Genomic DNA, 71,453 nt, shown 5'->3' on the forward strand with positions numbered 1-71,453 from the left:
GACTGATCGAGAGCAGCACGTACAAGGCGGATAACCAGAATAGTGGTGGTAGAGCATGTACGACTGGTCGCTCAAGCTGGTCGTGATTGGCAGTCGTGAGTTGGCATGCTCCTATCCATCTGGTCACTCGGGAGGTCAAGGAGCTTGGTCGCTCGCGTTGTTGCGAATCCGGAGTGGTCACGCTCGTGATCCAGTGGTTGAACCCAATAGTGTGGATGGTTGCACAGCTTGGAGGATGTTTTCTTGCAGGTGGAGAGAGGAAAGGATGGGGGGAAAGGTGCTCGATTGTGGCAGTGGCTTGGGCTCGGTTGTGATGTGCGCAGCAGAGAGAGGAAGGTTGAGGGAGAGTGGAGAGCAGGAGGTGGTCATGCAGGCATAGCGGTCGCGGTGGCGTAGCTTGCTTTCGCTTCTCCCGTGAGAAAGTCAAGCGCAAGTACCGAGACGATCGGATCGTGGCCGTGCGAGTGGTGCCACCGTTGTGGACCTGTGCGGCGGGTGAGCAGAGAGAGAGAGAGAGAGAGAGAGAGAGAGAGAGCAAGAGTCCTTGGTGAGTGAGCGTGGGTGAGGCAGGTGGCCTCTGTCTGTGAGAGGTTCAGAGCCTCAGACAGAGAGAGATTGTGAGAAATGGGTTCCGTGAGAGAGAGAAGGCGGTTGGGAAGAAAGATCAGGAGGAAAGTACAGTGACGGGGTGGGATCCACACGACAGTGAGCTGTTGGGAAGAAAGATCTGAAGTAGAAAATATCTGTAGTAGAGAGGAACTTTAAATAACAAATTCAAATGGATGTATTTGAACTAGATTTAGGATAATTCAAATTGAATTTGAATTAGAATTTGACATGATTTTGGAATGAGAAATTAATTTAAGAGATTCAAATTTGAATCCTGATGGAATCGTACTGAATTGAATTGGATTGGGATTCAGCCGAACTGAACTAAGACTTGATTCGAATTTGAGAGACATTCAAATTTGAATCACCATACAAGAACAAAAACACCAAGAAACCAAAAATGCAATGCTCGAGTTAATGCAGGGTTTAACTTTATAAATTGAGCTCGGTGAAATTTAAAATATTTAGTCCAAATATTAATATATATGTATGTATGCATATACAAACATATACATATACACACATACATAATTCCTGAATTTTATATTGGCTTTATTAAAAAAAAGTTTTAAAAAGGAGTGAATTTTGGCTATATTCTAAATGCTAAAACACATGGGTGTTACAGGATCAATCCATTTTGTAACTTTATCGATGGCAATGAATAGCTATTGAAGACCTCTAGGGTTTTTTAGGAATAGTCCCAAACTGTCTAGACCCTAGGTGGCAAAAGGCTATGATAAAGGAATTGTTTGTAGTGCTGGAGCTTGTTAGTAAATCTATCTATTTGTAGTGCTTGAGCATGTTAGTAAATATATCAGCTATGAAATTAATAGGTCTCACACTTTTTGACCAATTCACTAGCATTATAGAGAGCTGCAAGCCAATAGAAACCTTGTCTAGAGGCCTTTTTGACAAAGGTTTGAAAGGAAGAATGAGCTGCACAAATCCCTCCATGGATTTCATCAAGAACCCATTGGTTCATTTTTTGTAAAGTACTTCAATGACTAGAGTATATATTCTAGCCTTTTAGGCAATTCTTTCTAATTCAACATCATCATCAGGTAAAACTCGATCCTGAAGGTATCTGTGGATGTTATTCATCCATGTTTCTTCATACTCGAGCGGAGGAACAATGCTTTGCATTACTCCGTGTGAGGTGTGATTTACCCTGATTCTTTCTCGAGTCAAGTATTGACGCTTTGAGATACTTTGAGTGCTATGTCCTGGCCGTCACTCCCTCATCTGTCTTGACTCTTGTATTAAAGATAGTATCAAAAAAAATTCCTCAAAAACCCAGAAGATTATTGGAGATCACGAGGAAGCAAGCTTTGATAGCCTATCGGCTAGGAAATTATCCTTTCTTGGGAAGTGTTTCATTTCTAGTCCAATAAAGTACCACTCAAGCTTTCTGAGATCTCCAAAAGGTATTCGACCATGGTCGGATCAAAACATTGGTGCTTCTTTTTGACCTTATTCATGTCTAATTGTGAACCTCATTTCACGAGAAGGTGTCAAATTTCAAGTGATATAGCTGGTCAGAGACCTACCAGCAATCCTTCACTCTCTTCCACAATGTTTGTGGCAAAAAAATCGAACAATCTTTTGCAACCATAGTGCTCCATCTAAGGCCTCCAAAGCCACTTGAGGTTGACTAGCGAGTAAAGTCTTCGCGAGTTATAGTTGCTAAGCAATACTAGAGGAAAATCAATCGCCATTGTATTTTCCATATCCGAACACTTGTCGGCGGGGTAATATTAGGTTAACCCTGCATTTTGGATCTCCATTGCGAGTATGCACTGAACTAGCTTCTACTTTACCTACTAGCACCTAGCTTCTACTTTACCTACTAGCATGAACCTTAGCATGAGGACTCTTCATCCCTAGATCCTCCGGGTCATCTTCTCCTCTAATAAGCGCATTAGTTTTATAAAATGGCATGTAATCTTCATTAGATGATGCATTGAACTTCATGAAGCGAGGTTCGCCATTAGGTATATCTGACTTCATGTTGGCAATTACTCGGTGGTGAGATCCACCGAAAGTTGAGGCCATAGTCGTAGTTGGGTTTTTTCGAGTTATTAGCAATATGATCATGAGATCGATCATCTTGAGCATCAAATTGATGGTCTGAATATAATTCATCATCAGATCTTGAGGAGTATGTCCCGATCGGCTTATCATGCGCAACATATATGTCAAATATGAGGTCATTGTAGAACCCTTCACCAGAGTACCCCGTTGTGGGAGACAAGATGTGCTGAGTTCATGAAGAACGATTTGGTCATATACCCACAGAAAACACCAACTATAAATGATTGGTAAAGTCAATTATGCGAATATTTATCTAAAGTAGTGATACTTGGTCATCAACTGGGTGTATCATAAATGCAGACACAAAGATTTATACAAGTTCGGTCCTCCCTACGATGAAAGTTACAATAGGGTATATTTAGATCTAATCCTAAAATCTCGGTGGGTTCTCTCATCTCCTATTTCCTAAATGTCTAATTAGAGGAAGCTGGATGTGACTATGATGTGGTGTCTCAGTGGGTGGTTCTGTCTTCCTTCTCGACTAGACATGTTCTAGCTTCTCTAGGTTAGCTTGAGATCTGCGATTTGGCTTTGCATGCCCTTGATGTACGCCCTCCCTGTGGTTATATAGTCGAGTGAAGGGGAGTCATATCATACTCAGAGTCCTGAGCGTAACTTTTCTGGATTGTATCTTTCCCAGATATATGAGAGTTTCTTTCCTAATCCGGGGATAGATCCCGTGTATTAGAACACGATGACCGTCTTGAATGTCTACACATCTTGTTTACCCCATGGCAGTTATGAAACCTTCCGTACCAGGTAAAAATCACGTGTGCGGTGGGTAATCCATAGTTAGTATATACCGCATTTCTAGTAATTCTATAATTATTAATTCCTAAGGAATGGGCTACAAACTTTAAACGAGAACCTAGCACTAAACACCATGTGTGATTAAATTCTGATTAAACAACACGGGATGATCACATTTCACCACGGATACCATTTGAACAAGTCTACATTCTTTTTAATAGTTCTATAATTACGTACAAATATGCTTCAGGGTACATTTTCATCTAATACGTGTGAAAAGGACAAGCACGACATGGCAGCGGTAGTTGGTATATAAAACATGAGCAAAGTCCACTTGTGTATTTCATTCCCTTTAACATGCCTCCATATCAAATTTAAAAAAAAATTAAGGTTCATGAAGGTATCCATTCATCGCATGTACATTACCTAGTAGGTGTAATATGTCAGTTCATGTTAATTTAATTATTCCATTATTTCCTCTGAGATTCAGTGACTCATTAGTCTCTTTTTTCACGGTTGACTTGTACTAACACTACGGAAGAGAAGTATACTGTTATGCTCTAGAGTCCCTAGCTGTCTACATGTCTAATTCGTTTCTTCTAAATAAAAATATTTGTATTAACGCTAAGAAGAGCTACTCCTTCATTTGTTTGCAGCCTTTCAAGGACAGGTTGTTAAAGGATGAATCCAACGCAGCCTCAAATGTCGGCAGCCTTTCCATGGCTAATGCACAGAGTGGTCCTGTCACCCCCCAGTCCCAGGGAACTGAATATAGTCTCAATTTGTACATGCACCAAACCATCCATGGACCAAACCATAACCAAATAAATATAGCAGATCCAAAGCAGCCTCTGATGTTTGGTTACACCAATGTTCATGACTATCCCATACATGATAGTCTTGGCCCCAGCGCGAAGATTGTTGCACGTGCACAAGGCTTGCATGCCGAGACTAGTATGAACGATGATGACTGGTTCCATTGGAGCAGCATAGTGTTTATCGATGAAAGGTTTGGCACGTAATGTTGATCTCCAGTACTTCAAAAGTCGCCCTTCTATGCACCATATTAATTTGTGGCATGCACACACAGCTAGTCATCGGACTTGATTTTTGGTGCATCCATTGCAAGCTTACTGGATTGCTTCGTATTCCTGGATTAGGTTCCGGGGGTCCAGTTTTAAGGCAATAGGAAATCAAAATAAGATCGAAGGCGAATGGGCTATTGTCGGTGGGACTGGAGTGTTTACTTTTGCACAGGGTACTATCTCCATCTACAGAATACTTACAAGACTATGGGCCCTCGAATATCAAGGAGATTCGAATGCATATTATCAATCTTCATATATAACCTAATCCGACTCATTCTTAAGCACATAGCGCACGAGTTAGTCCATAAACTCTATTGATAATATCATATATTTAGTTACTTGATCTCCACAAGTAACTTAGTCTTCAAGTTTATTGCTAATCTTTTTAGCTTTTCTTTCTCCTTATGAGCATCACTAAGAGCTCATCGACAAAAATGCATTTCTTTTGTTCTAATGGTATTTCTCAGCAAATCCATGATTCATCACTTATACATCTCCTATGAAATAACTTAGAGCTCATTTATCTGGATGCATTTTCAATCTCTCTATTCACCTAGAGCTTATACATATCTCTCAATGCATTACCTATGGAACAACCTACTAACATACTCAATACCATTGTTAGTCTATAAGTATTGTCATCAATTACCAAAATCACACATAAGGACTAGATGCACTTTCAAGATCTAGTTATACCTGACATGGATGTTAAAGATATTGCTGATGACTTCATAGACCAAGGTGATGCTATTCTTGAGAATTTGGAGGAGATGTTCCACAGTGCTGAGGGGTCTGATGAGTACAATGACAGAGAGTTTGCTAAATTTCAAGAATTCGTGAAACAGTTGAAGGTACCATTGAATCCAGGCTATAAGAGGAGACAAATGTTGTTGTATGTGGTCCTCCTACTTTTGAAGCTGAAGGCAAAGAATAGGTGGTCTGATAAGAGTTTCACTACGTTATTACGTTTGATAGCTTCATTGCTTCCCAAGGGAAACATGTTGCACATATCCACCTATGAAACGAAAAATATAATTTATCCTTTGGGAAATCCATACTTGCAACCAAGATTGTATTATTTATTGTGGAGATTATGTAGACTTGACTGGTTGCTCTGTTTATGGACCCCTCAATACAACTGTCGGAATGCTGGGAAAAAGGACCTCCGGCAAATGTAGTATGGTACCTTCCTGTAATTCTTCGCTTGAAGCGTTTGTTTGCCAAAAAAGAGAGGATAAATTGCTTCATTAGCACAAGGATGGCCGTAAGAATGATGACAACATGCGGCACCCTACGGATGGTGCGCAGTGGTGAAACATTGATACGAAATTTGCAGAGTTTACTGCAGAACTGAGGAAAATTAGATTTGCTTTAAGCACGGATGTAATGAATCTGTTTGGTAACATAAGTAACCGACATAGCACCTGGCTGTTAGTTCTGTGCATATACAATCTTTCTTCTTGGTTATGCAACCTATCAATGGCATTGATGTGTACCTCAGACCGACAGTGGATGACTTTAAAAAGCTCTATGTTGGCACTCATTATTGCACCTTTTTAGTACAAGATTCTCTTAATATATTTGATAACTCATGGCAATATTATATTATTTTACCACTAACCTTCACAATTTTGGAGTATCTCGTCGTTTTGAGACTGTTTTGTGGAACATATAAAAAAGTTGACAAAACTCACAGAAAAAGCTCACAAGAGGAGAAGCACTGTAAAGGCACTAAATCACTGCACATTTTTCAAAAGAATGTATGGGCCCAATTTAAGCCCAAAACCTTCCAGAAGCTCTCCCTCACCGGAATCTTCTAGAAATGGCGGGAAATTCACTGAACCTGCCAATTCTGCGTCTTTTGGAGAAAACACCCTAGCCTTAGATATTTATATGATGCACTGTGGTATTACTATATCGATCTAGTATCACAGTTACCATGTTATACGTAAAGGGATGAAAAATCTTAAATACCCTCTTATGTATATGATTGTAACATAATATCTTAAGAACAAGATAGTAATTTCGATTGTCTCTTCTCTCTATAAAACAAGCCCTTAAACGGCGTAAGAGAAGAGGGAGATCTTTTCCCCTTTTCATTACACAAACTCTCTCTCTCTTCATCCTCTCAAAAAAAGTCTTCCATGCTATCTTCAAGCTTAAGTCCTCCTTAATAAGCAGGACTCTCATCATATTCTGTCATAGGCATATTTTCGTGTCCCAACATATGCGTTGTCTGTGAGAAGGTGGACGAGAGGTCAACAAAAAAAGGATCAACTAACTGAGAGTTATGGGAAGATTTCCTACAAAACAGAGCACGGGAACGGCTGCCGCGCACAAACGGCCCTGCAACCCCAAGCACGCAGAACGGCAGAAGCATCGTCGTCCTCTGCAGGCTCGCTGTGCACATCGAGTGCGCAAGGGGAGTCCCCACTGCGTCGCCCCAGATGTGCGAGCTCGCAAGAGACCTTGCTAGGCACGGGGTCGTCGTCGTCTCACGGCATGGAGGCCGTTGTACGTCGCTCCATGAACGGGGGCTCGCCTTCTCCTTTGCGCGGCCATGGCTAAGGGGAGGCCACGCATTGACGCGCTCCCAAGACCGTCCGTAGCTTCGGGATGAGGCACCCCTGAACCAGAAGGCCGGTTCGCAAGAAGACACACACACGGAGGTAAGCGTCATGCACATCTTTGCGTTAATATCCACCGCGGGTAGTCAAGCAGTACTTGGGCTTGCTTTATGTCCTAGTGTAGTGGTTGCAGCGTGTCCAGCGCCACTTTAATGTGAAGACAATGCAGTAAAAGTTGACGCCTCACATGCCCTGCTCAAGGGGCATGCAGCTCTAGCTGCCTACCATTGTCGGCTATGCACCAGCCTATTTTAATAGAGGTTGTGTGCACACGCTAGCAACATGTGAATCTGGATAGGCATGGCCAAAAGCTTGCTATGTTTCCCGCGGCAGGCCATGTTCCTGTAATGCCCGCATTCGTTACTAAATTACGATGTGTGTAGTCTATACTGTTTTCTACTGTAGGAGCCATGTACGGCTAGGACTACGGTGATACCGCATTCATTACTGAATTACGATGTGTGTAGTCTATACTGTTTTCTACTGTAGGAGCCATGTGCGGCTAGGACTACGGTGAGTATCACATTATTTTGTGTCTAGAAAGTCAGTATAAGATAGCGTTGAAATATCTCACGCTGCCCGTCTACTAGGCACTCACTTTTAAAGATTAAAATATTTCAGATTAGCTACCTGCTAGCTATTTCTTTTTAGGACACCATACACTTAGAATGAGTCTAGTGGCATGTGAGCTTATAGAGGTGAAAATGTATGGTAGAAAATTTGGATTATTCGATTTTGTATCTGGTAAAATATGAATATGGATATTTGTATTCGTATTTGTTTTTGAAATGGATATTAAAATGGATATATCTGAATTATTTTCGAGATTCGGATTCAAATGTGGATATCCGAATTCGAGATATATCCGATTCGTATCTGTATCCGCCAACCAGGGAATCAAATTTTGCTGAAGTTTTAGAAATTTCAGATATGAACGAAATTCCAACCCAATCAAATTGGAATAAATTTCAGTCAAATTTCATCAAATTTCAGTTAAATTTGATCAAAAATTTAAATTTCCAACATGAATTTTAAACAAAAATTCTAAAATTCCGACCCAATCAAATTAGAACAAATTTCAGTCGAATTTTATCAAATTTCAGTCAAATTTTTTCAAAAATTTAAATTTTCGATCTGAATTTCGAAGATCGAGTAGATATCCGAATACAAAAATTTAAATTTTCGATCTGAATTTCGAAGATCGAGTAGATATCCGAATACAAAAATTTAAATTTTCGATCTGAATTTCGAAGATCGAGTAGATATCCGAATACAGATTCGTATTCGAACTATCAAATTAAAATATAGCAAATTATTCTATCTAAATTCAATTTTATACGTATTTGATCCGTTTCCATTCTTATGCACCACGGTAAAAAGCCCGCCATATTCTTATGTGTGGTCCAATCACCCTGACACGTATCAGGAGCTGCATAGACGGGTAGAACTGTGCTAAAAAATCATTGCACCTTGTGGTAGTTTTTCCTCTAACCCATACAGGCAGCTGCCAAACATGCGCACACGTCTTCGGGGAGGCCACACTCCACACGCAAGTACCGGCCCCGCTCGCAGGCCCCTCTACTCGTTGCAGCCGGAGGCCCTCCTGGCCACCGCTGGAGGCCGTCTGCGTCACAGCTGGAGGCACCCGTAGCCTGAGGACTGCTTCGAGCCCCGCAACCGGGGACCCTCCGCGCCGCAGCTGAAGGCCGTCCGTGCCGACACTGAAAGCTTGGCCGCTCCACCGCCGGAGTCCGCCCCGGAGGTCCTTCGTGCAGAAGCCGGAGGCTGTCCGCGCCACAGCCGGAGGCTTGGTCGCTCTGCAGCCAGAATCCGCCCGCGCCGCCCCGGAGGCCCTCCGCGCCGAAGCCGGAGGCCGTCCGCGCCACAGCCGGAGGCCCTCCGCGCCGCAGCCGGAGGGCCGATTGAGCCCCGCAGCCGGTGACCCTCCACGCTGCCCCGGAGGCCCTCCGTGCCGAAGCCGGAGGCCATCCGCGCCACAGCCGGAGGCCCTCCGCGCCGCTGCCAGAGACGCCCGCAGTCGGAGGGCCGCTTCGAGCCCCGCAGCCGGTGACCCTCTGCGCTGCCCCGAAGGCAGGCCCTCCGTGCCGAAGCCAGAGTCCGCCCGCGCCACCCCGGAGGACTACTTCGAGCCCCTGCAGCTCATGGACGGAGGCGGATCTGCGCACCGCAGTCGGAGGCCAACCGCGCCGCAGCCGGAGGACCTCCGCACCTACAGCTCGTGGATGGAGGCGGATCTCCGCGCCACAGCCGGAGGCCATCTGCGCTGAAGCAGGAGCCTTGCCGCACCACCGCCGGAGGCCCTTTTCGCCAAAGCCGGAGGCCGCCCGCGCTACAGTCGGAGGCCATCCACGCCACCGAAGGACCTCCGCGCCGCAGTCGAAGGCCGTCAGATCCGCAGCCGCAGGCCACCCGCGCTGCAGCCGGAGGCCGTCCGCGCTAGAGGCCCCCTCCACGCCCGCAACTAGTGGACCTCTGCACCTGCGGACTAAGGACCGCTCCGAGCCCCTCCACCGGAGGCCCCCATCCACGCCACAGCCGGAGGCCACCCGCGCCGCCACCGGAGGCCTTCCACGCTGCAGCCACAACGTGATGTTCCTTGTGATGCCGGCCTTGATGCCATCCTGAGCTTCATGCCCAGAAGCAGCGTGTCTGTCGAGTAGTCAAATCTCTACCACGCCACACTCTGCGCAACTGTTGTTGTCCAGCAACTGTGCGGAGGCGCTGGTGGTCACGATCCTGGTGGGCGCCGCGGAAGTCGACACGGTGGCATTTTAGCTGTCGACGAGAGCTGGAGGTTGCCCGGGGAGTTGACAAGCGGATTCTGGCGGTTGGCGACCCACATGACGGTCGGGCCCGAGACGCTGTCGTACCAAATGCCGACCTACGTCCTGCCACCGGCGCCGCCCGGGCTGAAGAAGCCGAGCCGGAAGACGTCGCCGGCCGAGACGAGCGTCTGGTTGCCAGCGATGGTCGTGGCCTAGCCGATGGTGTTGTGGGATGTAGAGTCGGAGAAGAAGGTGGTGACCGCTACGAGGAGAACGAGACAGAGCTTGCGTGTCCTCATGTTCTCTCCCGATGACCTCTGCTCTCAGGACATACTCGTGAGACTGCCTGCAGGCTGCACGACAGAGTGCCTATCGCGCGAGAAAAATGGTTAGGCGCTGCGCGAATCACACCAACTCGTGGACCTCTTCGCGCCCGCGGCCGGAGGACGGTTCCGAGCCCCTCCGCCGGAGGCCCCTCTCCACGCTGCAGCAGGAGGCCACCCGCGCCGCCACCGGTGGCTACTGCAGTGCCGCAGATGGCATCAATGATGTCTAGTCCTGGAAGGGGATCTTCTCAGCTGCAAAGCCTGCCTATGACACCTCCAGTTTCAAGTCTGGTGCCAAACCAATAAATTGCTTATCCTTTTGCACCAAACGTGCACATCGAGGTTAAGCAAGAACAACCAGAGGTTATAGCAAAGTAGAAATAGATTCTTTGCTCTCCGCCTACATCAGTCACTCCATTGGCACCATGTGTCCAACACGGTTAGCGGATGATACAATCAGTAGCAAATCAGAACGAGAAGCAACTCCCGGCCATGCAAATGTAGCCCACAATCTTTTCAGGTTGCAACCCAACCAGCGTTGCACAGCCACAAGGATAACCAGTTGTTGAACCGAATGGGCAACAAAATCACCTCCTCAGGCCAAATGCTAGAGGGACTGGTACGCTGCCACAGCAGCAGCTGATGATGAATCACCAAGGTTGTTGGGGGTCAACCAAGACCAGATGGACATGCAAAGGTACCAGATGCTGTTAGCACAACAGGCCAATGTCGCCAAGATGCAGACTGGTCATCCTGGAGGACATAATAATAAACAGAGTGCTGGGATGACTGTACGTTACAGTCTTCGTTGAATACGTGTAAACATGAGGCACAAAAAAAAACAGATCAAAATGGAGCCTCAGCACATGGCACTACCACATCAACTGATTACTGTCAGTCAGCAGAGTGGTTTGCCATGGCCGATCCCTCAAACTTTAGCAATGATGAGGACGCCAGGAGAAGAGCACGGCCTGGAGAATTGCGCCTGCACCGGTGCCCTGCCTATTGCTGCCTGTGCATCAGAAGGACTGGCCAGAGGCTTGGCCGCGCCGAGACCATTCCATACATGGCCTCAACCCCTGTCAGCCATCGACAGGGGCCTCAGAATCGCGCTGTCCGGTATGGCCTTTGTCGTCCCGTGCGGCATGGTCGAAGCGTGCGGGCAGCAAGCAGCGCACGCAGCACTGCCCCAGGGAAACCCACGGGAATATTGTGACGTGATGGCGCGCCTGGCGCTGGACATCACGGAGGTGCTTACGGCGGCACTGGGCCTCTCCCGGACCGCAGCGGGCTGGGCGGCTTCTTCACCTTCAGCGGCCCCGTGATGTGGCTGAACCAATACCCATCGTGCCGGTAGCCGCACCTGACGCTGGGTCACAATGCGCCCCGGGCTAGGCCTCCGACCCCTACAGGTACCCACACTGCTTTTTTAATTGTGCAAAAGCAAGAAGAATCTGTATTTGATCCAACAGGGGTTAGCTAGATGACAATACGTCAACATTATCATCACATAAACTTATGATGCATATAAAAGCCCGGACCAGACGGGCGGTACTACATTGCTTAAGTCCTTAAGTAGGACAGTTTAAATGTAGAATACACATGACCAACATGTCTAAAAAAATACATGTCTAAGCTTAAGCTGCATAACCTCTCTGTTGCACAAAGCACACACGCTCTGCGCCTTGGCAAAAGCCCACGATGATGGTAAAAGATCATCATAGTGGTACTTGCTCCACCACCTCGAAGGTCATAGGTCTCGGTAACGCCGAGCACAAACCCTTCGTCACCTCAAAAGCCACAGGCATCGGTCGCGTCGAGGTAACCCTCTGCCACCTCAAAGGTCACATGCCTTGGTCACATCGAGCATAAACCCTCTGCCACCTTGAAGGCCACAAGCCTCGGTCGCGTCGAGGTAACCCTCCGCCACCTCGAAGGCCATAGGCATCGGTCCCGTCAAGCACAAACCCTCTGCCTCCTCAAAGGCCACAGGCCCCGGTCGCGTTGAGGTAATCCTCTGCAACCTCGAAGGCTATATGCCTCCGTCACATAGAGCGTAAATTCCTCTGCTATCTCGAAGGTCGTATGCCTCCATCGTGTCAAGCGTAAATTCCTCTGCTATCATGAAGGGTCATATGCCATGATATCATCGAAAGTCAATCCTCGCACCGCGAAGGCTGCAAGCATCCCGACTTTGGATTAGTAACCTTGCCATAGCACCATCCCGAGATTGGACTCGAGGGATGGTAAGACCGGAACGCTTCGATCGGGTTGAGTCACAATTCCAAAGGTCGTAGGCCTCGGACCAAGAGTTTTACAATGAAACCACTTGTGTGTTGCGTCGTCGCTCTAGTCGCACCTAAGGGTTGCTACAGTCTCATATGGCACATAAGGTGCAGGACGCACCCTCCTCTTGCTTGCGACCGAAAGACGCGAGAGGTAGGGGAATGACACTCCGCATAGTACACACTGCACGTATGTTGCAGGATGCACCCACCACTTGCTCGCAAATGAGACACGGGGGGGAGCCAGGGGGTTAGGAAGCTTATGATGGCGGGCACTGCGCAATGCTGGATCAGGAACAACGCAAGGGTCAAAATCATGAGAAACTTCAGTGGGACTCGGAATAGGTTGGCTCTGAGGCTTCGCCATCATCATGATGACCCCTCGGCCCCGCTTCCATTGAGCAATGCCGCGGCACCCGCTGAGGGGGTTAGGGACTGACTCCCTCGACATCGCCATCGACTTCACCTGTTGCCCTCGTCGAGGTGCTCCGGATGGCCCTGCCTCTGTCGAGCCTCGCCGTTGCGGGGATCCAGACCGCACTGCCTTCGTCAAGCCTTACCGCGGCTCCCGCTGAGGGGGTCACGGACGCGCCTCCCTCAGCCTCGCCATCGACATCACCTCTGGCCACCGTCGCGGGGCTCTGAATAGCCCTACCTCCCTTGAGCCTCGTTGTCGTAGGGCTCCGAACCGCACTACCTCCGTCGCGTGTCACCACGGCTCCTGTTGAGGGGGTCGCAGACGCGCCTCCTCCGGCCTCATCGTGACACTCTGAACCGCACTGCATGGGTCGAGCATCACCGTGACTACATGATGAGGGAGTCGTGGACGCGCCTCCCACAACCTTGCCATCGAATTCGCCTTTGTCCTCGCCATGACACTCTGAACAGGCCTCGCCTCTGTCAAGCATTACAGCGACTACATGCTGAGAGGGTCGTGGATTGCCTCCCTCAACCTCGCCATAGACATTGCCTCCAGCCCTCACTGCAGTGCTCTGGACAGCCCCACCTTTGTTGAACAACGTCGTGGCACCTGCTGAGGGGGTCGCAGACGTGCCTTCCTCAGCCTCGCCGTCAACTTCACCTCCAGCCTTGCTGCGATGCTCCAGCCAGCCTCGCTTGCATCGAGCATCACCTCGACTAAATGGTAAGGGGGTCGCGGATGTGCCTCCCTCAGCCTCGCCATTGACTTCACCTCCAGCCTCGCCGCGGTACTCCGAACCTGCCTCACCTCCATCGAGCATCGCCGCGACTACATGCTGAGAGGGTCGCGGATCACCTCCCTCAGCCTCGTCGCAGACATTGCCTCCGGCCCTAACTGTGGTGCTCCAGACGGCCTCGCCTCCATCGAGCATTGCTACGGAACCCGCTGAGGGGGTCACGAACCTTTGACCTTGCCGCGATGCTCCAAATCAGCCTTGACTCCATCGAGCACTGCCGCAACTACTTGCTAAGGGAGTCGCAGACTGCCTCCCTCTGCCTCACCATCGACTTCACCTCCGAGCTCGCCGCGATGCCCTGGACCAGCCTCGCCTCCATCGAGCATTGCTGCGACTACATGCTGAGGGGGTCACGGACCACCTCCCTCAGCCTTGCCGTTGACATCGCCTCTGGCTAACGCCACGGGGCTCCCAACGGTCCTGCCTCCGTCGAGCCTCGTCGCCGTTAGGCTCTAGACTGCACTGCCTCCATTGAGCCTCACCACGCCTCCCTCGACCTCGCCATCGACATTTCCTCTGACCCTCGCCATGGTCCTCCGGACGGCCCCGCCTCCATCGAGCAACGTCGCGGCACCCGCTGAGGGGGTCACAGACCTCCAGCCTCGTCGCGATGCTCCGAACTGACCTCACCTCTGTCGAGCATCACCACAACTATTTGCTAACATAGTGGCAGACTGACTCCCTTTGCCTCGTCATTGACTTCACCTCCAGCCTCATCGCGACGCTCTAGAAAGGCCTCGCCTCCGTCGAGCATCATTGCGACTACATGCTGAGAGGTTCGCAGATCACCTCCCTCAGCCTCGCCGTCGAGTGGGAAATTGTTGGTGATATGCTCTAGAGGTGATCGCATATGCAGATTGGATCTGCAAGTGAGATTTAATATGATTAAAGGTCCATTAGGGTTTAGAGTGATGATGGGCTTTAATGCGATTAAAGGCCAATTAGCGTACTCTATGTAAGAGGAGGCAGGAGCCATCGGCGCATAAGTTTTGCCACCAAAGCCCTAGCCGCCACTTCTTCCCAAACTCCCTGCGAAACCCTAATCAGGCGCGCGGTGCTAGCACACCAGCATACAACATTCTATCCCTATACGTGTGGATACCATGGAGGCACTGCAACGATTGTTGTGGTGTTGATCAGTGACAAGGACACTAGTACGGGTTCAACTACTTTCTCATCGCAATCAAGGACGTGGTCGAGACTTCCTGTTCATGGTCGACGAGGTGGTTGATGTGATCGACTACTTCGTCTACATGTTCGCGAAGATGGTCGAGGAACACACGGTACTGCTTGGAGCTGGTCGAGGATGCGGTACCCATGGTCGGAGCTGGTCGAGGACACACGCGAAGTTGGATCAATCTACTTCAACTCTTCTTCCACTGCGCCACGCATCTAATGGTAACGATCTATGATCCCATACTCGCATGGTTCCTTGGTTGAACGAGGTACACACATATATTGTTATAATAACATGTTCACGTTGCGACATTAGAATTCGATTCTACGCTTAACTTGTTTTTGTAGAGAATGATGTGACTGGTATGGCCTTTATGTGTATGTGATGCATGTGTGTAATTTTCATGGTCTACATATCATGGTTAATTGCAGTCAAAAGGCTATCATGTTATTGTATAACGGCATGCGTGCTGACTTGTGATGCTTCTTTTTCTCATATAATTTGTCTAGTGCTATTAGGTGTAGTAGACTAGTACTTGATCATGGAGAATTGAAACATGATGATCCGGAGGACAGGAACCGTGGCGATGAAGATCACTATGTGAAGGGACCATACTATGTCACAGTCAATACGATTATCTATGATGCTTTTTATGTTCCTGTCATATTATTCTTTCATGTTTTTATATGCAGTGGATATGATTATCATGATAGAGTATTTTCCCTCGAAAAAATTAAGAGTATTTGATGCCCTTCCAATAGCTGCACCTACGTAGGTTTTGATCATTGTTTGGTAGGTCTGCCAAAGCAGGGTGACATCATTTATCTTAATCAATTAGGGTGGATGTCGGACATCCACATGTATAGTGTTGGTTTACTTAACAAATCTATCAAAATAGTTTTGGATTTTGGGGCATGGTGTTGGACGCTGGGGCATTTGATGCCACCCAACAAACAAGAGTCACATAGAGATGTGATTAGCAAATTGTTGCTTACCTATGTCACTAGGTTTCTAGCAGTGATACCAAAGCTCACTAGAACTTAGTTGAATATGGATCTTGATCCACTATATGTCGTTAGAGGGAAAACGGTTGTAAAACATATAGTGGAGCATCTTTTGTTAAATTGTTTAATAGAATAATCACATAAACATAGTGCTGAATTTACATGTTTATTCCTATTGTATATCATGGAACCTACCACTAGTAACACTTCCAATTTAAACTTGCAATTGATTCTTGAAAAAGAGAAGTTTTCTTGAACAAACTTTATTGATTGGTATAGAAATCTGATAATTATTCTCAAACAAGAGAAGAAGGAGTATATTCTAGAGATTCCCTATCCTGATGAACCAGCTGATAATGCATATGCTGCTGAAAAGCAGGCTTATAGAAACACAATAATAATGTACTTGATGTTAGATGTCTCATGCTTGCCACAATGAACTTTGAACTTCATAAGCAATATGAGAATACAGATGCTTACAATATGATTGTGGGACTCCGTAGCATGTTTGAAAACCAAGCAAGGGCTGAGAGATTCAACATCTCAAAGTCCTTGTTTGCGTGCAGGTTGGCAGAAGGTAGCCTAGTTAGTCCTCATGTGATCAAGATGATTGGTTACATTGAGAACCTGGAAAATTTTGGTTTTTCCCTTAGCCCTGAGTTGGCTATGGATGTGATTCTCCAATTGCTCCTTGCGAGCTTCGAACCGTTCATTTTGAATTTTCATATGAATAGTATGGAGAAAAGCATAGCTGAATTGCATGAGATGCTAAAGAATGCTGAGGAAAGTATTAAGAAAAGCTCTAGTCATGTGATGATGGTTCAGAAGGATAGTAAGAAGAAAAAATGCAAGATCAAGGCTAAGACTTCAAATGAGATCTCAAGCTCTAAGCCTAAATCTGTTGGAAAGTCCAAAGCTGGTCCTACTGCTTCTGATGTTTGCCACCACTACCATAAGCCTGGCTATTGACGGAGTAACTGCAAGGTATATTTGGATGAACTCAAGAAGAAGAAGGAAAGTAAGACTTCCACTTCAAGTATAAATATTATTGAAATTAATCTTGCTACTCGTCCTAATGATTCATGGGTATTTGATACCAGATTGATGAATCATACTTGCAAATCGTTGCAGGGACTGAAAAGAACTACGAAGTGTGCGAGATGCGAGATGGATGGTCGTGTCGGCAATGGTGCAAAAGTTGCTGCGTTGGCCGTCGGTGTTTATTCCTTATCGCTACCCTTAGGATTAGTTTTGGAATTAAATAATTGTTATTACATTCCTACCTTAGGCAAAAATATTATCTCTTCTTCATGTTTAGAAGAAGATGGTTATGAATTCATAATAAAGAACAAGTGTTGTTCGATTTATTTGAATGGTATGTTCTCTGGTATTTATCCATTAGTGAATGGATTATATATTCTAGATCTTGAGAATGTCTCTGTCTATAACATTAATACAAAGAGGCCTCGGCTTAATGATTTGAATCCCATTTTTATTTAGCATTGCCGCTTATGTCATATAAATGAGAAGCGTATGCAGAGGCTCTATAAAGATGGTGTTCTAAATTCATTTGATTTTGAATCATTTGATACATGCGAGTCTTGTTTACTTGGAAAGATGACTAAGACACCTTTCACTGGTCATAGTGAGAGGGCGAATAAATTGTTGGCCCTTCTACATACAGATGTATGTGGGTCAATGAGTTCTACCGCTGGAGGTGGTTTTTAGTACTTCATTACTTTTACCGATGCATTTAGTAGATATGGTTACATCTATCTAATGAGGCACAAGTATAAATCATTTGAAAAGTTCAAGGAGTTTCAGAATGAGGTACAAAATCAAATAGGTATGATAATTAAATTTCTATGAAAATTTGAGCGATGAGTTAGGTGATCATCTAAAACAATGTGGAAATCGTTCCGTAGTGGACTCCACCAGGAATGCCTCAATGGAATAGGGTATCTGAACAGAGGAACCAAACCTTGTTAGACATGGTCCGGTCCATGATGAACCAATCTGATCTTTCATTGTATTTCTGGGGATATGCTGAAGAAACTATTGTGTTCACTTTAAACAAGGTTCCATCTAAAGCTGTAGATAAGACACCATATGAGATATGGACCGGGAAGCGTCCCGGGTTGTGTTTCCTTAAGATTTGGGGTTATGAGGCCTATGTAAAATGTTTGACGTCTGATAAGCTCACACCCAAATCAGATAAATGCTTCTTTGTGGGGGTATCCTAGGGAAACTAAAGGATATTATTTCTATAATCGGAAAGAAGGCAAAGTGTTTGTTGTCCAGAATGATGTTTTTCTTGAGAAAGAGTTTCTCTCAAAAAAAGTTAGTGGGAGCACGGTGCAACTCGAAGAGATTCGGGAACCATCAAAAAATATTTCAACTCCTACTGAACAATAACTGGATGTTGCAGAATATGTTGTGGAGACACCAACCCTACATCAGTCAGAAAAGGTCAGTCGTGCACCTGAGAGGTTTATGTTCCAAACCACGGAGCAACATGACATATTATTGTTAGACAATGATGAACTTAAGACCTACCCAGAATCAATGATGGGACCAGACTCTGAGAGATGGCTTGGAGCCATGAGATCCGAGATAGAATCCATGCACAATAATCAAGTTTGGAACTTGGTTAATTCACCTGATGGTGTTAAAGCAGTTGAGTGTAAATGGATTTTTAAGAAAAAGATAGACGTTGATGGAAATGTTCACATCTATAAGACATGATTGGTGGCGAAAGGTTTCAGGCAAATTCAAGGTATTGATTATGATGAAACATTTTCGCCCGTCGTAATGCTAAATTCTATCCAGATCATCCTAGCAATTGCCGCATATTATGACTATGCGATATGGAAAATAGATGTTAAAATGTCTTTCCCCAATGGAAACCAAAGTGAGGATGTGTACATGACACAGTCTGAAGGTTTTGTCGATCCGGTAAATTGCAAGTATGTCAATGCAGAAACATAAATAAGCTAGAGGGAGCAAACTCGGCACAAGAGATTTTTATCTCGTGGTATCGATGACATAAACATCACCTATAGTCCACACTGGAGCTCCACCAAGGATATGCTCCCAGTCCCCAAGACTCTTCTGGTCACGGCTCTTAAGCCACCAAGTCACCAAGGCAAGGCCTCACCATTAGACTCTCTTCGGGTCACTTGCTGTCATCTTCACTTTAGAGTTTGAGTCACCAAGACAAGGGTCTCTGCGTCCCTGTACAAGCTTCTTGCCGCCGCTCGACACCAAGTCGGAGGGTCAACAAGCTTGAGCCCCCATGACTCAAGGTGTCTGTGAGTCACCAAGACTCCAAGGTGCCGGCATACCACTTGGTACAATGTAGGATCACTTCTTGATCCCCTCTCTAGGCAGCAACACCTAGCAATACTTCTCTCTATGCCTAATAGCACTAATCACTCACTAATCTATGTGCTAATTGCCTTTGATGATCACTTTTAGCACTTTGGTGGTTTTGATGTCTTCACTATTGTATATGAGCTTCCTCTGGACTCCAACACCCTCAAATGATCGAGTGGAGGGGTATTTATAGCCTCAACCTCGCTGACTAGCTGTTGCCTCAACGGCTTAACTTTACTGTATACGCCGGATGATCCGGTGTAAACAACATTGTACTCACCGGACCATCTGACATGTACATCATCCACAAACTAGCCGTTGGAACCTCACTCAAACTTTCTGTGAACACCGGATGTTTCAGCATATTCACAAGCTCCATTGTTGGACCATTGGGCGTATACACTTGATCTGCCAACCGAGCCACTTCTTCTCTGCACAAAATACTTTGACGTGTTCATCTTCAGGGCGCCGGACCATCCGACGTGTAGATCTTCAGTCTTCCACAGTTGCAATATTCTCTACAGGAAATACGCCGGCGTACACCAACTCCGTATCACCGGACCATCCAGCGTGTTTCAGCTTTATCCCCTTTGTCAGAAACACTCTGGCATGTATTGTCTTCATGCGCCGTACCTTCCGGTGTGTACAATTACCGTGAGCTGAAATGCTCCGACGTATACCAACTCCTCTGCGCCGGACGACGTTAACAACTTTCCTAGGACTTCTCCAATTCAATCATTTTTTGTCCTGGTTTCAGTGGCTTCTTCATGTATATCATCTATGAGACCTACTAAAATATATACTTGACACACATATTAGTCGTATTGAATATGCTATCATTAATCACTAAAATCACATACATATCCTAAAAAGATTATATTCGCTACAACTACCACTTCCCTTATGCTAGCTCAGAAACCAGCATTGGTGCCTGTTCTGAGCCAGCGGTAAAAGGGAGTTTTGTAGTAGTGGTGTAGTAGTGGTAACAAGAGTTCCCAAGGACTCTCCACCTTTATCTGTCCCTGCGTGCATGTGTGTGTGCGTTCTTGGCGTGTGTGAGGCGAGGTCTCCACCATTATCTGTCCCTGCGTGCGTGTGTGTGTGCGTTCTTGGCGTGTGTGAGGCGAGGTCTCCTCCTTTATCTATTCCTGGAGTCTCTCTTTGGCGACACACGAGCATTGGCTCAGCAACTCTAAACTCACTGTCTTTCTCTTTCTTGTTTGTCCGGCGACCGGATGGTCGGTGATTGAATCTTCCAATCCCTGACTTGGTGCTTTCGGAGTTGAGGAGAGTTGGGTGGAGTTGGTGACCGGAGCTGCGGAGCCCAGGCTCGGCTGCACTACCTGGAACCGTGTAGGAGGCATTGTATCTCCATCTTCCTCGCTGGCAGCAACGATGGCGAATCGGATTTCTCGGACAGCAGACTTTGAGCCGTGCCTTGCCTCTATCACCGATCTGTTTGGGCCCATTGCGCTGTGAGTATAATCTTCCTTCTCTTGTTTGGATATATTGGTTGGATTCCTACTGTTATATGCTCGATTATGTTGTTTATACACTGAAACTGGGCAAGATACTTGGTACAATAGTTCTGGACCTGTCAAGTTATTCTCTAGTATTTTGATTGCAGATTGTAGTTGCTGATTATAGAAACCTGTTGTTCTCCTGGTTGCTCCTTTTGACCGAGAGGAGCTAGTTCAGTCACACCCTCAATAGGGGGGCCTCGGGGGCCAGCGCCCTGGCTCGAACCCGGGTCGCTGGCCTGGGGCTGGCTCCAGGATATCATGCTATTCCATACTTGTAAGATCATGTTTTCAGAATATATGTGTGTATGTCCTTATATTGTTGTATTGGGAACATTATTATTGCTCATATTACGCAAGTATTACAATAACATAAACTTCTCATAGAGTTGGATCGAGTCGCCACCTTTACTCTATTGCCATCTCCCAACTTCTCAGGGAGTTGGATCGAGTCCCCTTCTCACTGCTGCCATGACCCTCACAGCACTACAGTTGACTGAGACGCCCATGGTGTCAAGCAGGTTCCTTCTTCTTTTACCTTTTCCCATCCTAATAAAAAGGTATTAAAATTTTAAACTGTATCCATCAATCATGGTTCGCAAATATATTTCTTTCAATATGAAAATTAAAATGCCCATTAAGCCACAGCAAAACCACATAAGTGCATACACATGCATACCAATATCAGTCCACTGGAAAATACTTTATAGTGTAGAACCAATTACCATTTGCAGCACCAACTCCCTCTTTAAGTGATATAAATATAAAGATATTCATATTTTAATATGAAAATTAAATTGATCATTAAGCCACAGTGAAATCACATGAGCGCAGTTTTACACACATGCATACTCCAATTACTTCATAGAAAATACTTTAGAGTAAGTATAGAACTAACCATCACCATCACCAACTCTATCTTTTTAGTAAACATTGCACTTTACAGTAGTATTTGCATATTTTTCAATTTGCAGCAGGAATAGCTCAAGACTTCGTGAATTTCAATCTTTTTGTTTTGAGGCATCGGCATAACCTTAGTGTCACATGTTTTTATGATGTACTTAAGTGCAAAGTGATGCATATTTCAACGTACCTGATGCATAGTGAAAATGTGTTTTAACTCTTTCGCAAAATTAAACAACGATTACTTTACCTAGTGCGAAATACAATTTACTCTGTTTTTACATGCTAACTACAATCAAAAGTAGACGTGAAACAAAATTGCGAATCCTAGCTGAATTTCGTATGAAGCAAACAACTAGGGTTAAATTAGATGGTTATGAAATACCGACTAGCACAGACCACATGAGATATTTGCTTATCATAGACAGCACTCAAAGAGGACCCTCTGTGATACCCAAATAGATTGTCTCTCCAAAGAACCGTCTGTTTTGACTTCACATATTGCAGTATGTTAATATGGAGCATTGACTAGTTTTCATGATTGCAGACGGTTTTCTAACGGAACCGTCCAGAAGCTGAACCGACGAAAATTATTTGCTGCACTGGGCAGGAATTGTCTCATTTTAGGGTTCTTTTGGATTGCAGGATTTTTTTTTCTAAATCCTGTGTTTTTCTTATAAAATTGAACTGATTTTTGTAAAATTTCTGTACTATTCTTATGAAATTCCTGCGTTACAAAGGAGCCCTTACATTTCTACTACACTGCCCTCTTTCGGGTCTCCTCCACGACACACAAAACCCTCATCCACACAACACCACCACACCACCGCGTGTGCGCCATAGCATGCTCTCCTACGCCCTCTCCGTCGCTAGTTATACCGATCTTCTGTAGATGAGGACTTGTAGATGAGACTTGTTCGTGTCTGTTGATGCTTGCTTTGAACATGACAGCCATCTGCTCTCTGTAAATCATGGTCATAATTAGCGTGCGTTCTAGATTATACGAAAAAAATAATGTCTTTTTTGAAACAAAAGAAAAGGAGTGTATGATCTGACTGATTCTTAGTTCTTACTGTCATCACATAATAAATACTATCCTTGATGTGCATAAATCTTGAGATAAAAGGATCTGTTTGGCAGAGCTCTCAGAGTAGTTTCTTGGTTGGAATCAGGGGAGCTCTGTCAAACAGCAGCTTTCAATTTTTAGCTCACTGAGTGGAATCCGTAGGAGTGATTCTCTGAAATAAACTAGAAGCTAAGGAGCTAAAAAAAGTAGTTTCCTTTGATTCACTTCTTGCATAGAATCGTTTCTTCCATATATTTTATTTTAAAGAATCACTTGCTTCAGAGAATCACTCCCTGCAGAGAATTTGAATCAGAGAGAGTTCTACCAAATAGGCCCAAAGACATTGACAGTGAGGAAGAAGCAACCATTCTTTTTGTATTTCTTCTGGATTAATCGTTTGGGTGAACTTCAACAATTTCAGTAACCTGGTGCGTTTCTAATTTGATAGATTTCCATCTCTGCCTTTGCAGAGACAGAAGCACCGTGGCAATCATGAACCAATACCCCTAATTGACACGATTATTGAGAAATGCCTCTGGATCCTACGTTTCACTGCTTCTATACCCCGAGCTGCTCGACTCCGAGCGTGACCGAGTGGGTCAGCTCGCCGATCATCAGGCTGTGCTCGCCGACGGGGATCCTCCGGACGCCGTTCCGGTCGGCCACGCTGAGCCCGTCGCAGACGTCGATGCCCATCTCGACGCGGGCCACGCTGCCGGCCGGCACGTGCACCTTCTCGAACGCCACGAGCTGCCGCGCGGGAGCGCCGGCGGTCCCGGCGGCCTGCGGGGCGGCGTGGTACACGAGCACGGTGTGCGCGCCGTCGCGGTCCCCGACGTTACGGACGTCGACGTGGACGGGGATGGTGAGCCCGTCGCACCGCGCGTGCGCCACGCGCACGGCGCGGACAGGGCGCGTCGCGTTGACGAGGGAGGCGCCTGAGAAGGCGGAGGCGTGGTGACCGGACAGCTGCACGGTGAGCTGCGCCGGCGCGTGCGCGAGCGAGTGGGTGAACTGGGTGTAACTGAGGCCGTGCCCGAACGGGTGGATCGTCGGGCCGGTGTAGAACCGGTACGTCCGACCGGGGTACCCCCGCGCCGGATTGGCGCGCATCTCCATGTTCGTCATGGGAACCTTGTGAAGGTAATCTTGAGGGTACCATGTCACCGGCAGCTTCCCACCTGCAACAAATTTCAATCAAAATTCAAATTTGAATTGTTCTTGCATAAAAAATTAATCTTTGAAATTCAAATTTTTTATGAACCCCATGAGGATGTACCTGGGTTATGTTGGCCGAAGATCACGTCGGCGATGGCCTGCCCGCCGGCCTGGCCTGGGTACCCTGCCCACAGGATTCCGGCGATCCGCCGGTCATTTTGCGCAAACGCAATGTCGATCGGCCCGCCGGACAGGAGCACTAGGATCACCGGCCCCTTGGAGGCTTTGGCTACGGCCGAGATGAGCTCTGCTTGGCGGCCTGGAAGGAGCAGGCTCGTTCGGTCTAGGCCCTCGGCCTCGACCTTCTGATCGAGGCCGGCGACGACAATGGTTGCGTCGGCACGGCGGGCCGCGTCGACGGCGGCGGCGATCGGCTGGTTTCCCTGGCACGCCACGTCAGTGCAGCCCGCCTGGTGCACGGTCTGCGCGTACCTGCCTATGCCCTGCAGCGGCGTGGTGTACCTGCACGCCTTGCCCGCGTAGTTCCCGATCATGGCGACGGTGGCCTCGGCGTGCGGACCGACGACGGCGATGGCGCGGTGCGCGGCCGGTGCGAGCGGGAGGACCGCCCGGTGCTTACCCCTATGGTTCTTGAGGAGCACGACGGTCTGGCGCGCCGCCTCTAGCGCGAGTTCCTGGTGCGCCGGCGTGCACACGTCCCGCGGGCCGAGGTGCCCGAACGGCTGCGCTGCCGGATCGCCGTCGAACATCCCCAGCCGCATCTGCACGGTGACCGTGTTGGTGACGGCGGCATCGATGTCGGCGTCGGAGACCTTCCGCTGCGCCACCGCGGATTCGGTGTACTGCGCCAGGAAGGGCCCACAGTCGAGGTCCAGCCCGGCCCGGAGCGTGGCGGCGACGGCGTCCTCCGTTGTCCGCGTGTAGTGCTGGTCCCGGTAGAACACGTCGACGGAGTCGCAGTCTGAGACGATGTAGCCCTCCAGGCCCCACTTCCCCCTGATCGTCCCCCTCAGAAACCCCTCGTCGGCGCACGTCGGCACGCCGTTGACCTGGTTGTACGAGCACATCACGCTGGCGGCGCGCCCCTCGGCGACGCAGGCGCGGAACGGCACGTTGAAGGTGTCCTCGAGGTCCTGCGGCGACACGACGGCGTTGAAGTGGAACCGGTCGGTCCCTCCCCAGCTGTCGAGGTCGTACGCCGTGAAGTGCTTGCAGCAGGCGGCGAGCTTGAGCCTGGCGCGGCCGTGGCGGCCGCCGTAGGGCTGCTGGAGCCCCCGGACGTAGGCGGCGGCGTAGCGGGCAGCCACGGCCGGGTCCTCGCCGGGAGTCTCCTGGCCCCGGCCCCACCGCGGGTCGCGGAAGATGTTCACGTTGGGGCTCCAGAACGTGAGCCCCGCCCGGCCGCCGTTGTACATCGCGCGCGCCTCGTCCGACACCGCCTGCGTCCACGCGTACACGCACCGTATGTCAGCACGTGCTCACACCGTATAATTCGAATGGAATACGACGTACATTGGTGAAGAAATACAAGGATAAAATAGAAAAGGAAGAGTATTTTCTTGGTCAGCTTGAGTCAGATGAGCACGAGAAGGGGTGCACGGGTTACGAGACAGGATGGTACAGGAGTGTCTCTGCCTCTGTCTCTGCCACCCAATCACGTGGCGGGAAATGGACCATGTTGCTGCGCACTGTACCACCCTATCGTGTCGTGTGCAAGTTACGATGCACGCCGGCAGGATTGCAACTCGCACGTGAGCGAGCGACCTCAGCGAGGGCTTGTTTGTTAGACCTCCGGATCAGATTTCTGAAGCTCTGTTAAATGGGAAGTTACAGATTTTATTTTTACAGAGCGATTTTATAGAACCAACTAGATACTAAGAGATAGAAAAAATTAGTTTTTTGATTTACTTCTTCTATATAATTATTTTCTCTATAAAATTTTGTATATAATCATTTTTAGCTACATAATCATTTTTCACAGAGAATTATTTGCTCTAAAGAATTTGGATAGTCCCTGGGTCACTGATGTGCTGGTCTTTCTATCTAGCTCGTGATCGATCGAATTCTCTCTAGTATAGTTGCCATTTTTATTTTTATTGCCTCTGCTCTGCTCTGCTCTGCAGGTTGGTTCCTTCTATCTATCTCTTTGGAGCAAGCAAGAAATGCAGATGATCATATCGGTGCAAGACACAAGTCCACCCACTTGATCATGCCTCGAATATTTTCTTTAACCACCTACCTCACCCGGGCCGCTGATTCCTTGTCTAGCTACCTTTTCCATTGTCCTTTTTATGAGATGTGATACCTTCTACTCATTTTTCTTATTCATATATAGACATTTTGTTCAATTTGGAAGAGATAAGTATCAGAGTGGGCTTAAAAGTCTGTTAGATCTGGCTAGGCTGGCACCTTGTACCATTGGCCATCTATCGACGGGACATTGGCAAGATTGGAATCACTCTGGGTCCTGGTGTTTGGCTTGGCCGGACCCTTGATACTACTAGTTTTTTACTTCCTCTCTCACACACACTAGAATTCAATTTGTTCTCCTCCTGAAGAAATCTATGATGTACAGTGTTTGCAGTTGTAGAAATGGTTGGTTAGATCAGCATATCACTTCGCATTTTCCCCCCTTATTAGGCCGATATGACACACAAGATTATCTTCTGGATTACCAAGCAGTAAGGACAATGGTTGCCCCCATAGCCAAAACAACTAATTATACTTGGAGCATTTTCTTATATGCCACCGTAAAAATTTACAAATCTCTAATACGTCGTTAGTGTATCTATTATCCTACTGCTACTTTACAATTGTACGAAACACCTAATGAAGTACCCTTAAAAGATATGTGATGTGCATTGTATGGTGCAGAAACTTTTCTATTATTAAAAGAAAAAGGGTAAAAGGCAGGTACTTGCAAAAGGGCAGTGGATCGGCTGCCGGCTTTGCGTTCCTGTATTATACAGAATAATCGCACATGGTGCAGGTCCTGCAGTGCAGTGTAGGCTCCATGTTACCATCTTACTAAATACTGCATAGCTCTCTAGATTACCATCTACATATTTATAGTTTCATGCATGTGAACAACTGAATTATCATATGTTGGCTGCTAGCTTGCCTCCTGAAATACCATGTGAAGAGCTGAAGTACAGTTCAGAAAGCAAGAATGCGTACTCGAAACTAGGTGAGGTGAGGTGAGATTTGTATGACAGGTGGGGCTACCGTCGATAAAAACCTTGCGACTCAATTGAACGGAACAGATTATCAGATGAATACACAAAGGCAAGATCAGCCGTAGTATGTCAGTGTCTTCTCGACATCGTCCACGCGTATCTGGAGCGCTAGATTTCGATCCAACGGTTAGCTGGCAGTATCAGACGGCTCTCGCTGCACCGAGACGAGAGCCGGCGCCAAGGGTGGAGCCCGAGACAGACACAGACAAGGACACCAACACCAGGGCCCAACCAGCGCAGCGACAAAAAGCAAAGGCAGCACGCGCGCGCAAGCACCGAGTTGCCCGTCTTGCGCGCGCAAGCGAGCTGCGGCGGCCGTGGTGGTGGTGCCGATGGCGGCAATGAGGCAGTCAACGAGGACAGTACGGCGGCAATGCCAGCGCCGGCGTGCGGTAGGTAACGTACGTACGTACCCGTCCGACGAGCTCCCAGAGCGAGGCGTTGAACGACGCCGCGGCGCCGATGACCTGCGGGAACGCGGTGGCGCCCGGGAACGCGCCGCCGAACCGCACCCCGGGCCCCGTGTCCGACACGCCGTGCAGCGCCTCGGACCACCACTCGTACCCGGCCACGCCGAGCCGGGGCACCCCCGCCGCGTTGTTCACCAGCAGGCGCACCTTCTCGGCGCGCGTCAGGCGGGACACGAAGTCGCGCGCGCGCGCCCGCAGCGGCAGGGACTGCCGGCAGAACGGGAGCGACGCCGCCGGCCCGCGCGGCGCGCACGCGAACGCCGGGCGCGCGGCCACAGTCCCGGCCAGTGCCGCCGCCGCCGCCACGGCGAGCAGGACGGCGAGGACGAGGCGGCGCATGGCTGGTTTAACTTGCTGGAAGGCGATGGATTTGTGGAATGGAGCGGCGGAGGCAGTGTCGTTATATAAAGCGCTCTGCAACTTGTGCAACCACCACAGGAGAAGAAATGGTTATGAAAAGAAAAAAAGAATATCTTTTTGCTCATTTTGAAGGGAAAAAAAGAAACTGCTCATGACTTCAGAATTATTCCTTCATTTTCTTGTAAACTTAATTTTTTCGAAATGAAGTAATGTGAATTTTTAAAAGATGTACATGATTTGCAAGGAGACTGCAAGTCTGTAACTGCTGTTTGACAGTGTGGTAAGTGAGGGTATTTTCTTTTATTTTCTTTTTGGGATAAAACAGTACGGTGAGAGTGAGTGAAGGTTGTTGGGTGTTAGATTTTGGTGATCTCATTGGTCTTCAGCAATTCAAGACAGTGCTGCAAAATACAGGTAAACTGGTAAATGTGTGTGAAGGACAGGGCACATCATAAACACCAATGAACATGGATATTATCATCTAGAGGATAACATAAAATTGGTTTGTGCTTTGTACTCTCTAGTAAATTACCATGGAGGCTAAGATGAAGATTGTTGAAGAGTATCTTGTGTTGCAATGGAAAAAAGGTCATACGATCTTTGTCTAGTGGTACTATGAGCTAGAGGAGCTTTCTCACATGGAGAGCACCCGGTTTTGTCACCTTTCCATCTCCTTTCTTTCTAAAGCGCTTTCTTGCCATTTTCTGTGAAATTTATACAAAATGACCTTGAAAAAGAATTCCAAAAAAAACAATGAAAACTCTGGTGAAATTTATGTGTTCTAAACAAGCTCATAGAGTATCCAATCATACAATCTATGGTTTTGTAGTTGTCAAAAGAGAAATCTATGAATTTGTTGGAGGATAAATATATACTCTCTTTAGTCATAAATAAGTGATTGTATGCAACTACTAAAATACAACTTAACTACTAAATTTCATAGCAAAAGTATGCTACTATATATGAAACTACTTTTTGAAACAAATATCTCATATCATTTTCAAATATCCAAACTCAACATATAAAAAATAATTTGTAACTGAAGTTTGGAATTATTGACTGCACACAATCTAAAATATCACTTATTTGTGACGGGAGAGAGTACTTTGCGGTGGTTATCATGCGTATAAGGCCCAAATGCAATTAATCATAAACTGCTTTTAGCTTATGTGTTGATGTACCATGAAAAGAGACTATCACCTTTAGCAGCACACTTGTGAAAAGAGACATATTCATGGCATAGGAGGACCACTTGGAAAACCAAAGGATATTTCTCCATCCATAACATGTCATCGGACCGAGACGTACGTAGCACGCATGCAACCACTCTGCCCACAACCGCAAACAACGCGATCATCTGGGCACAAAAAGGTTGGTAACTGGAAACCATCTACATCTACAACCTAAGAACTATGTTGAAAAATACAAATTTCACAAGAGTTAGTTCGATTTATCCTTAAAATATGATGACATTTTCACTCTAAAGCAGGCTTAAAGGGAGAAAGCGCACAGTAGCTCTGCTATTTTCTTCTTCTTCGAGTGCCGCTACAGTAGGCACATGACCAACTGGACTTTGCCATTTAGAGTGGATAAAAAGTTTGACCTGAAATTTGCCATTTTAAGTGGATGAAAAGTTTGTACACGCTAATGGTCAGTTTTAGCGGGCAGCCAATCAGTTACGGCGTACGGTTTTTTCTCCAGCTAGCGGTTGTTCAGTTCAGTTGAAGACTAGTTAAGTAGTTAGTACCACATACCATACCATGCATCAAAATGTCTTTGATGTCACCTACCGTAACACCTTTACAACCCCAACTTCTCCAGCTAAATGCAAACCTGATTAGACTCTAACAGCGGTCTCTTAAAAAGTTAATCACGTGATTAAGATATTCATGCAGCCGCAAAGTGTTTTTTGTTCTATCTCAAGATTGCTGCTACAAAGAGGTGAAAACTCCATCCATCTTTTACTAGAAGAAAAGGAGACAGAAAGGGAGAGGAGAGTGTCCATGTTGTCAAATCGGAGTAGATCATCATCTGCAGAGGCTAATAAAATGGAAATGGAATCAAGCAGGTGAAAACGATCGATTTCAGATGGCAGCAAAGCAGATTGAATCGATCGTCTGTGCCGACGTTAACGTGTCTTGCAAGTCTCTGCTTCTACAGACGATCCCTTCTCAGTGTCTTCCGGGCTTCTTTACCTCGCAGCGTTGTTAATGCAAAGTATCATCAACCTACACCAAATATTGTACCTTTATAAATTATAACTGATCAGTAACTGTGATAAAAATCAGAAAAATGTACTGTTCTTCTTTTTTGCCAGAAGAAAATGTACTGTTCTATGTTCCCAAATGATACTAGCCCTATTACATTGAGCAAAACATTTGAATCATATCGGATAAGAAATCGAACCGTCAACCGTTAAATTCCTTTGTTCCAAACATGCTCAGCGATGGCAATCGGCAAAAATACCTAATGACATGCAGGGGAGGGAAACATGTCAATTCTTCCTTCCTTTCTCACTTTCATGATGTGCTCACCACTTGGGGGGTGAAGTCTTGGTGGCTTTCAAAGGCCTCTGACACTCCTCTAGGAGATGAGCACCAGACCAGAATACCAGATGCTATTGGGGCAACCCTTTCAGCTCAAGGGTCCCTTGCCACACTAGCTACAGCAGCAGTGTCCACTGCTACTATGCTATCCACTTGGGACAGCAGTTAGCTCCAAGAGTTGGGTTGGCCTGTATTTATGGAGCAGGTTTATATTGTCAAAGCAAGAGAAGTACTGCTACAGTCCTAGACTACCAGCTCTTACTCTATTATGATGTGCATCGATAAACTGTAACATTTGTCTACTCTATTATGATTATCAACATATTTTTGTCAGTTCGATGGAAGTACCATAGTTGATTTTGCCCCTCATCTTAGGAACTGTGGGCGCCCCTGCCAATAAAATTTTTCGCCTGGCTCCTCATCCAGCGTCGCATCTACGGCCGGCCATTCGGCTGCATCACGCCTCACCTCACTGGTTGGTTAGCTAGGACTGAACTCAATGGGACTCAGCAGCTGCATGTCAGTTGGTGTAGCCTGCAGGGTTGGTGCTGGCTGCTGACTGAAGCTATACAGGTATAAACTACCGGTGCACGATAGTACCACTACTCCATGGTCCATGCCATGCAGATGCAGCTGGTGAGGTGAGGTGATGAGAGCAGGGATGAGCTGAGTGAATGGGACTGAGTTCTGTCCTATCCGTTGAGCAAATTGGGTGATGGGCTGATTCGTGATGGGGGTCTCTTCTGCCATGATCTGTGATAAGATGACACACGCATTGGCTGCGTTCTGCATCAGCGAATGATTGTGTCCACGGCTCGCTCTCCTGCCTGCCGCCGCCGCTGTTGCTGATTTTCTGGGATGAAGATTTCAATTTCAACTGGGGAACAGAAAAACGTCGCTGTCGATGGCTCTGCTGGATAGAGCATCAGAAGCAGATAAGTAACCACATGCTTTTATTAAGTATCTTTCTCCTTTTATTCGAAGCAAGACAAGATTTGCGGTATGACTGCTGAAAAAAATAGTTTTTTGTTTAGAGAATATATATGTATTTTAGTTGGTTCGAAATGATTTTTTCAGCGATGGTTTCAAAATATTAAAGCCATGTTAGCTCCATGTCAGTATCCACCGTCAACCACGATTCCATGCCAGCATGTAAAACCACTTATGGACCTTGTTTGCATGGTTTTGCAAATTTGTGCCCCTCCATGTCCGGTTTTCAAGTTCATGGACCTAGATGCACCTACCATGTAAGTTCATAGACTTATAGTGCAATTTACTCTTTAAAATTTATGCTTTTCACCATATACTTATGGTGTGTTTGGTTGTAGGGTGGGGTTAAATGGGATAGGATCATCCATATTTTTCTAGATAGAATGATTTAATTTTCTGTTTGGTTGGGATGTATGGGATGAATCAATTTTTTTGGTAGGTGGTATTACAGTGGATAGGATGAGCTAATTTTCTGTTTGTTTAGTGAGATTAGAGTAGATAGGATGATCCATTCATATTTATATGTATTCTATGAAATGATAAAAATACATATAAATAAAGCATTACAAAAGAACTTATTTTTTCACCAAAGAAACTAGGTTCGAATATTTTTATAAATTAGTACATCACATGAGAAGAATATTAGTGATTTTTTTTCTTCTGATTTTTTGGAATTTATTTAAGACATTAAAAATTGCAAGAAGTTATGAAAGTATGCTTCTTTAGATAATTTTAATTAAATATTAGGTCATACTTTTTGGATCAGATCAATTAAAACGGGTTACTAGTGAGCTCTAATTTACTTATAAAAATATTTAGAATTCTAAGACCACTCTCTTAGATAAAATCAAGAATAAAAAAAAATTCACAAACGCACACGGAGCGAAGCTGGAGGGCTCGGTCCGACCGTTTTTACCAGATCGCTCCATCCAGCATCTCCCACGAATATTCCACGAGGCTGACCGCCCCCTCCACCTGAGCTACCAATCAAACAACACCTTTTTGTGGATGGTCATATCCATCGAACCAAACACACGGTTATGTTACCAAGGTCGAGCTTATATTATCTTATTTAATATCAGCCTAGTCATAAGAAACTATTCTGATAGATTGTGTCGATGTTTAAAATGATAATTTTTTAGTGGAGGAAATGCACGAATAAGATGCTCCAACTTTCTTATTTTTAATCGTGAAGCCTTCTCACTTAAGCAGCGTTTTATTGCTTTGAGAAAGCAAATCGAAATTTAGTCCCCAAAAAGAAAAAAAAGTGAAATTTTAAGCTGGAAGAAGATTTGTCTAATGGTTAGATTGGATTAGTCAGCCAGAGAAATCGACTGATCCTGGAACGCAAAAGACCAGAAAGCCTCACAACAATCACCTAGAACGCTCGCCCTCAAGCCACTTCTCTTTCTTGTCTGTGTCGCCAAGGTAAGCTACCAGGAAAGTGAATCAAAGAACTGGCGTTAGCAGGGTCAGCTGAGGTTCTCCAAAAAGATTTAATTGAATGCCTACTTTAGAATCAGTACAAATATTTGTTCTTTCTCTTCTCTGATCTCCTTTTACAAACAATAGTTGCTTTCCATGGTATATGAATCAGTACACCAAATGAAATATAGTTGCTTTACACCAAATTCTGATATATGAATTGCGTACACCAAAACAGTAGTTCCCATAAATCCTTATTACATTCATATATCAGAATATTTTACAAAATTTACAATCTGGATATTTGCTTACATTTTTATCTCCGCTTGCTTTCATTTGACCAATAATACGACTTAGAATATTATGCTCTTTGACATTCTGAAGCTGCTCCTTTGTGTTGTAGCCCTTGTCTTAGCTCGAATTAGGTTTTAAGAAGCTGTTTTCCAATTGTTGAATTAGGTTTTATAAATGGGTAGCATTAAATATTTAAATTGTTACGTGCTTATGAGTGACAAAGAAAAAATAAAAATAAAAATAAAAATCAAGATACTACATGGAAACAAATAAAAGGAATTGAAAGAACAAAAGGATAATAAAAAACTAGTAACCACATACATACAAGTGTAATCAATACAATATATGGTAATTCGAAAAAGTATGGAAGATAAATAATAGAAGGATTGAATATATTTTTGGAATATTTGGAAAGGCAAATATTGGACGTATAGGTATGGAAGACAAATAATATGAGTCTAACTTTACACGATGATTGTTTTATCAACTCAAGTGGATAGTTGAGATTATTCAAATCAATCATAACTAGTAAATTATACAGGAGTATAAATATAGATGGCACAAGAAGGTGTTGACCATTGACTACTTTACTCAATTAAAAAAGAAAATTGATCATATATCTCAAAGTTGGTGTTACTTTGATAATATATTCTAAGTTGATCATATGTTTCACATAACTAATTTGTAATAAAATTTCATATTAGGTATTGCAACTAGACCCTATATATCAAATGACTCTTTTGCCTTTATAGAAAAAACCTTACTACGTAGTACTTGTTTGCTCGCTCCTCGCAGTTAGTCATGTTCGCTCGGTCCTCGTTGACTCCTAGATGTAGCTCGGCACGGGTAGCTAGTGGTTAGGAGCAGGCGTGGCGGCAGTGGGTCGGCGCTAGTCGACGGTCAGCAACGCGCGGTTGCCTATCCTACGATCCTCCCGACGCGTGCAGACTCGACGCACGACGATCAGAGATATAAATGATAAACTTATCTTTCTATAAGGTTATTTGCTCCTCATTTATAAAAAAATAAACCTACCAATATATTATTAAACTAAATAATTAAATTTGAATATATGATCAAATGATAATAAACTTATGACATTATTATCAAAGTTACACCAATTTTGGAGCTATGATCAATTTTCATTAAAAAAACACGCACTCGGGCACACGGATTCTCCTCCGCCGACCGAAGCCGCGTAGAGGCGAAACCCTCGCCTCGGGTTGGTGATGGCCGCCGACGAGTCCGCCACGGTCTTTCTGGAGACGAGCCTTGGCACCCGCTTCGTCATCTCCTTCCCCGCCCGCGACACCACCGTCGCCGATCTCAAGCGTGCGTGCCTCTCCCCATTTCCTCCTCTTCCTCACTCTCCCAGCTCAAAAAATTTATGTTTTTTTCTTTCTTTCTTCGCTTCTTGCTTACTGTATTTCCATTGCAATTTGATCCCCTTTTCCTCTGTGTCGTCTTCCAATTTTGTGCGGACGGTTGAACACAAACTGAAATCCTAACCCCTCAAATTGAACAGGCCGAGTGAGCGCCGAACACGCCGCGTGTTTCCCCCACAGTGGGCTAATCGCCGTCACATCCTTGCAGGTATGGTGCCGGGATGCCAATGCGAATGTGTGAAGGACTAATCTTTAGCTTCCCATTTCGATCTGTTTGGTTTAATCAATCGGTTACTGCTTTATTTCGCAGGCTAAGTACGATGGCTCCTGGTTTCATCTCACTGATTCCATGGCTGTGGAAGCTGCTTTCCGTTGGGTTCAGGGGCCCTGGCACCTCCTGGTCGAGGCTCACGAGCTTCCCTTTCACCCACTTGCTCGCAATGATGCAAAGTGCAGAACAGGTGATACTGAACAAAATGCCAGACGTCCTGCCACCGAGGACTCCACAAAGAATATGTCGCTTCCTGCGGCATCTCAAGCAGGTGGCAATCCCGCCTTAGGTGACGGTGACAATGACACCCCACAGATGAAACAGAAGGATAAACCTCATGAAGGTGTCTGAATGTGCCTCCGATCAGCGCGAAGATGGAAATACCATGCCTCGAGAATGTTTGGATCTTGATTTAGCGGCAGGTGACAGTGACACCCCACCAACGAACCAGCAGGACAAATCTCAAGAAGGTGTTAGACATGACTCGGGTCAGCGCGAAGATGGAAATGTAGAGACCATGCTTCAAGAAACTTCAGATCTTGATGTAGCAGCAGACAAAGACAATGGTACCGTCAGGGGTCTAAAAAAAGACGTCATCATGGAACCAAGAGGAAAGAAACGTTTTAGGGAGGAAGATAAGAATGACGAAAGCATCATTGTAAACTGTGATTGCTATCTTTCCTCTCTTGCTAGCTCCACACTTAATGTTGAATTGTCAGAGCAAAAGAGCAGCGGGACTGAACAAGTAAATTTGAACACTGATCCCTTGACCTATAACTTGAGAGATTATTCACATGGTTTGGGGGAAAAACCCTCTTGTGGCCAGAAGGAACCATGGACATCCGGTGTTTGCAATGGTGAAAGCAGGAACTACAGATCAGATATTCCACCTTGTGTCGAGTCCATCGAAAGAGATAACTCTTCAGACAAAGAAGTAAAGGCACATAGAGGTGTCGAGGAGGAACCACAGATAGATGGGTTGTGCGCTGGTGAAACAGCTGCAAAGGAACATACATTCCACATTGTGTTGAGACCATGAAAGAAGACACAGGGAAATAAAGACAACATCAACTGTTAGCACAGAACCTGAGGCATGTTTCCAAAGAAGACAACAGCGGGTTGTAGTGCGCAAAGTGTCTATGATCAGGGATATAAAGATGTATGCTCTCAGGTAAATCTATTTTTTCCTTGAGATACCATGTACTTATTGCTATTCACCAATTGTTCATCACAAAAGATATTATCTGAAATTCTTGTGTTTCTGCCCCATAAATGTTCTTAAAAGTGAGCAAAATATATTTTTGAAATTATTGTGAAAAGTGTTATAAGGAACTGTGTGCGTGAATGTTGAGTATGCAGCCAGAGTGAATTCTAATCCTGTACATACAAAATTATAGTTTAGGTGCCTTTCCCTCATTTGGAAGACTGGAAGTCCTCGAATTTTTCAAAACTTATTATGTGTGGTTTTATAATTTTAATGTTGATATAGATCATGTTTTGATAGCCCTATTTGGACTAAATGGTTTGAAACTTGGTTCCAAGTGGAATAACTAGTTTAACAAACAAGGCATGTTATAAGTGATACAGATTTGGGCAAATTTACCAGTTATGTGGTTACACCACATGTTTGAACTTTGAAGAATAAACTGCTATTGAATTCTGTGTTAAACTAAGCATACAAAAAGCTGGAAAGAGGAAACAGGGAATGGTATGGCCAGGAATTCATTGAATTCTTAGCTAATGCGTGTGGAATTGTGTAATCAGGACCTTAGTCAGATTTTTTTGTCGCCAATTTGTTATGGCTAGTTTGGGCACAAACCAAAGTACCAAAAAAGCCCTCGAGAATACTTGGAAATTGCCAGAGAAGCAAGCGAAACTGTGTTGCAAACAAATGTAGATGGTTATTTCGGGAAGGAAGGTTTACATGTATAGTAGCATTATACCTTTGCAACCAAAAATTATCGTTTTGTGAATCCTTAAAGTACCAGGTAAAATTTTGCTTCTGTGAATCCTTTTACCATTCTTAATGCTGCTAGTGATAGTTCCTAGAGAATACTGCTTCATCTATAATGTGTTCCCCCAAGAGAGAGGTGCTGTTGAGCAAATAACTGCTATGAAAACTGATGAAATAGCTCAAGCTGTCATAGCAGCTTTCAAAAGCTCAACAAGAGAAATGACAGATTGAACAGGGACTGGAGGGGCATAGGGGTATGAATTCTAACCATGAGCTGATGGTCATTGACAATTCACAAAAGGTTTACAATCTCAGGAAGAAGAATTAAGGAAAAATAGGGAGCTCTAAAGGTAAGAACAAAAATACCAAGACTGGGAGGCTGTTTTGTAGACCCAAAGACTGGTGGACTAGGGGTTTTGAATGCCAGAACTATGAATGAGGCTTTGCGTTTGAAATGGATTTGGGAATTAAAAAAAGGTTGCGATGGGGATTGGTATGTTATACTGAAAGATAAATATATACGAGACTAGATTTCTTTGGCTCAAATGCTAAAGGTGGTTCTCAATTTTAGAAAGTCTTACATAAGGCCAAATATCTCTTGAAATGGGGTGTCATGTATAAAATTGGAAATGGAGAGTTGATAGATCTCTGACATGATGTGTAATTAAGGGAATCTCCTCTTACAATGCAGTTTCCAAATCTCTGCATGTTTCACTGACCATGGGATTTAAGTGGATGACTACTTTGAGAAATCAGGGTAGAAATTTAGTTTCAGCCGTTCTTTTGGGGTTCAGGAAGTGGAGGAATGGGGTCGGCTTCTTGACATTACTTATGTGCGCGTTTTTGTTTTGTGCAAGTTTCGGAAATATTCTAATGAGTTGTCTTGTTTCTACAGGTGTTAATGTGGGCTCGCCTGGACCATTTGCGCAAGAGCATGTCGCCAAGAAAGCTGCAGAGAAGAGAGAAAATGAAGACCAAGAAACTCAATAGCCTCTAGCCCTCTAGTAGTTGTTTGTATGGTTAACTCATGATCCAGGGCTGTAGATCTTAAGGTTATCTAGGTATAATTGCGTTTTTGGATGAACTTCTTACTATGGTCATTCAAGATCATTATGTATAAAGATGCTCATGATGGCTGACTTACAGAGCTTGATGCAATTTAGACAACCTATATATGCTAGTCAGATCGTACTTATCGGCTTATCACTGTGCTCACCTTTTGTGCAACCTGTTTTTGTTGATTTTCTGGCAATTGATTTGCACTGGTAAATATTCGGTAACATTGTGTATTACATACAGCAGTGGAGCAGGTCCTGTTTGCTTCTACCCATCAATCTTGACATTTTTGTCGGTTGTGTGTTCTGTTTGTGTCAGCATTTGGTTTAAACTTTAAATGACTGTTTTGTAAGCTATAGTTCTTGCAGAGAAACTTGCAGTGCCCCTGATGCAAGTGCTTATGCTGTACAAAGTTAAGAAAGTGAAGAAGGCTACTAGCTCAGGTTTGCAAGCATCGGCGATTCTTCCTATTGAAAATCCCTTTTCCTGGGTTTTCTAGTGAGGACTCGTGTTTTGTTGCGATTTTTTCCCGCCAATCGTCAACAGGATTGTCCATGCAACACTAAATCGTTTCTTCTCCCTAATTAAGTAGTTTAGTTCTTTACTTCCCTAATTAAGTAGTTTAGTAATCTAATATGCAATTTTTAACTGTCACTTTTTTTAATGTAGTAGCAAAATTATAAATTATTACAATATATATTTTTTAATCATAAATCATATGATAACATTTTCGTATGACCAATCTAAATATTTCTTTTTCATATTTATGGTCAAAATCATGAGGTTTAACTAACGCTTTCTAAAAATTCGTACACTTTTTCCATTATTTAAAAAATAAGGAGTAAATATACGAATAAGATGGTCCAACTTATGTTTAATCGTGAAACCTTCTCACTTAAGCAGCACTTTATTGCTTTAAGAAAGCAAATCGAAATTTAGTCCCCAAAAAAAGGAAAAAGTGAAATTTTAAGCGGGAAGAAGTTTCTTCTAGTGTTTAGATTGGATTAATCAGCTAGAGAGCTCGAAAACTGATGTTGGAACGCGAAAGACTAGAATCACATAGAACGCTCTCTCTCCAGCCACTTCTCTTTCTTGTCTATGTCGCTAGGCTCCTTCAGGTTGCAGAGGCAAGTGAATCCAAGAACTGGCGTCATTAGAGTCAGGTGAGGTTCTCTAAAAAAAAAGATTTAATTGAATGCCTACTCGAGAATCAGTACAAATATTTGTTCTTTCTCATCTGTGATCTTCTTTCGGCCGCCGCCTTCTCCATGCCCGAACCGTGCCGACGACGCCACCCCGCGCTCCCTCCGCTTTCCCCTTCCTCGACCCCCTCATGCAATTTTGAGGGAGAGGGAGGATTTAGACCGTTTGAGTTTAGAGTTTACAAATAGATTTGATTATTTTCAAGGGAGGATTCAAATCAATACTATCTACTAACGGTGGAAGAATTCGAAGCTCTAAGTGCCTCTGCTACTGTAGCAGTGGGCCGAGTATGTATATGCAAGTATACATATGTATATATGTATGTATATGTATATATACATATGTATGTATGCACGTATACGTATATACATACATATGTATATATACATATACATACATATGTAATTTTTTTTGAAAATTCTAGAAAATGTCAAAATGAATATTAGTTATATTAATAAATCAGTTAAAAAATCTAAAATGCAAAGAAAAATATCTAAAACTCAAAAAAAATATGAAACAAATTTTTTTAGTTAGTATTACTTTCACCTACATGTTAAAACTATATGCATGTATAAAAGTACTATTGTTTTCTCTATAATTAATTAAATGTGTTTAACATTAATAATTTCATAAATAATATTGAAATATACAAAATTTGTGAACCTAATTTTTTTAATCTTCTTTTATCGTGTTCCATACAGAAAAATAAAAAACAAGCACGGCGTAGACGCGCTAATCAAACTAGTTTGATCTGAGTATAGCCGATGGTCATGGTATTCCAGAAGATATTGATTCCTGAAGCCTTTACACGGTCTGCCCTCCCCTCCCACACCCTCCCGTGTGGGTCCTACAGCCACTCGTGTGAGTCCTGCACGCTCCCGTAGCTCCACACACCCTCCCGCATGGGTTTCGCGTGCTACTGTAGCTTCACGCGCACTCCCAGCTTTCACGCGCCCTCCCGTGTGGGTCCCGCACGCTCCCGCATCTGACGTGCAAAGCACATGCCGTATACTAGTAATTACAAAAGCGATGGTAAAAGTCGAAACTACAATTGGCACGATGGCATAAACCTAAATTTCTCTTTGTGGTATGAATGTTGGAAAAAAAGTTTTTTTTAGAGAAAATATATTTTAGTTGGTTCAAAATGATTTTTTTTCAGCGATGGTTTCAAAATATTAAAGCTATGAATAACCAGCTGGCATAAATAATCCTTGTTGTTTCATCATCGTTGCTATTTGGCCTAGCCAATCCATACCCGAGTGGGCGTCGTATTAACTAAGGCCCAGTTATGTTAGGCCAAACCTCCAGCTGTATTTAGCCCAACTAGATCCTTACCTTCTACATGAAGCTCAATTACATCCAAGCAAGTTCATAGACTTATAGTGCAATTTACTCTCTAAAATTCATGCTTTTCACCATGTACTTATATTACCAAGCTCCGAGCTTATATTGTCTTATGTAATACCCATCTAGTCATGAGAAATTGTTCTGTTAAGCCGCGTCGATGTTCAAAATGACACTTTTTTAGTGAGTGAAGGAAGTATCCAACCAGAAGATCTCTATACAAGATGCGTCGGTAATGAAATGTTTTTAATGCACAAATTGAACTGCTTCCTGTGATATTTCTTCATCTAGATAGGCCTATTCGCCTATTTCTGTCAAACACCTCCCAGACCCATTTATGGTTTTCACTGTCTTAGTTAGGAAATTATTCACTTTGTTCAATGATATATGATGTTTTACACATCGACGTGATCTCTAATATGCAATTTTTATCTATCACCTTTTTTTAATGTAGTAGCAAAATTATAAAATTATTACAATATATATTTTTATCATAAATCATATGATAACATTTCGTATGACCAATCTAAATATTTCTTTTTCATATTTATGGTAAAAATCGTGAGGTTTAACTAACGCTTCCTAAAAATTCGTATACTTACATACATAGGGAGTAAATGTACGAATAAGATGGTCCAACTTCCTTCTGTTTAATCGTGAAACCTTCTCACTTAACCAGCACTTTATTGCTTTGAGAAAGCAAATCGAAATTTAGGTTTCGTTTGGTTAAAAAAACGTTTCAAATTCTCTGTGATTCTCTAAAATCCCTGCCAAACGCATCAAAATGTAAAACGTTTCACCTTAAATCACCTAAAATGTTTTTCATTTTTAACACTACGAGAAGAATCACCTAAAATGGTGTTTCACCCGTTTCGAGAATCACTCAGGTCATTTTTCTTCAAGAATCCAAATCCAGAATCCCTGTCAAACGTTTTCAGAAAATTGAGGGTGATTCACCAGAGAAACGTTTCCAGAGAATCTGAAATCGAAATATTTCTGGAAGAATCTGAAGCCCTGCTAAACAAGCTCTTAGTCAAAAAAGAAAAAAAAGATGAAATTTTAAGCGGGAAGAAGTTCCTTCTAGTGGTTAGATTGGATTAGTCAGCTGGAAAGCTCGACTGATCCTGGGACACGAAAGACCAGAATCACCTAGAACGCTCGCTCTCCAGCCTCTTCTCCTTTTGTCTATGTCGCCAGGCTCCTTCAGGTGAGGTTCTCCAAAAGAAAAATTAATCGAATGCCTACTCGAGAATCAGTACAAATATTTGTTCTTTCTCATCTCTGATCCCCTTTTACAAACAAATAACATCTCTGATCCACTTGGCTGCCTGTTCTTCTGGATTCTGCTGGATCACTGAAACAGCGAGCAGAGGAAGGCAGATAGGCATCAGGCAGCCATGAGCACCATGAAGTTCTGCCGTGAATGGTGAGCCCATGATTGATATCCTCATCCAGTTATTCCCTTCTTAATTGCTGTGCCAAAGAGGTGACTGATTCACGAACAAGCTCTCATTTTTTCTTATGGGACACGCATGCAGCAACAACATCCTGTATCCGAAGGAAGACAGAGAGCACAAGATTCTTCTCTATGCCTGCAGGAACTGCGACCATCGGGTTCATTCTCCATATTTATTTTTCGTTATTACTTACTCAAAGACTTGGAATTATCACTTAAAATTCTGCTAAGATTCTTTTTTGCAGCTCCAGAGCTGCTAAATTAAAGGGCAGTCAGCAGCAGATTCTTAACCAAAAAAGAAGTCACGTAGAAAGATTTTTTGGCTTCTTGCTCTGAACTTACTGCGAGTGCCTGCCTGAAACTGCACTGCAGGAGGTGGCGGACAGCAACTGCGTGTACCGGAACGTGGTGGACCACGCCGCCGGCGAGTTCACGCAGGTGCTCTTCGAGGACGTCGCCACCGACCCCACCCTGCCTCGCACCAAGTCCGTCCGCTGCGCCGCCTGCGGCCACGGCGAGGCCGTCTTCTTCCAGGTCAGGGTCCAGGCATTTCTTCAGTCGGTTCAGAGTCCAGAAATCAACAGCTGACCTCTGAATACCACCACTGATCTGATCTATGGTGCAGGCGACGGCGAGGGGCGAGGAAGGCATGACGCTCTTCTTCGTGTGCTGCAACCCCAGCTGCGGCCACAGATGGAGAGACTGACCTCATGATGCGTCGCCACAGAGCAGGAGATTCTTGCGTTGGTGTCACGAACTGATAATGTGTGAACTTCAGAATTCCTTCGTGGTGTTCAGTATCTGGTTTCTACTAGTTCCACTTTACTGAATCAGTTTGAATTGTACACCAAATTTATGAATTTTGCAACTCATGAAGATACCTACGCTTCAGCAATTCAGCATCAAAGACGTATCATTTGTCCTGCCATCTTCACAGTGGCATCACGGATCGATCGTAAGATTCATAACCACTTGTGCATTGACTATCACGAGTTGTCAATTGCCGTACGAAATTTTCAGTGGAAAAGCTTGCCTACCCAATTTCCATGGAAAAGCTTGCCATCCTAGATTGAAACTCTGGATCAGTTCTCTATACTCATGTGTGTAACTATGAACTGAAATAATGGTAGCGACGGTAGCTTTTTACTGGTCATTATAGTTACGGAGAAATGACGTTATCTTTAATTAGAGGAAAATTAGCTTTCTTTTATAGATTATTTATATATGTACACGGTGGCTCTATACTTGTATCGTGTTGCAGTGGCAGGAGCATCAAATATGTGGTGGCATCAACATGTATTATTATGGAGCAGGCTGTTTAGGACCTTTTTATTCAGTTTGGATAACAGTCTAAACTTCGGATTGGAGCTCTGTCATAGCCCGCTAGCTAGATATTTTGTTTCTCATCATTTTTGTTTGCAGTATTTCTCTCTTTTTTGGGTCATGTGCATCCGAGCTATGCAAAAACTGAAAATGATCTCTTATTTGTTTGTATCAGTTTGATGTAATGGTAAAAATCAATAAAGTTTCATTTATCAAAAAAAGAATTGAAATTTAAACTGTTTGTTCTAGGGAAATGACACGCACAGCATGAATATACATGCTGATGCTATATGCTCTTATTGATCACTGCATTTTGATCGGATTGGCGTCTGTCACGAGTTGTCTGATTGATCGGATTAGCATGAATATACTAAACTCTTATTGATCGGATTAGCATGAATTTATCTTTGTTTTTTCAAACTATTTTTTCGTCAACTTGTCCTTACAGTGATTCCTTGCTTCCTCTTGAAAATTGGCTGAATGTTTTCCCTTTCAATTGGACTATCAAAATTACACTATCATTGCCGTCACAAAAATGATCATAACTTCGTTTGAATAATATCTAAAGGTAGCACCTTCCTTATATTAGGCGAATTGATCAGCAAAAGTGCATGTTTAATACGCTTCCTTATTTCCCAATTCTTTGAAGTCACTGACATATAAGGTGAACTGAATGTTTCGTGGTTTCGTTATCAGTTATGTTCTATGCTCTTCTGGTGCAGACTAGGTATTTTTATGCTCTTCAATGTATGGAAATGGTTAAATTGAAAAGATCCAATAAATCCTTATTAAATTTATATATCAGATGATTTTACAATACCGACTGCACCACCATATTTGATGAAAGATGAAAATATATTCACAATTCCAAGCATGGAAAACATGAGCAATTGCGCGGGTATCGAACTAGTTTCTGTAAAAAAAAAAAATCCTTATTTGTCATTAGAAGACAAGTTAATTCCCTATTTACCATTCCATGAAATAAACTTATTTATTTCCCACTGCTTCTAATTTTTATTTCTTCTTCGCCACTGCCTTCCATTTGATTTATAGAAAAGACATATTTGTTCTTGGAAGGAGGACGACGGTCTTGGGCGTGGCTATCTGCAGCTAATTGAAGTTTAGGGCTCTTTAGAAAAAGAACCTTAGAATATAATATACTATAGAGTTATAAAAAAATTATTTATGCTTTCATGTAGTTTTTGAACGTTGGATTTGGATGAATAGATCAAGAGATATGAATATCTGAAACCATGTTGTTTGCAGACCATTATGAGAGCCATATGGCTATATTGTGACTATGATTAGGTATAGCAAAAACTAAAATTGATTTTTTTTTATGAATACAAAGTTGTATAAAATTTTATGTAGATAACTTATTGTGCTTATTTGTTGTGTTTCCTATTGTAGAAAAATAGATGTGAAAATAATAAGATGACTAGACTGCAGTGGATGTATTAATGCAGCGCTCTTTTTTAATACGATTTAGTTTAATATTCATATTACTTTCTAGCTAGAAAATATGTTATATTAAATACGGTTTCTGTATATAAGTTGTCACCTATGAATATACACAAATGTGTCTTTCCTATGGATCAAATAGATGGTAGCGGTGAGGAAAAAATAAAAATTAGAAGCAATGACAAATAAGAAAGTTCATTTCGTGGGATATCAAATAGAGAATTACATGATTTTTTATGATAAATAATGAATTTTCTAAAAAAAAGTAAGCCAAATTGTGACTGGGAGTGGATGGACATGTGCGAAGCTGCTCCTTTGTGTTGTAGCCCTTGTCTTTAGGGATGAAAGCGGACATGAACGGTGAGGAAAACCCTATTATTATTATTATTTTTATATTTTTTTTCTCAAAAATAGAATAAAAAATGAGAAATCTAGAAACAAGTATGAACTCGGGAATATCGGGATATCGAAAGTGAACCAATCCGAACGAAAATATATTAGTATCGGTCGAGACCCATAATTTAAACCGGTAACACTGACATGTAGAACCATAAATTTAAGTATTGACATTACACATAATTAATTCATACCTATAAAAGTAATTCATACCATATACAAATAGACAAGGTAATGATATAAGTCTCAACTAAAAAAGCAGCCACAATGTTGTAACTCAAGTACTCGTCGGTCACACAAAGACTAGGACTAGAGGCGGCGCATGCGCATGAGCTTGAACCACATCGGTAGGTCGGCAGCCGATTGAGACTAGGCCACTGGAGTCTAGGTGAAGTTTGGGATAAAGGTGATGTTTAGGCTGACTGGCTGAGCTTGATCTATAGTTTACACTGTGATTTGTGAAGTTTAGTCTCAATTAGTAAAATGAAAAATTCCCGATTAAAAACGGGATACTAACAATACAGTTAGGAAAACAACAAAACATTTTTTTGTCCTATTTCCACGTAAGTCCCACAAATCCAAAAACAGTAAAAAAATATATATAGAAAACATATTAGAACTGGATATGATTTATCCCGTCTATTTTCATCCCTACTTGTCTTAGCTCGAATTAGGATTTGAGAGGACGTTTTGCAACTGTAGAATTAGGTTTTATAAATTGGTAGCATTAAATATTTAAATTGTTACGTGCTTATGAGTAATAAAGAAAAAAAATCTAGATTATATTACATGGAAACAAATGAAAAAAAATGGGAGAAGAAGGTGTTGACCGTTGACTACTTTACTTCAATTAAAAAACGCACTCGGCGTGCGTGCCTCTCACCATTTCCTCCTCCTTTTCCTCATCACTCTCCCAGCTAAAAAAAATATATGTTTTTTTTTCTTCGCTTCTTGCTTTCTACATTTCCAATACAATTCGACCCTCTTTTCCTCTAGGTGGTCTTCCAATTTTGTTCAGTACTGTTGAATACAAACTGAAACCCTACACCCCCAAATTGAACAGGCCAGGTGAGCGCCGAACATGCCGCGTGTTTCCCCTGCACAGGGCTAATCGCCATCACATCCTTGCAACTATGGTGCCGGAATGCCAATGCGAATGTGTAAAGGACTAATTTTAGCTACCCATTTCGATCCGTTTGGCTTAATCAATTGGTCACTGCTTTATTTCACAGGCTACGTACGATGGCTCCTGGTTTCATCTCACTGATTTCCATTGGGTTAAGGGACCCTGGCACCTCCTAGTCGAGGCTCATCAGCTTCTCTTTCACCCGCTTGCTCGCAATGATGCAAAGTGCAGAGCAGGTGATACTGAACAAAATGCCAGATAGAATATGTCGCTTCCTGCGGCATCTCAAGCAGGTGGCAATCTTGCCTTAGGTGATGGTGACAGTGACACCCCACAGATGAACCAGTAAGGTAAACTATGAAGGTGTCTGTTGGAATATGTGTTGAATATATGTACACGGTAGGTTACAGATAGATTTGAGTTGTAATTGGGCGGGACTAGAATTAGAGTTGTTGTCGAACTCATAATTCTGGGTCTTTAAATAGAAGGCACCACCGTTGTAACCAAAGGTAAGACGAAACAGTTGGGGAGGAGTGCCTGTAGTGATACCCCGAGGATGTAGGCAACTTGGCCGAACCTCGTTAAAAAAATATCGTGTCTTGTGTGTTGATCTTGTGCTTGGCTTGATGATCCTGGTGATACTTCTGCTAAAATCCTAACAAGTGATATCAGAGCTATGTTGAAAGATCAAGAGAAGACACGAGGATATGTTCCACACCGTGCAAGGCATGCACGGGTCCAGGAAAGGACAACGCAAGGTGGAGCATGGCGGCGATCGGCGATTTCGGTCGGTGGATTCGGACACTTCGAGCACGGCGGCTTGAACCGTCTGATGGGCTGCATCAACAGGGATTCGTCCAGACGTGGAGATGGGGTTGATGGCGGTTGGTGGCTGCTTTTCAATAGGGGTCGGTCAGACATGACGGCCAGGTTCGACGGTGCGGCTGGAAGACGTCGCAGACAAGGCGGCAGCTTTGACTCACAGTCTGATTGACGTGCATTCAATCCAGATCAGAGCGGCTGCTGTTTGCTCAAGGTGGATCAACAACAGTGGTGGTGAAAGTCACGGTGGACTTCGGAGGTTGTGAAGGCGTTCGGGAGTTGCTAAGGGACGACGACGCAGGTGATGACACTCGTGTGTGGATCACGCCACTGTCTGACGGCATTGCGCAGCGGCACACGTTCCTGTGATGTCGACGGTAGGAGGCTATGTGGGTCCGGTGCTGCCAAGTCGCCGCCTGCTCGGTCAGGAGGGCGTCGCGGAGGTGCTGCACAGGAGTCATGCGGAGGCTCGGTATTGGCTCAGCTTCGGCAAGTGGCTGTTAGTGCAGCTGTTCGGCCAAGGAGACATACAGGATATGTACTCGGACGAGCGTTGGCATGACAGACACGAGTGCATGTGACTCAGTCAGGCGCTAGAGGCCCAGGCGCGTGCGTGCGAAGCAGGCGTGTGAAGGCGCTGGCAGGTGGCCGTGCTGGCATCAGACGTGCGTGTGTCTGAGAAGCAGGTGCGTGCGGCCGCTGGCTGGTGGCCTAGCAGGGAGCGGGCACGTGGAATCTTGCCAGGAGTGAGTGCCAGACGGCCTGTGAGAAGGTGTGTGGCTCACGCGACTGCGGCCAGAAGGGCGCGTCAGGGTCCACGGGTGCAGTTGGACTCAGCCAGGACTATGGCGCAAAGAGCCCAGGCGTGGCTCTATCAGGGGGCATCGATGATGGTCCAGCACGGGCGTGCGTGGCGGATAGAGACGGACCGTGGTGAAGGATCGAGTGCACGCGGGCGATAGCTGCTGGTTGGGCGTGACGGTGTGTTGGTGTTGGACACGGAGTGGAATTCGGCTCAGATCAGTACAACCGTTGGCCAAGGAAATAAATACAAAGCGTGCGAGCGCGATGCAACAGAACATAACGTAATTGTAATTGTGGGAAAATTCATAGGATTGCGGGAAAATTGCAATTGTGTTGTTCGTGAACCGTTGCTTGTGACGGTTGATGGCGAACGACGGATAACGATCGAGCGGGTCGGCTTCGTCGTGTGTAAGCGGCGTGGTTGTCGATAGGGCTTGAGAGCGGTGAATCGTGCATGGACAATGTACGAGGCGGCATACGCATAGTTCGGCTTGTGCGTGGCGGTGCATCCAGGCAGGGCGCGGGTACGAGCATGCGGAGGAGCGTTCAGCACATGTGAGGTATACATGAGCGGGATTCGGCGGTCTACGACAACAGACAGATGGCGTCGATGACATCCAAATTCGAGGTGATGAGATTTGACGGGACTGGCAACTTCGAGCTTTGGCAGACAAGAGTCAAGGACTTGCTGGCGCAACAGGGGATCCTGAAGGCTCTTAGTGGCAAGAAGCCAGCCACGGTAGATGATGACAAGTGGGAAGAGATGCAAGCACAAGCGGCGGCGACAATAAGGTTGTGTCTTTCCGATCAAATCATGTACCATGTCATAGATGAAACATCACCTAAGAAGATTTGGGATAAATTGGATGATCAATTCATGTCCAAGACATTGACTCGGAAGCTGTATCTACAAAAATTGTACAGGTTAAAGATGCAGGAGGGGTCGGATCTTGCTGAGCACGTAAACATTTTTAATCAAGTTGTCGCTGATCTTGTGAAGGTGGAGGTGGCAATTGATGATGAAGACAAGACGATTATTCTTCTGTGTTCCTTGCCAATGTCTTATGAGCACTTGGTCACAATACTGGCGTATGGTAAAGAGGCAGTCAAAGTGGATGATATTCTTGTGGCTTTGTTTGCTCATGAACAAAGGAGGAAGAACAATGCTGGTGAGAGTTCATCTGGAGATGCTTTTTTTGTCAAAGGTGATCGAGGCAGGGAGACTGACAAGAAAAAGAATAAGAAGGAGCCACAATGCTATAAATGCAAGGATTGGGGGCATGTAAGGAAGGATAGTCCAGAACTGAAGAAGGGCATGGCAAATATTGTGGTTTCCAAGAAAGATGACTCGGATAGCGATGGTGATCTTCTCGTGCTATCAAGTGAAAAGTCTTGTGGTGAAGCATGGCTGTTAGATTCAGCAAGTTCATATCATGCAACATCAAACAAGGAGTGGTTCTCTTCATACTCCGAAAGTGATTTTGGTCTTGCTCGCTTGGGAGATGACACAGGTTACCGTGTTATGAGAGTCGGCAATATCAAACTGAAGATGTATGATGGACAAGAAGTGCTACTTGAGGGTGTGCGGCATGTGCCAGGACTTAGGAAGAATCTAATATCGCTTGGATTTCTGCATGGAGAAGATTGGCTGTATCAGGCAATGTCAGATAAGAAGACCTTGAATGTGATGCAGGATGGCAAAACTGTGATGATAGGTGAGAAGACAAGAGGTCATCAGTACAAGCTGAATGGTGAAGTCATGGAGGTGGGAGTTGCAAATTTTGCGGAATACATTCCTGGTGATGAGGCATCCTCGTCAGGCTATTTAGGATGAGCAGCGAAGATAGACGGCTCAAGTCTAGGTACACGGAGGTTCACACATGGCGGACTCAAGTTAGCATGCATATTCATCAAGGTAGAGTTTGTTGGAATATGTGTCGAATATATGTACATGGTAGGTTACAGATATACTTGAGTTGTAATTGGGTGGGATTAGGATTAGAGTTGTAGTCGAACTCATAATTTCGAGCATTTAAATAGAAGGCACCACCGTTGTAACCAAAGGCAAGATGAAACAGTTGGGGAGGAGCGCCCGTAGTCATGCCCCGAGGATGTAGGCAACTTGACCGAACCTCGTTAAAAAATATCGTGTCTTGTGTGTTGATCTTGTGCTTAGCTTGATGATCCTGGTGATGCTTCCGCTAAAATCCTAACAGTGTCGAGCGCCCCTCCGGTCAGCACAAAGATGGAAATACCATGCCCCGAGAACGTTTGGATCTTGATTTAGCGGCAGGTCACGGTGACACCCCACCAATGAACCAGCAGGACAAATCTCACGAAGGTGTTAAAAATGACTCAGGTCAGCGCGAAGATGGAAATGTAGAGACCATGCTTCAAGAAACTTCAGATCTTGATGTAGCAGCAGACAAAGACAATGATCCCATCGGGGGTTTACAAAAAGACATCATCGTGGAACCAAGAGGGAAGAAACGTAGTAGGGAGGAAGATAAAAACGACGAAAGCATCTTTGTAAACTGTGATGTTTATCTCTCCTCTCTTGCTAACTCCACACTTAATGTTGAATTGTCAGAGCAAAAGAGCAGTGGGACTGATTAAGCAAATTTGAACACTGATCCCGTGACCTATAACTTGGGAGATTGTTCACATGGTTTGGGGGAAAACCCTCTTGCAGCGAGAAGGAACTATGGACATCCAATGTTTGCAATGGTGAAAGTAGCAACAACGGATCAGATATTCCAACTTGTGTTGAGTCTATCGAAAGAGATAAGTCTTTAGACAAAGAAGTAAATGCACATACAGGTGATGAGGATGAACAACGGATAGCTAGGTTGTGCGCTGGTGAAAGCAGCTGCAAAGGAACAGACGTTCCACATTGTGTTGAGACCATGAAAGAAGACGACAGGGAAATAAAGACAACATCAACTGTTAACACAAAACTTGAGGCCTGTTTCCAAAGAAGACAACATCGGGTGGTAGTGAGTAGAGTGAAAGGATGTCAGCTAGAGGGGGTAAATAAGTGTTTTTTTAAAAATTCATCCTTTTTTACCGTTGGTTTAAACTTGCAGTGGAATATAAACTAACGGATTTTTCACAAGTGAAAAACCTATATATGCTAAGTTCAACTAGTACACAAACACCCTACATAAGTGTGAAAGTTACAAACTTAGGGTGACAAAAATTATTCAATTCTAACAAAAGATATGCAATAAAATATTAATTAAAAAACTATGAAAACACCGTTCACCGGAGTATCTGGGTTAATCCGGATACTTTGGATTGTGAAAAGTGTTATAAGGAACTGTTTGCGTGAATGTTGAGCATGCAACCAGAGTGAATTCTAATCATGTACATAGAAAAATATGGTTTACGCATCTTTCCCTCATATGGAAGTCCTTGAATGCTTCAAAATTTGTTTTGCGTGATCTATAATGTGAACTTCATCTATAATTTTCAGCAAATAACTGCTATGAAAGTTGGTGAAATAGCTCAAGCTGTCATAGCAGCTTTCAAATACCCAACAGTAGAAAGGACATGTTGAATAGGGATAGGAGGAGGATAGGGGTATGAATTCTGACCAAGATATGATGGTCATTGACAATTCACAAAGGGGTAACAATCTCAGGAGGAAGAGTAAAGGAAAAAGAGGGAGCTCTAAAGCTAAGAATAAAAATACCAAGACTGGGAGGCTGTTTGTAGACCCAAAGACTGGTGGACTACGGGTTTTGAATGCTAGAACTATTATTGAGGCTTTGCGTTTGAAATGGATTTGGGAATTCAAAAAAGGTTGCGACAAGGATTGGTATGTTATACTGAAAGATAAATATTTACGAGACTGGATTTCTTGGGCTCAAATGCTAAAGGTGGTTCTCAATTTTGGAAAGTCTTACATAAGGCCAAATATGTCTTGAAATGGGGTGCCATGTATAAAATTGCAAATGGAGAATTGATAGCCCTCTGGCACGATGTGTGATTAAGGAAATCTCATCTTACAATGTAGTTTCCAAATCTCTTTGAATGTTTCACTGACCATGAGATTTAAGTGGATGACTACTTGGAGGAATCAGGATACAAATTTAGTTTCAACTGTTCTTTTGGGGTTCAAGAAGTGGAGGAATGGGATCTATTTCTTGACATTACTTATGTGTGCGTCTTTGTTTTGTGCAAGTTTGGGAAATATTCTAATGAGACATCTTGTTTCTAATTTCTATATATGTTAATGTCGCTTGAAGATGGGAGTTGCAACTAGACCAAAGAGCAAGTGGAGACTTGGACCTAATGCAGCAGAAGACACAGCTAGGTGAGGCCGGCATGGAAATGGGTAGAATTTACGGCTTTATCCCTGTTCCCGTGTTTCGCTGGGTGGTGGGGCCTGGGTCAATCGGACGACAGAGCGAGGTTTGACTATGACCCATCCCGTTGCCTTTTATTTGACTCATCCGTTTCGCCTGGAGCCCTGCACAATATGGGAAATTTAGCCGATGATGAAGATGATGCTGGTACCATTAGCATTGACAAGGAAATTCAATTATATTCTACATAATGCATTTTATCAGTGTCAACGTTCAAAAAATTAACCGACGATGATGATCTCATTAGCATTGACAAGAAAACGCAATTCTACACAATTCTGTACATTTTATCAACGTTAGCATCCTACCACATCATCATCACATATTCGCATACTTGGTCTCCAAAGTCATGGTGACCATTAGCCCTATTCATTAGCAAGGATTGTTGGTAGTCTATCAACCACTACTATTGTGTATGATTGGTGGTTCTCTCTTGGGTCCTCTCCTCAATAGTCTATATTTCTTTTTTCTCTGCTTTCTTTGGTGGTATATTTCTTTTTCTTTGCTTCTTTTGGTGCCTACCACATTGAACCTAATCTATTGATCTCAATGACATGTTTGCTTTGATGCCACCGCATATTTGTCCTTCATCAAACATGTCTATGGCTAGCAAGCTATCTCATCATGCATCCTTCGTGTTACAGCAAAGATCCTAGTGAATTTACACCTTACACGGAGAGTCACATCCTAATCCGCTACTAACAAGGAAACAATTTCCTTATCGTTTGTTTCATGTCTTTATCCTGACTTTTCTATCACCTATGGCTCTGCTTAAAACATTAGATTCATGGAACTTCAATTGCTTTTAGGATAGATATTGTTTAGCTTGAGTGCATATCATGCATCAGGTTAGCTTGTTTGCCATAGAGTGACTAACTAGCTTGAGATAGCCAAGTCTCGAATGTGTTGGACACACAATATAAGTGAGTGACTGAGGCAAAACGATAAAACCCTAGCCGCTTATCTACACTACTAGAAACATAAGTTTCCCAAGAGCTGAAATTACTAGGGAACAACGCCCAAAAACGCTAGGGAAACATTTTCCCTACGAAACTTAATAGGGAACGATTCCTAGGCAAAATTTTGTGTGGAAAGGAAGAGTGCCCTATGGGTTTTTTGGACTCCTAGGGATTATTTCTTTCCCTAGAACTGCACATTTGTAGGGAGCTTTGATCCAGCTGGCTCCACAATCCTATGTGTAAAGCACATTTCCCTACTGTAACACCCCAGGTTCCTACAAACCCGGAGGCTACCAACTCTCATCATAACTTACACTAAGATTGGAAATTATTAGAAATTTTGGCAAAGTTTCCCCGGTATTTATTGGTTTTCGAACAAAAAGATTCCACACAGTTCACATGCATTATATTTATGAGCAGAAAGTAATCATCACAACCCAATTAAGGATCCCGACTCAACTCAACGACTCGATACGACTCTAAGACCCGTGACACATAACCAACTTGTCCAATTAACCGATTAACCATCCAACTAGCAACTACTGTTTCCATGCTAAAAAAATTAACTAAATTATAGATGTGTGTGGGCTCCATCTTGATGCTACTCCCATCCAATACATGTCATGGTCATTTGGTACCTAAAAACCAAATAAAACACAAGTGTGAGTAAAAACACTCAGCAAGTCCCATTTAGAATTGAAAGAACAAAATGATGATTCAGAATCCAATAGATAACATAATGGAATGAATTGTTTCTGAACTTTTGAAAACATCAAGAAATAGTAGTTTTAGTCTGAAACGGACAACACCTGAATACATCCTTAACATTTATCGATAAAACCGAGCAAGTGAGGCCAGCACTTACTCATAGGAACACGAATATAAGAATCAAACTGCACATCCGGTTCTACCGGAACATGAATGATATGAAAAGAATAATTTGAAACTTTTGTCAGGAATACGGTCATGAAATTTGAATCACTTCAACACAAAGAATAGGAATATTAAAATAACATAATCGAACAATTTGAGAAAACAACCAACAATCAAACCATATCAGCACACACAAGTTTGTCATGCACTTGCCTTAATTGTGGCGAGCAACCGGCGTCACGCCCTCTCTACTGGAATCTCGCACCCTTGTAGATTAAAGCTACTGTCAACAACTATTTGGTAATATATACCGGTCTTTAATCAAGGTACAACAACAATACTAATATGAACACCGAACTGAACTACTACTCTAGTACCCTGGACTAAGCCTCCAAAATTTCTAACACCAATCGGCAACGCTTATCTTATCGCTAAGGTTCATTCCTTAGGATATATTATGGTACATGCTCTTGTCTGTTGATGATGGGCCTATATTCTGCATACGTGTGTGAATAGATTTCTTGGCCAGAAGGTTCTAATTTTCTTTACTAGCTCACAACAAAAACTGATGCTCTCTGATCAGCACTAATGGAAATAGCAGGCTAAGGAAACAGTAGGCTTCCAGCAGCAACTCACGGCAACAAGTAAAAAAAAAAAAAAAACCCAGAAAGACCAAACTCACGGCAGGCTTCCAGTAGCTACCAACCGTTGGGATTTAACTATCGCTCTCCTTCTCCTTGCAGGCAACAGACCGAACCACCTGGAGCAAGTCGCACCACAACTCAGGTTTGGGAAGATTGGGATTGCTCTGTCCTGATTTGAAGAAGAAGAGAGGGCATGGGAAGGAGAGATGACAAGAACAGCGATGGCAGGATCACGCCAGAGCACAAAAACGCAGCAGCAATACCGGCAATACTTGGCCATACCAGATCACGGGATGCTCCGATGACGGTGCGCGGTGCGGCAGGCGGCCGGAGTTGCAGCCAAGCAGCAATGGGAGAAACGAGCGGCAACGGCGGCGGCTCTGGATGGTGACACAATCGATCGGAACGGCGACGACGCAATGCGGAACGGCGACGGCGAGACGCAGAACAACGATGGCAAGGCGTGGGAGGATGATGGCGACGGCGCTAGGGATTGGATGGCTCGGACCCTGACTTGGGCTCCAGGCCCGGATATATTGTGGTGGCCTCGAGGCTGGGTCGGTCTCGTGACCGGCTAGATCTCAATCTGTTTTTGTTTTTTGGAATATTACACCTACAATCCTCATTGGTAGGGAAAGAGATCCACATGGAAGCATCTCATTTGCAATTCTTCCCCTACAAAAACATCACGATATCCCTTTTTCATAAACATCAGTTGCAATTTAACCATGCACAATAATCCATCAAACACATCAATGATAACAGATGGCCATAAAGACCAAATTTCCACAACATTAATTAGAAGATTGCATCATCTCATGGTACATTACATATTGCACTTAAAAATAGCACATTGGCATCGCAAAGTACCGCTACTAATAACCACCTACAACATAGTTCCAACCTCAAGTCACCTTTGTGACACAAAGTTTGTAGCTGCCACAAAATACTTGTAACCACCAGCTAGCTTAAGTTCCAATCTAAACTCACATTGACATCACAAAATAGTTTAAGTTTGTGGCACAAAATCACAGCTGCATTTCACCTATGCAAGGTATCAATAAGGAGCAAGATCGTGCCCCAAAGGGGAGAAGCTTCCCCCACCACTTCCGGAACCATTGATGTATCCACCGAACATTCCGTTAGTGATCCTTTGAAGTGTCTCTTCTGGGTTTCCTACTCCAATAGCTGAGCCAAAGTTATCAAACTACACATGAAGATCAAGGTTCAATTATAAATAAGAAAGTTCTGCTGCTTTTTATTAACTAAATTCACATCTGACATATGATAAACCTAGAGACAAGTGCATAGAGATGCTAGCAGTATGAACAGCTATTGTACAAGTACTAATTGCCTGAGCTTATAACATAGAAAAAAATGAAGAAAACAGGACACAAGCCAGCCAAGAACAGTATTACGTACATGCATCAAACAAGGACATTGTTCTACTTCTAGTATTCCAGTTTAAACAGAACCAGGGAGGCCACTAAACTTGCTCAGTTCTCATATTCATATACTAATCTAAAAAAATGATGTTGTCCTCCCTGGACTAAAAGAGTGATAGAAGATACAGATACATAGGTAACTAACATGCTTACTCAAATAAGCCTGGAGCAAGGACTACATACATTTTCTGGAGATTGATCTGGAGAAGCTGAAACACCATACACATTAGCCAGCAGCATCGGAGATGAAGGATCTGGAGAGGTTGTAGCACTACATGTAGGAGGCAGAGGTAGCAGCGGAGCTGGAGGTGGAACTACACTCATAGGCATTCCAGTATGCCGAGCCATTTGCTTTACATTTTAGATGCAAAGATGCATGAAGTTAGAAAACAGCTAATCCAAAGTACAAAAGAAGAATGCTAAAGGACAGATTGTACCTTCATGAACACTTGCAGGTTCTGATCACGCTGCTGCAGACCTCAACCCATTGCATTGAAAAGTGAAAAAAATGCAGCAATTAAAAGGCATCACAGATGTTCCAACTTGCATGAAAGTTACATGAAATTTACAAACTCACGTTTCTCCTTCCGCACGAATCAATGGATGATCTTGCACATTGGGGATAACAGGGGGGAGTGGTGAAGGACCTCGCAAGTAAACCTTAATTATTTCCTGATGCACCACTCCTTGTGAATCAGCAGCCCTGCTCTAACTTCCAGCTGCATTCTGTCTTGTGCTACTTCTGTTAGAAGTCCCAGTATGACGGCTTCTGTGAGAAAGTGTCATCCTGTAATTTCAAAGGTACATTTTGTAAGAAACTTGCATATAGAAATCTGGTAAAGAAAATTACAAACATCATAATTAACTTGCATATAAAAACCTGGTAAAACAAAGTACAAGCAGAGTACAAGCATGACTATGTAAGTAACCAAAGCTATGGGGCAAGTGAAACATTCCAGCAACTTCAGAATTGTTTAACACTTCTGTTGTACAGCTTATTAATTTTCTACAAGCTCCATATTATGTAGTACACTAATCTTGTGACTATCTCACGTGTGCATCATTTAAATTAACAATGTGATTAAACTAATAAGCTCAACTAGTAAACAATGCAAATATACAAATCCCTAGTTGTATGATCACATTCACCTAAACTAACAAAGCACATACAAAATAAATAATCCAGTGCACCATAAATTGAGCAGTACACACTTAGCAACACAATCTGCCGTGTACACTCCATAAAAAAAAATTGAGAAAGAGAGATTGAGCGTACTTACTTCACTGTAAGATGAAGTAGACAAACGACTCCTCTTCTCCCTCGATCTCACTTACCTCCCTCCTTCCTTTTCTCTTGAATAACCTATGTTACCTTCCTCTGTTCCTTTTATCTCCGTTGCTCAAACTAAATAAGCAACACAAGATTAATGAAAATCTGGTCAAACAAACTGACAAAAAAATCCCTAATATGGTACAAGGAACAACAACAAAAGAAAAGCAACAACATACCAACAAACCTGGTGTCCAAGACTGAGAGAAACAGAAGGGAAAGATTTCTTTCCCGTGAAATACAAGAGTTGTTCTAGGGAAACAAACTTTCCCTAGTACTCTTAAATCCTTGCTTAGGGAAAACAAAACTGTAGGGAAACTTGACGTTTCTAGTAGTGTTAGTTGGCCACATTCTATCTATAATGTCCATCTTTGATATATGATACAGCAGTTTTGAAAGTTCGTTCAACTTAAGTGTGCATATATAGCTTTACTTTTAGAAAGGAAACCAACATTAGATGGTCTCCAATATACTTAGTAGTTTCTCTGGCTTGAAGAACAATGTTCTAACTACTTGATATTAAAGAGTTGATTATGATGACTAAGCCTTATGATATTAAAGAATTACTGCAAATAATACTTGATGATACTTCTACATGTGCTCATTTGAGTTTATTTGGAGTACAGTCTTACAATTTCTAGGACACAGACTCAAATACATATCTGAATATTAAGTTTTAAATCAAAATTTATTGGTCACTAAAATAACTAGCTTCTGTGCAAATTGGTCACTAATCCGTCTTTTGTAAAACAATCATCTAGTGATTCTTGTATCTGTATAGGTTAATGTTTCAGCAATTAAAGAACAAGTGGGAAAGAAAAATGACGGAAGCATGGTTTCAGAGGTACACGGAAGTCTGCGCACCCCGTTCGGACAAGAGATGAATGCACCACATGCAGTATAAGCACGTAAGTACCTTTCTAATACGCGGCACTCACATGTTCGATATTCAGGTGCGCAACTGCGGTTATTGAGATTTGGATCCTGATTATAGGGCAAATTTCTTATTTACCAAAAAAAAAAAACATCCACTTCCCACTATGCCACTTAAATTTTTGAACTTCCTTCATTACTATCGATTTTATCTTTCATTTCTTCCCTACCATTTCGTCCACATTTCCGTTTAGTCCTCCGTCAAATTCACTGTTCACAGATTTACTATTCATCGAGTCTGTTTCTCCAAAAAAAATCAGTGTCATTCTGTTTCTCTAAAAATTCTAGAATTTTTTGTACGTGTTCCATAATCCATGTGTAAATCATTTTAATTAGATTCACCTAAAAAACTTATGTAAAATTTAAACTAAAATTCTTAAAAAACTATTTAAAATTATTTCTAGTCTTAGGTTATATGATGAAAAAATAAGTTTTTTTATAATACTCTATTTCCATCTATTCTATCACGCGGCACTCACATGTTCGGTATTGAGATTTGGACCTTGATTGTAAGGTTCTACTCCTAATGACACGAGAGCTTGCCAAATCACCTATATGGCAAGATGACCAGAATGTTTTGGCAAAACATCACCACTAAGAAAATGCCCTCTAGTTTCTCTTAACTAACAAGCAGACCCATCCGAGGACCAAACTGCCAAAATCCACACCACCCTCCGCCCCTTCCTCCTGCACCCTCGATTCCATATCCTCTGACTACCGGCTACTGCCACATATATAAATAGGCACCTATCCTTTCCAGAATCAATAACCACCCCTTCCCACATTTCACCTCCACGCCCTCACGCTTGAAGAATTTGCGAACCAGTCCCCACCGGTCCCCTCGCCGTCAGGCTTTTCCCGCCACGATGGCTTCGGGTTCAGGACAGGACCAAGATGACCTCCAAGAACCGGTCCATGGACAGGGCGAGGAGTCCAAGGCACCTCCCCCACCCGCCGCCGCCGCCACCGCCGCAGAGCCACCTCCCCTTGCTCCGCCCGTCGTGTGCATCCAAGAACATGAGCGACCGGGAGACGGAGGAGAGAGCCCCTCCACAGCCGCTGCAGCGGCGGAGGAGAAGGCCGCGTCGGCCGCGGCAGAGCGGAAGGGCAAGAAGGTCATGGATCCTTCCCCGACATCTTCCTCGGCATCTTCCCCGCCAAGCTCCGTGGGCAGCAGCCCACCCATCACCTCCCCCGTCGTCTCCGTCCCGGGAGCTGGGGAGTCGAGCTCTGTGGCCGCTGTGGACAGCGTCAGGAGGGCGACGGTCTCTTGGACGGAACCGCTGGTGCCGAAGGTGGTGAGGTCGATCGATTTGAAGAACGCTTTCGACATCATGCTGCTAGAGCAGAAGGCGATCAGGGATTTGGACCGGCGATGGGCCGAGGCGGAGAAAATGAAGAAGCAACAGGTGCGGTTTCTTGGATCTTTCAAGTGCTTTCTTGTGTGATTCTTGCTTGTTTGCGTTTCGGGAGTTGGGATCGTGTCGTTCTTGTGAGATCTTGGGGATGATTCAGTGTACTGGAGGCAAGAAATTGTGCGGCATCCTAGAGTAGAGGCGGAATCCTTGGGCGAATGTTAGGTCTAATTTGTCTTTCTGCTTTGCTTCAAGTAGCGATAATCTTGCAGTGATTTAGGTGAACACTCTTGCGTTGAATTTTTCTGTTCAGTGTGGTGGGCGTATTTTTCATTGCACTGTCAAATGTGAGGAAACATTGGGATTAATGGTTCTTGACATGTTTGGATACCAATACCTGAGCCAAATGTCTAGCTTTCTTTTTAAATGAATGGCTTTACAGGGATGTAATCAGTACGTTTATGTGAGGTAGCATCGCTGGATGTAGTTTCTCTAGATCATTGTGCAGTAACGTGCAAAATTATGAAATTTTGAGAGAAGCAAACGATATTGTTCGCATATGTTCAAAACTTTGAACAGGTAAGTTGTTCTTGCTAGCACTGATTTAATACGATGTTCAGTGTGATGGTTTATATTTCAGTGTACCATAGAATGTGCTGATATATTGAGGGCAATGTCCTGGTTAATGTGATATTTTGGTAAGAGATTTTGAAGCCAACCATACAAGATTTTAGTGTTGATGTATGGTGTTATAGGAGAAGTTAATCTGGATTTTTATTCTGGACTGCTTAACTGATGTTATTTCTCTAATCATTGGCAAGAGCGGCAGTTTCTGAATACATCAGTTCTTTGATATTTCTATTCTACTATTTAAAAATCCATTCCGTCATCCTTGTTTCCTAGTGTGAACTGTTTGGTCTTGGTGTTAATAATTTACCGTTGTTGCTAAGTCTGGCTAAACTTGTGAAGTTTAATACATTTTCCTTTGGAATAGTTTCTGGAGTGGATAGGAAGGCGAATGCGTTACTCCAACTGTAATTCCACAGTAACACGACCTCATGTGGATCATCAGGTTTGGCTCCATATACTATTTTTATGTGCCTCTTCCAACTGATAATAGTGAATTATCACGCGGCCCTAATCAACCTTGTATTGCTATTGAGTTTAGCAAACGTGATATGTGCCCTTTCCTTTTTTTCGCTGAACAATAACCAATCAATGTCAGCAAAGAGATTATTTTTATTAGTGCTTTAAAGCATTTTCGTAAATGTGGAGACCTGAAAACCTGAAAGGATAACCAAATTTCCATCTCATTTTAGATCTGTTGCTTCCTGGTTCATATCATTGTGATTTGAATTCCTTTATACGTTTGTTTGGTGCAGACAATCCCCATGACCGGGATCATTGAGCATTATGAGCTCCTCGATATGGTTGCGGGACGAGGAATAATTTTCCATTCAAATGCGCTGCTCCTTCGTCGTGCCTATTCAGACTTTAGGACAGTATTTGGAGATGGAGTGTGTTTCTACAGGAGCTTCATATTTTCCTACTTCGTAAGTGTCGTCCTCCCTTTTGCTTAGCATATGATGCATGTTTAGTGGTTAATCCTTTGTTTGTGCCATTGTACAACAGGAACAAGTTCTTGATAGGCCGGACACACATGAGGAACATCGTCTCCTTGCTGCTGTTAAAGGAGTGGATAGGCAACATGAGCGTCTTGGATGGACCACTGAATTTTCATGGAGCCGCAAAGTAAGTTCTCACCTTCTCCACATTTGGCATTTCAGTTACACATGCTTAAGGGATGATTTCTTCAAGTTACATCACGCCTCAAGATGGATTTGGCATCTCATTATCCTTTTCTTATCATTTTCAGGATATGTACCATTGTTTCACAGTAGTGGCATACTGGCAAGCCATCACAGTTTTACACTCTATTGATATAAATTCAAGTTACATTTATTGTTAATTCAGCAATCAAATGGTAATAAAAATGCATATTAAGATACACTCACTTTCACAGAGCACTTTTAATGAGATAAAATTACAGGAAGAAAAGAATCCATGCTTCTTACTTACACTGAGATAATGCACTCAGGCTCCTTCGTGATGGTGTGGTCATCTGATCCAAATATTTTCTTTTTTGCTTGGATGATTGCCTATTATCTGCTGATTGATCATACCTACAGTTTGAGAGGAATTTTCGAGATAAAGCATCACAAGCCCTTGAGCCGGCAGAGTCCAGGAATGGCTGTTGGGGTTGGGCCATCACCGCCATGAGGGTTGGTTTATTTGTTGTTTCATCAATATGTCAGACGGGCCTCAGCTGGGTTGTGGCACGCTGCTTTGGCCACCTTCGAGTGCCGCAGCCCCCAGAGCCAGAATTTAGTTGGCTGTCTATGATGGGCAAGCCCATCATAAACACTGATTGTAAGTCCGCTAGTATGTTAGTCTCTACTTTCTTTGCATATTTGATTCGTCTCCTACATTGCTTAATGGCACAGTGAGATGGATATGCTCTATGACTGAATGAACAACTTGTTTGTTTGTCTTTGCAGCAAGTTGTACAATCTCTGCATGCACGATGTGCATTGAGGCCCAGCATAGGCTGGCTTTTGAGCGAATTAATGGGAAGGGGTCCTTCCAATGCAAGGCTATGGCGCCTGGGAAGCTTAAGAAGGTATGCTATAAGAGAGATGTTTGGGATAGTGAGTCAGGGGCAAAGGCGGGTGATGTTTTGCACGTCATTTTTGAAATGGGAGGTGTGCTGACCACAGACTCAACGAATAACATCAAACTCCCCATAGATGGGCATGTGCTCATCAGACAAGACCCTGACTTGGGGCGAAATCGCTTTGCACGGCTACTTTATTCGCGTGGCCCCGTCATCGGTTCTCTTTGGGCAGCGGATGGAGACTATGAAAGTTGTCAGGGAGAGTGCGTTTACAGAGGACGAGAAGAGCAGTACTGTGTCCCAGGTTCTGGTGCCTACCACGCTGTTGTATGTTGTCAGTATCGGTTCAGAAAGAGCAATAATGAGTTGCAAATAAGAATTATGGACAACTATGCTGCTGATGGACCACTGAGATGGGTGTTGTTTGAAGCATTTAGGTTCTTTTATCTCCCACTCGTAGAAAAGCCTCTTGAACCCCACCAGCTGCGAAGGAAGAAGAAGAAGAACAAAGAACATGGTTTTTCGACAATGGTGAAAAAGGCACATTGGTGGACTATCTGTCGGGAGATTGGCAGGTACTATTATCTGAAAAAGAGAGAGATTCTAAGATAGACAATTGTTGATAGAGAATTCTTTCTTCTGTTGGCACAAACTGCTGGTGCCAATCCTTGATTCTTTTGGTGATCACATTCTCGCAAATAGCCTCTTGAGATCTATTTACCTAGTATTTTGGTGTGCATGACCTCTCAAGATCAGTCATGTGTACGGTAAGGTACTCTTGATGTTCCAAGGAATAGCTTTATGCCCAAAACTAGTAGCTGTTCTTATCATTTGTATGAACCAGACATAGCCATGAGCAATATACAGTAGCTGTTCTTCAGTTTCCCCCAAAAATCTCCAGTCCTCTCTAAAATTCACTGTGATTTCTCTGTTCTTGTTCGATTGCTCGTCTAATTGTCTTGCGGGTTTGACATGTTCCAAGGAATAGCTTTATACCCAAAACTAGAGTAGCAAGTGTGACACGGAAACGGCGGCTTGGGAGTCTATTTCATTGCTAATAGAAGAAACATGATGTACAAAGCCAAAGGCCGGGGAACAGAAGAAAGCCACCAAAAAAAAAACAACCTACTCAAGAGGAGTAGTGATTTTATCAATGCTACGATCGATCACAGGTCACATGAACAAAATCTGTCTGTCTCTGAATTAAAGATTCTCTGCCTCCCTAGTAGCTTTGTCATCAACCCTGAAGCTCGGATGTCGGTATCTGCAGCGCATCTCGGCATCACGCTCCCGCAACCTGATTCAAGTCACAGCATATCAATCAGAACATGTACCAGCTATTATAATTCAGAAATAAATAGGAGTAATACGACGACGATGCTTAATTTGATCGACCGGCTGTTATTTTGGAATCTATATAAGAGTTGGATAATAATCAAATCAGCAGGGAGTTAGATCTGATCCCATCCCTAGTTTTTAACTTGATGGGCAATATTTGCAGCAGCGGCTAATCGAAGAGGAAGAAGAAAGAAGCGTACCGTGTATGAACCTCGGGGTGAGGATGCTCGTCGTTCTCTTCCTCTTCCATGAGCCACCGCAGCTGATCCTCCCGCTCCTCGGCGGGCAAATCGCGCAGGTCTGGATAGCAATCCATCAGCCGCCTCACCTCCGCCTTGCGCAGCTCGGACTTGACGAACGCGCACAGCGCGGCGTAGGCGGACGACAGAACGGATCCCATCGCGAGCGAGCGAGCAGAGCAGGGCCGGATTCCCTTCCCAGGAGATGAGATTGATCTCTGCCCTGCCCTGCCCTGCCCTGCCCAATTTATACGCCGGAATCCGAAGCCGGATGGAAACCGAAATCCGATCCTAACCCACTATAAGAGTTTGATTTGATTAAGGAACCCATGCTGTCCCTCCCTGGCAACCGAATCGGAATCTAGGAGCCAGGCACAATGGCCGGGGACGGCGGCGGCCGGGGACGACGCCGTTGGATCTGCTGGCTCGCTCACACCGCGCCGTCGACAGAAAAATGCATCCTTGGCCCAATATCCTACAGTCGAATCCAGATTAATTTCTCCACTGGGCCTCTTGGGCTTTAGAGCTTATTCATGCTTGACCTGATGATGCAGTCGTACCTTTCAAGTTTGAACATTTCCGTGAACTAATAAAATCACGGCTTCTTCTAGAAAAGGGAAATTCTAAACAGAAGCTAAAATATTCACATGTCTGATCCCAATATACAAAGAGATATTGATGGTCAAAGTTTAGAAACTGGAAAATTTAACCACACGTAATCCAAAACATCACTTATTTATGTTTGAAGGAGATAATATATTAGTCTCGACACCATGTTCCCCGCAAGAAAATAGCATGCCCCAACCCACAACTAGGGGGCCTACCGTCACCCACCCGCACTTCTTGTAGTCAAGGTCCTAATGATCTCTCATCACCTAACCCAAGGAACTCTAGCTTGGCCTCTTTTCAACTAGGAATTTGATAGGAAATATAGGCTGCAAAATTGAAACCGAAACACAAATTTGTTTACACGATGCATACCTTGCACAAATCAAAACTTAAACCGCCAAAATTACGCTTCAAAAGCATAAATTCTCATGGTTAGTTTCTCTCATCGTGGAGCTCACCCTTTCACCATCAGAGTCCCTAAGCTAATACCCTACCCGTAACTCAAGAAATCAACCTAAACATGAGTTCATGTCATCATGTGGGCAGGGAAGCCAAGTTTGTCGTCCGATCAGTAAGCTATAGCCACGCATTCTCTGCAATCAAATAACACCATGTGAGAGTTTGCAACAAAATAAAAGTTTTGGGACACTAAATGTAACTATTTAACCTGTGGAGGTTATTTCCAATTTCGACTGACCTTTAAGGGGACTTTATGTAATTTTTCCTTATTATGGCCATGTTTGGATTGTAGGATTTTCAACGAATTTTTTTAAGGATTTCAATCTACGGAATTTTTCTATGGATCATGTTTGGAACAAAGGATTGAGGATGCCAAATTCCTATGGAATGGCTCCGATGCAACCAATTTCGTAGGAAAATAAGCATGAGCTACAACCTCGTGTTTGCAAAATCCAATAATCTCTCTTGTTGGAATATGTGTCGAATATATGTACATGGTAGGTTACAGATAGACTTGAGTTGTAATTGGGTGGGACTAGGATTAGAGTTGTAGTCGAACTCTAATGCCGGGCTTTTAAATAGAAGGCACCATCGTTGTAACCATGGCAAGACGAAACAGTTGGGGAGGAGCGCCCGTAGTCATGCCCCGAGGATGTAGACGACTTGGCCGAACCTCGTTAAAAATATCGTATCTTGTGCGTTGATCTTGTGCTTGGCTTGATGATCCTGGTGATGCTTCCGCTAATATCCTAACAAGTGGTACCAGAGCCATGAAGAAAGATCAAGGGAAGGCACGAGGATATGTTCCACACAGCGCAAGGCTTGCACTGGTCCGGGGAAGGACGGCGCAAGGTGGAGCATGGCGGCGATCGATAATTCGGTCGGTGGATTCGGACACTTCGAGCGCGGCGGTTTGAACCGTTCGATGGGCTGCATCAACGGGGATCCGTCCAGACGTGGAGATCGGGTTGATGGCGGCTGAGGCTGCTGTTCGATAGGGTCGGTCAGACGTGACGGCCAGTTTCGACGATGCGGCTGGAAGATGTTGCGGATAAGCAGCGACAGCGATGACGAAAGTTACGATGGACTTCGGAGGTTGCGAATGCGTTCAGGATTGCGAAGCGGCGCGGGTGCGCGTGGACGGGTTGCGCAGCAGTAGGTAGGCAGTTTCGCGCAGCCCAGGCGCGTGGCGAGTTCGGCGCCATGATGGATCAGGCAATCGGACTACTAGTCGTGGCGCGTGGAGGCTGCGTCGGATGCAAGGATCGGCGCTGGTCTTGTTTGCTGCGGTAGTCCAGATCAATCGACGCTGATGCTGTTGGTGATCGAGTCAAAAGGTGCATGCAGGAGGGCTTTAATGCACATGCAAGGAAAAGATGCTTCGCGTGTATTAGTGAATTCAGTCCGTTCATTGCATGCATGTTTAATGCTTCGGCTGGAGTGCTCGGCGGATTAAAAAAAGGAAGCATGAAGCGTTCGCATTGGTGGATTTAAAAAAAAAAGATGCATGCAGTCATATGCAGCGGTCAAACATGCATAGAAATACTTGGATTAAAAAATCAAGTATGTATATTGCATGTCCATTGACATGACGTGCATGCATTTGATTATGGAATAGAAAAATGCAGCTGCATGTTTGTAGATTGGATCGGCTGGAGGACACATGCATGGACTGGCGATGCATCGGCTGATGATTGCATGCGGGTTCGGTCTTGGTCCTGTGCGGCAAGTGGACAGGTCTGCGGAGCTCGGTTTCGGTGCTTTTGGCAGTGAGCGCAGGAGTCCTGGGTCGGTCGGACGGCTGGTGGTCGAGCTGCTTTGCCAAATAAAAAAAAAGAGCTACGTTTGTTCAGGAGGCAGCAGCTTTGCCAAATAAAAAAAAGGGCTGCTTTGATTGTCTGTCCTGTCCTGCATGCACAAGGTGACGGAAGAGTGTAGGAAGAGTCCAATAGTAGAGTGCTGAGGCGGCTGGCCAGGTGCGGGGCACTGGCGGACTCGACTAGGAGACGCGTGGAGGCGAGTGGGCCGGTCAGGAGACTGCGCGGGTTGGCTCGATTTATGAGGCTGTGTACGCGATGGAGTTGGATTCGGATCCAACTACTGTGAATAGGATCCGACTCGGTTTTTCTATGGCGACGGCTGGGGCAATAAATACGAGATCAAACCGAGGGACCACAAAACAGAGCAGAACGCAAGGCAACCAGAGAAGGAAGTCCACCAGATTGCGAAAATTGCAATCAGACTGTTCGTGAACCGTTGCTTGTGGCGGTTGACGGCGAACGGCGGGCGGCGATCGAGCGGGTCGGCTTCGTCGTGTGCAAACGGCGGTCTTCGGCAACAAGCAGATGGCGTCGATGGCATCCAAATTCGAGGTGATGAGATTTGACGGGACTGGCAACTTCGGGCTTTGGCAAACAAGAGTGAAGGACTTGCTAGCGCAGCAGGGGATCTTGAAGGCTCTTAGCGATAAGAAGCCAGTCACGGTAGATGATGACAAGTGGGAAGAGATGCAAGCACAAGCGACAGCGACAATAAGGTTGTGTCTCTCCGATCAGATCATGTACCATGTCATGGATGAAACATCACCTAAGAAAATTTGGGATAAATTAGATGATCAATTCATGTCCAAGACATTGACTCGGAAGTTGTATCTGAAGCAAAAACTGTATGGGCTGAAGATGAAGGAGGAGTCAGATCTTGCTGAGCACGTAAACGTCTTTAATCAAGTTGTCGCTGATCTTATGAAGGTGGAGGTGACAATTGATGATAAAGACAAGGCGATTATTCTTCTGTATTCCTTGCCAAGGTCTTATGAGCACTTGGTCACAACATTGACGTATGGTAAAGAGGCAGTCAAAGTGGATGATATTCTTGCGGCGTTGTTTGCTCATGAACAAAGGAGGAAGAACAATGCTGGTGAGAGTTCATCTGGAGATGCTTTTTTCGTCAAAGGTGATCGAGGCAGGGAGACTAACAAGAAAAAGAAGAAGAAGGGGCCACAGTGCTATAAATGCAAGGATTGGGGACATGTAAGGAAAGATTGTCCAGAACTGAAGAAGGGCGTGGCAAATATTGTGGTTTCTAAGAAAGATGACTCGGATAGCGATGGTGATCTTCTCGTACTATCAAGTGAAAAGTCTTATGATGAAGCATGATTGTTAGATTCGGCGAGTTCATATCATGCAACATCAAACAAGGAGTGGTTCTCTTCATACTCTGAAGGTGATTTTGGTCTTGCTCGCTTGGGAGATGACATGGGTTACCGTGTTATGGGAGTCGGCAATATCAAACTGAAGATGTACGATGGACAAGAAGTGCTACTTGAGGGTGTGCGGCATGTGCCAGGACTTAGGAAGAATCTAATATCGCTTGGATTTCTGCATGGAGAAGGTTGGCTATATCAGGCGATGTCAGATAAGAAGACCTTAAATGTGATGCAGGATGGCAAGACTGTGATGATAGGTGAGAAGATGGGAGGTCATCAATACAAGTTGAAAGGTGAAGTCATGAAGGTGGGAGCTGCAAATTTTGCGGAATACGTTCCTAGCGGCGAGGCATCCTCGTCGGACTGTTCAGGATGAGCAGTAGAGATAAACGGCTCAAGTCTTGGTACACGGAGGTTCACACATGGCAGACTCAAGTTGGCGTGCATATTCGTCAAGGTGGAGTTTGTTGGAATATGTGTCGAATATGTGTACATGGTAGGTTACAGATAGACTTGAGTTGTAATTGGGTGGGACTAGGATTAGAGTTGTAGTCGAACTCTAATTCCGGGCCTTTAAATAGAAGGCACCACCGTTGTAACCATGGCAAGACGAAACAGTTGGGGAGGAGCGCCCGTAGTCATGCCCCGAGGATGTAGGCGACTTGGCCGAACCTCGTTAAAAAATATCGTGTCTTGTGTGTTGATCTTATGCTTGGCTTGATGATCCTGGTGATACTTCCGCTAATATCCTAACATCTCTCTCTCTCTCTCTAAGATTCTTGTGAACCATCCAAACACGACCTATTCATATTCATGTGTTTCGAAATCCTGTAGGATTGTACACCACAGACATTTCATTCCTACATTTTCATATTCCCGCGTTTTCCAATTCTTGTGTTTCAAATGAGCCCTTAATATTTCACATGTCTTTACTTTGGAGGTGTAAATTTGACTCAGATAATCAAACTTTTGAGCAATCAAATTTACTGCAAATAGTGATTGCAAAATGAAACCTGCAAACAATTTGTGTGGTATTCTACATCCAAACAATTATTCTGAGTCAATTTCGTGAATAATCTAATTATTTTCCCAGATACACAATTCTAAATATTTGTAAATTCGAAAACTCATGCATAACGTGAAAATGATACGGTATTTAGGGCATCTCACAACCGTGCCTATGACATTGCACGTGTGTTAATTTTGTTACTGGACCGCCTTCGCCCAATCACATTGAGGCATAATTTGATGATTCAGATGGCAGATGTACAAATGCTTGATTCAACGCTAGTTTTAGTATTACTTTTGAAAGTTTTTTCGGGAGCACGTGATATATATAACCACGGGATTTGATCAACCCAACAAACTCATGTTTATGTCTACAAATTTGCTTTTACTTGTTGGTAGATTCACAAGTTGGTTACAGAAAGGACCACTAAAGCGAATCCCATGGAAACATGATCTTTATTGAAGACGGAAATAATTGACATGATATATTGAACGGAGTCATAAATGTTATATATAGGCCAGGCCACTCATATCCTTCAATATGAGATTTATAGAACTAACTAGTTGAATATCCGTGCGTTGTAATGGGAGTCGAAAATTTGCATACGATAACATTGTTGACTCCTCTAAAACCAGCTATCATCGTCGAAGTATCTTTCAGATTATTGAGTTGGAGATCAGTCTCAACCCATATGAAGTTAAAGAGAAGAAGTCTAAAGTCGTGTCCGCATCCAAGTTGCCTGTGGCATTAGGTTACATCGTCGTGTTGCTCCGCTGTGCTGTATGCTCTTCTGCCTTGCTGGTCTGCTGTGGATTCTCTTCCACTAGACCATCTTTTCGCTTTTCAGGTATTTTATTTTACTTATTTGTATTCGAAGTATGTATTTGATATTATTCTGTTGAATTCTGTGCGTATCAGCTACTTGATCCAGAGACTGATACAGGAGGCACAAGGGAACCCAGGTTCAGGGTCCTGACACATGTTATATTTTGGAATTAAATTAAATATGAAAGTGCGCATTTTTCCGACTGATGGAAGGATGCCTAATAATTTACTGGGTCTAGAGAGACGCAGATGAGCAGACCGTGTAGGGGTGAAAACAGATCGAATACAGACGGATATCGCTAATCCCATATCTTATCCCATATTTTTTTCTCGGAGTTGGATTGGACATGGATGTGTTGAACAATGTAGGACACGGATACAGTCATCCTATATTTGCTTCGAATCCCTTCTGGGCAGTCGGATGGTCGAATATATAAAAATTTAACAGTATTGGTCATCCCATATTTACTTTATTTGTATCCCCACATATCACATTTAGCAGTACAGGGGTGTAATCAAAGTGAGCACAACGAGAGAGTGATCCATGAGATATGAAAACAAGAGCATTCAATACTATCAGTCTACAGATGTGTGACAATCTACCTATATATTATCATGTTGAGCATTCAGTACTATCTGTCTACGGATATGTGACAATCTACCTATATATTATCATGTTTTTAAATGGAATTACAATAAGTTTTCTCGTAACACTTAACATTCATATACTTACAGATATCGCTGATCCCATATTCTATTTCACTTTTTTTTTTTAAGTCAGATCGGACACAAATAGTTTTGAATAATGTCAGATACGAATATGGATCATCCCATATTTTCTTTGATAGGGTTCGGGCCGGACGGATGTCGGAAAATATCCACCCCGTTTCACCCCTAATACCGTGCATGTGTTGTGACCGTCCCAGTAGTCACTGCTGTGGTGTGAACGCACGACGGACGAGACATGAGCCTCAGAGTAGAGCAGAGACAGAGAACCCACAACTGCACTGCACTAATCGCGGGCCCACTTGAGAATGTTAACTTGGTGGCGTTAGCTGACAGTATCGACAGCTGCCCTGTTGCTCTCAGGGAGTAATTAAAAATGCTTAATACCTCCTTAGAATACTAATTAATAATTAACTTGTAAGTATATGCTCAATGCCTGTGGTAGATCTAGTCCTGGTCTTTAACTTGTAAGTATATACTAATTAATAATTAATATAAAGTAGTTGTACTGCACTACTAATACGGTAGTATAATG

At 43.9% G+C, this 71,453-nt stretch overlaps 5 protein-coding genes across 5 annotated transcripts; 3 read left to right on the forward strand and 2 right to left on the reverse strand.

Moving 5' to 3' along the window:
• Positions 1–12,990: 12,990 nt before the first annotated feature.
• LOC133886532 (uncharacterized) lies at positions 12,991–13,914 on the reverse strand. The gene has a single exon (XM_062326205.1). The coding sequence runs from the start codon at positions 13,912–13,914 to the stop codon at positions 12,991–12,993; it is 924 nt and encodes a 307-aa protein (XP_062182189.1).
• Positions 13,915–23,191: 9,277 nt separating this feature from the next.
• On the reverse strand, positions 23,192–28,064 carry LOC133886074 (probable beta-D-xylosidase 2). Its single transcript, XM_062325804.1, has 3 exons — positions 27,653–28,064; positions 24,104–25,442; positions 23,192–24,005 (listed from the first exon to the last, which is right to left on the reverse strand). The coding sequence occupies exons 1-3, from the start codon at positions 28,046–28,048 to the stop codon at positions 23,383–23,385; spliced, it is 2,358 nt and encodes a 785-aa protein (XP_062181788.1). The 5' UTR covers positions 28,049–28,064; the 3' UTR covers positions 23,192–23,382.
• Positions 28,065–34,486: 6,422 nt separating this feature from the next.
• LOC133886938 (uncharacterized) lies at positions 34,487–38,161 on the forward strand. Its single transcript, XM_062326847.1, has 4 exons — positions 34,487–34,656; positions 34,850–34,917; positions 35,020–36,151; positions 37,830–38,161. The coding sequence occupies exons 1-3, from the start codon at positions 34,554–34,556 to the stop codon at positions 35,329–35,331; spliced, it is 483 nt and encodes a 160-aa protein (XP_062182831.1). The 5' UTR covers positions 34,487–34,553; the 3' UTR covers positions 35,332–36,151; positions 37,830–38,161.
• Positions 38,162–41,578: 3,417 nt separating this feature from the next.
• LOC133887137 (DNA-directed RNA polymerases II, IV and V subunit 9B-like) lies at positions 41,579–42,865 on the forward strand. Its single transcript, XM_062327077.1, has 5 exons — positions 41,579–41,744; positions 41,901–41,963; positions 42,076–42,151; positions 42,366–42,527; positions 42,619–42,865. Exons 1-5 carry the CDS (start codon positions 41,725–41,727, stop codon positions 42,697–42,699), a joined length of 402 nt encoding a protein of 133 aa, XP_062183061.1. The 5' UTR covers positions 41,579–41,724; the 3' UTR covers positions 42,700–42,865.
• Positions 42,866–59,345: 16,480 nt separating this feature from the next.
• LOC133886533 (uncharacterized) lies at positions 59,346–63,120 on the forward strand. The gene is made up of 5 exons (XM_062326206.1): positions 59,346–59,888; positions 61,217–61,351; positions 61,467–61,586; positions 62,015–62,264; positions 62,393–63,120. Exons 1-5 carry the CDS (start codon positions 59,346–59,348, stop codon positions 63,118–63,120), a joined length of 1,776 nt encoding a protein of 591 aa, XP_062182190.1.
• Positions 63,121–71,453: the final 8,333 nt, after the last annotated feature.

The sequence above is a fragment of the Phragmites australis genome, chromosome 12, assembly GCF_958298935.1.
Source record: "Phragmites australis chromosome 12, lpPhrAust1.1, whole genome shotgun sequence".
Classification (NCBI taxonomy): domain Eukaryota; kingdom Viridiplantae; phylum Streptophyta; class Magnoliopsida; order Poales; family Poaceae; genus Phragmites; species Phragmites australis.

What these genes read in the sequence shown, in the direction of transcription:
- LOC133886532 (XM_062326205.1), bottom strand. Translation starts at nt 13,914, where the DNA reads ATGCTCGATGGAGGCGAGGCCGTCTGGAGCACCACAGTTAGGGCCGGA.
- LOC133886074 (XM_062325804.1), bottom strand. Translation starts at nt 28,048, where the DNA reads ATGCGCCGCCTCGTCCTCGCCGTCCTGCTCGCCGTGGCGGCGGCGGCG. An exon ending in TCTGGGAGCTCGTCGGACGG is followed by an intron (nt 25,443 to 27,652) that starts GTACGTACGTAC and finishes GCGTGGACGCAG; the next exon opens with GCGGTGTCGGACGAGGCGCG. An exon ending in CTTCGGCCAACATAACCCAG is followed by an intron (nt 24,006 to 24,103) that starts GTACATCCTCAT and finishes AATTTGTTGCAG; the next exon opens with GTGGGAAGCTGCCGGTGACA.
- LOC133886938 (XM_062326847.1), top strand. Translation starts at nt 34,554, where the DNA reads ATGGCCGCCGACGAGTCCGCCACGGTCTTTCTGGAGACGAGCCTTGGC. An exon ending in CACCGTCGCCGATCTCAAGC is followed by an intron (nt 34,657 to 34,849) that starts GTGCGTGCCTCT and finishes CAAATTGAACAG; the next exon opens with GCCGAGTGAGCGCCGAACAC. An exon ending in TCGCCGTCACATCCTTGCAG is followed by an intron (nt 34,918 to 35,019) that starts GTATGGTGCCGG and finishes TTTATTTCGCAG; the next exon opens with GCTAAGTACGATGGCTCCTG.
- LOC133887137 (XM_062327077.1), top strand. Translation starts at nt 41,725, where the DNA reads ATGTCGCCAGGCTCCTTCAG. An exon ending in ATGTCGCCAGGCTCCTTCAG is followed by an intron (nt 41,745 to 41,900) that starts GTGAGGTTCTCC and finishes TCACTGAAACAG; the next exon opens with CGAGCAGAGGAAGGCAGATA. An exon ending in ATGAAGTTCTGCCGTGAATG is followed by an intron (nt 41,964 to 42,075) that starts GTGAGCCCATGA and finishes ACACGCATGCAG; the next exon opens with CAACAACATCCTGTATCCGA.
- LOC133886533 (XM_062326206.1), top strand. Translation starts at nt 59,346, where the DNA reads ATGGCTTCGGGTTCAGGACAGGACCAAGATGACCTCCAAGAACCGGTC. An exon ending in AATTTTCATGGAGCCGCAAA is followed by an intron (nt 61,587 to 62,014) that starts GTAAGTTCTCAC and finishes GCTGATTGATCA; the next exon opens with TACCTACAGTTTGAGAGGAA. An exon ending in GCCCATCATAAACACTGATT is followed by an intron (nt 62,265 to 62,392) that starts GTAAGTCCGCTA and finishes TTGTCTTTGCAG; the next exon opens with CAAGTTGTACAATCTCTGCA.